General features: G+C 36.5%; 3 protein-coding genes, 2 long non-coding RNA genes, 1 other non-coding gene and 5 pseudogenes across 13 annotated transcripts; 4 read left to right on the forward strand and 7 right to left on the reverse strand.

Annotated features, from left to right (window-relative positions):
- Window positions 1–257: 257 nt before the first annotated feature.
- Window positions 258–3,026, reverse strand: LOC147949894 (uncharacterized). Its single transcript, XM_087511172.1, has 9 exons — window positions 2,883–3,026; window positions 2,433–2,840; window positions 2,138–2,344; window positions 1,969–2,058; window positions 1,787–1,894; window positions 1,455–1,713; window positions 1,036–1,364; window positions 630–938; window positions 258–545 (listed from the first exon to the last, which is right to left on the reverse strand). Exons 1-9 carry the CDS (start codon window positions 3,024–3,026, stop codon window positions 258–260), a joined length of 2,142 nt encoding a protein of 713 aa, XP_087367298.1.
- LOC147949895 (uncharacterized) lies at window positions 2,802–7,064 on the reverse strand (annotated as a pseudogene).
- Window positions 7,065–9,373: 2,309 nt separating this feature from the next.
- On the forward strand, window positions 9,374–13,553 carry LOC104708182 (uncharacterized; annotated as a pseudogene).
- A 2-nt stretch (window positions 13,554–13,555) lies between these two features.
- Window positions 13,556–16,260, forward strand: LOC104791071 (damage-control phosphatase At2g17340). Of its 3 annotated transcripts, none has more exons than XM_010516874.3 (12): window positions 13,556–13,891; window positions 14,248–14,313; window positions 14,442–14,508; window positions 14,589–14,657; window positions 14,751–14,891; window positions 15,003–15,131; window positions 15,232–15,318; window positions 15,410–15,484; window positions 15,561–15,638; window positions 15,731–15,808; window positions 15,879–15,941; window positions 16,060–16,260. In XM_010516874.3, exons 1-12 carry the CDS (start codon window positions 13,740–13,742, stop codon window positions 16,138–16,140), a joined length of 1,086 nt encoding a protein of 361 aa, XP_010515176.1. In that variant the 5' UTR covers window positions 13,556–13,739; the 3' UTR covers window positions 16,141–16,260. The 3 variants fall into 3 exon arrangements, 2 of the variants coding, with proteins under 2 accessions (XP_010515176.1, XP_010515184.1); XR_015561983.1 differs by having other exon boundaries at window positions 13,618–13,891; window positions 15,263–15,318; window positions 15,879–15,963; XM_010516882.3 differs by having other exon boundaries at window positions 13,618–13,891; window positions 15,879–15,963.
- A 646-nt stretch (window positions 16,261–16,906) lies between these two features.
- Window positions 16,907–18,085, reverse strand: LOC104708184 (protein SUPPRESSOR OF NIM1 1 pseudogene; annotated as a pseudogene).
- A 975-nt stretch (window positions 18,086–19,060) lies between these two features.
- On the forward strand, window positions 19,061–22,024 carry LOC104708193 (putative inactive receptor-like kinase BSK12). The gene is made up of 11 exons (XM_087511215.1): window positions 19,061–19,398; window positions 19,484–19,622; window positions 20,162–20,295; window positions 20,393–20,462; window positions 20,535–20,620; window positions 20,758–20,949; window positions 21,033–21,136; window positions 21,236–21,323; window positions 21,409–21,525; window positions 21,604–21,852; window positions 21,953–22,024. The coding sequence occupies exons 1-11, from the start codon at window positions 19,150–19,152 to the stop codon at window positions 22,022–22,024; spliced, it is 1,500 nt and encodes a 499-aa protein (XP_087367341.1). The 5' UTR covers window positions 19,061–19,149.
- Window positions 22,025–23,375: 1,351 nt separating this feature from the next.
- On the reverse strand, window positions 23,376–24,086 carry LOC104708205 (uncharacterized; annotated as a pseudogene).
- Window positions 24,087–30,618: 6,532 nt separating this feature from the next.
- Window positions 30,619–32,660, reverse strand: LOC104791088 (uncharacterized). 6 transcript variants are annotated; one of them, XR_768869.3, is made up of 5 exons: window positions 32,417–32,660; window positions 32,153–32,183; window positions 31,860–31,945; window positions 31,294–31,371; window positions 30,619–30,956 (listed from the first exon to the last, which is right to left on the reverse strand). It is a non-coding gene; the product is annotated as an uncharacterized LOC104791088 (long non-coding RNA). The 6 variants fall into 6 exon arrangements; XR_768872.3 differs by having other exon boundaries at window positions 32,153–32,192; window positions 32,417–32,636; XR_015561985.1 differs by having other exon boundaries at window positions 32,136–32,183; window positions 32,417–32,632.
- A 21,024-nt stretch (window positions 32,661–53,684) lies between these two features.
- On the reverse strand, window positions 53,685–53,791 carry LOC147949896 (small nucleolar RNA R71). The gene has a single exon (XR_015565532.1). It is a non-coding gene; the product is annotated as a small nucleolar RNA R71 (small nucleolar RNA).
- A 617-nt stretch (window positions 53,792–54,408) lies between these two features.
- On the reverse strand, window positions 54,409–65,053 carry LOC147949897 (protein SUPPRESSOR OF NIM1 1-like; annotated as a pseudogene).
- Window positions 65,054–65,244: 191 nt separating this feature from the next.
- On the forward strand, window positions 65,245–68,538 carry LOC147949898 (uncharacterized). Its single transcript, XR_015561988.1, has 2 exons — window positions 65,245–65,510; window positions 65,679–68,538. It is a non-coding gene; the product is annotated as an uncharacterized LOC147949898 (long non-coding RNA).
- The last annotated feature ends 2,965 nt before the right edge of the window (window positions 68,539–71,503 follow it).

Below are 71,503 nucleotides of genomic sequence, written 5' to 3' on the forward strand. Positions count from 1 at the left end.
ATATAACACTTTGAAATTGTTACATGTATTATGACGATAACAGTTTGGTTTCTGCTATTTTCTCGTTGTATTCTAGAACCCATTTATATTTTTATAATATATTTATATGAAAACATAATACTAAATTGATAGGATAATAGAGATTTCAATTAAAATGAGTACCAAAATTACATGATATTGTCTAATCAAGTACCGAAACACAAACATAAGTTTATCACTTAATAAATATATTCGAGAAGCGAATTACTAAAAATGACTTAGTTAAACATGAGTTTATCATTAGGCCAAGCCACTGTAGTACCTATAGCGTCATCAATGGTTTCAACTTCTGAATTTGGTCTCCATACTCTTGCATCTCCAACTTTTGAAACTTCAACCCAAATCTTGCTCGCATTCGGACCTAAGGGGACAAAGTGGACTGTATCCGATGGATTACTTGAACAAACTCTTCCTTCTGCAACTCTTTCCCCAGAGTTATTGCAATCTAACAGAATGCATTTTTTCTTGACAGACTTGGAGTTACTACTTGTGCTGTTACTTAAGGTCTATAAAAAATCAAGATTTAGTACACATGCTTTCAGAGCCATGACACATAATAAAATTGTAAAGAAAAAAGTTTGGAAATTTACCACTGGTGATGGTTTTTTGGATGCTGATTCCTCCCTTGGAGATTCAGTCACCATCTGTATATTATGAAGAGGCCATGCGATGCTCTGATGTAATGCTTCGCCCATGATTGACATTTCAGCACATGGTCTCCACAAATAAGCATCTTTGTTAAAAACTTTGTCAACCTTCACAATTGCTGCATTCAGACCAAGAGTAATATTATTCACCAATGCTTTTGGTTCAGTTGAATACAATCGACCCTCAACAATAATAGACTCCCCCAAATTCCAATCATAAATGTAGACTGTCTCGAGTTCTGCATTTGTAGCCTACAAATTCAAGCATAAACAATACATAGTACATTATGGACATATTTAAATATACAGAGTTGCAAAAAACATAAACCAAGTAAGTTTAAAGCATTACCGAGTTTTGTGTACTTTTATTTTCAAGTGGGGACTCAACATCATTGTCTAGAATGATCTTACTGTCAGGCCAAGCAACCTTGACTCCCACAGCTTGACCAAGTGAGGAAATTGTTGTTGTTGGCCCCCAAACAGACGCTGATTCGTTAAAAACAGTCTTCACAAAAATAGCAGCAGCATTAGGGCCCAATGCAATACGACCAATCTTGTACATAGGGTCAGCTGAGCAGAATTCTCCTTCTCCAACAACAACATCATCATTCGAATACCAATCGAGTAGTTGACACCTAATTCCTTTACCAACTTCAGTGGCATCAGATCTAGAACCCTCTTCACCCAGATTCTGAGAATAAGAATTTGATCCCTTTACCCAAAAATTCAATATTTTACTTCATTAACTAACAATGGTGGGAAATTAACTTACCTTTTTGCCAGCTAAGCCACTTACTACATTCTGCAAGTCTTCGATATTTATCAGCAAATCGGCTTGTGTTGCTTCAAGCTTCTCCACATGTGAATCTCTAGCTAACATAAATGATAACTTAGTGGCAGTAACCCCTCTGCCCATTCCCCTGATTCTTCCAGGTTTGTCTTTTCCTAAAACTTGACTGACAACATCTTCTTTGAGACTTGTTGTTGATGAGGAGGCCATTTCACTATCAATAGATTTTATTTTTTCCTGATACAAATATTTCAGAACAGTTATGGCTAAGAATAAGTTAATGTTACAAAAAAAATTTACAAAATCTTACAATAGTCTCAGCAAACTCTGGCCTGACTGGTCTCCCATCTGCGTGTGTATGTCCTGCTAACCATACCTTGCTTCTGGTCACTGTTCTTGGGTTAGAAGTATTTTTTCTCTACAAATGTAAAACAACAGTATTTCATATGCAATCTAAATTCCATCAAACTATTATAAAGATCAGACATATACCAACTCATGAGCTAGGCGAACCATCCCTTTCCGGCTGGTTGTGTGTGGAATCTGACTTTTCCTCAATGCTCTGTACTTAGCACTTCGTTCCTGAAAAATCAACTATGGAATGATGAATAATATCTAATCATTTATCAAAATTGCAAAAGTGCGGATGTTCCTACACAACCTTAAAAGCGACTGTATTCCTACTTTTCACCCAAGTATTCCAAGCTGCCATTGATTCTATGTTGCTTGGTTTCAGCTTTAGTAATTCTGACTTAGTCTTAGTAGATCGCACACGACGAAGGAGCTTAGATTTAGAAGCCCTCCACACAGAGCCTATCTGTTTAAAAACAACATCTTTTTGCCAATCCTCATTCAAATTGAACCTCCCCTACGATAAAATTTAGTGTTATAGACTAACAAACACATTATAATAAGTAAGATATAATTTATGAGTAAGATACAATTTACGAATATACCTGAGTTTCTTCCCACAGTGTGTCTCTAGTTTGATCAGGCAAGTGCCTCCAGTCATCAAGTAGAACAGGTACATGTTCTCTCACAAGCGGCCCAAGGAAGGATGAAAGTGTCACTGATCCACTACCTACATGCTCACCAATAGATGTAAATTCAATTTTTACCTTCTCATCATGGTGTTTTGCAATTTTACGCATTCTAGTTGGTCCTCTGGTTTTCCTTTCCTTGTTATCTGACTGTTGGGTGTGGATTTCTTCAGTGGAAGGAGGATTAGTATCTTCTTTGCCTCCATCTCTCTCTGTTGGCAATTCTTCATTGCTAGGTTGTTGAATTTGGTCCTCCTCTGCAACCACTTCGTTATTGGTATGAACCTCTTCCTCCACGTCAGACTCTTCTTCATTGCTACGTATCTAAACCTGCTCCTCCATGTCAGCCAAATCAGTGCCAAGTACATCAACGACGTTCTCCTGTTCTAGTTTGTCCACTTGCTCAGACTCTGCACGAACTTGCTTCTTACTGCTTCTTCTATGTTTCTTTAATCCAACATCAGACCCCAGCTCAATGCCTTGTTGACGCTTACTGCGACGAGGTGACATGTTGTATAACCTGAAACAAAACTAACTGATTAGCATCAATCCATTATTAAGACCCCTTCACAGTCATTCCTAACACAGAAACTCTCGTCATCCGATGATTGATTGCCTAAATCTTCAATTTCTTGGGTTGGCATTGATGCAGAAACCAATTCTTCTTATGTCTCTAACTCGCGATACCCTCTTGGTGGCGCCTTCATTACAACATACCAAGGTGATGAGTCATCTTCTCTGGAACAGAAAACTTGTTTCGCTTGAGCTGCCAGAATATATGGATCTTGAAGAAATGCAGATTGATTTAAATGGAGGTTCACAAGAGTGAATCCGTCTTCTTCTTTAACACCATTCCCTTTATTGGCCCAATGACACTTGAATATAGGAACTTGGAACATATGATAGTCCAAGAGTATGATCTCCTTTATCACTCCATAATATGCAACTACGTCACCTTTTTTTCTACTATCCTTGGCACTCGATCTACACATAGTGAAAGCTTCATATGTGACTCCACTATTCTGTGTCTTTTGCTTCATGTCGTCTGTGTGAAATCTATGTTCATTTATAACATATCCCTTATATGCCTGAGCAATATGTCTTGTTCCAAATGCCAACCATCTCAACTTAGTGGAATGCTCCTTTGAGTTAGTATGGATCTAATAAGAAAGAATAAATTAAAAGCAAATTAAAATCTTATAGTAAGTATAATAAAACAAAAAATACAGTACAAACCTTCTCTTTTATCCACTATGAGAATTTGTCTGCATGTGTTTTCCATAAAAGAGTTTCATTTCTTAAGCATCGTAAATCAGTATCTTGTAGTTCTTGTAAATGCAAGCTGTTTTAAGATTTTCATATATTAGTAAACATATAGATCCATATATCAGTCAAAAAATGAAATAATATATTGAAAACTTACTCAATATATGGTTCCATAACTGCCATGTTCATCAGAACATATCGATGCGCAATGTCTCGCTCTTTATCCGTAAGTGTTACCTCTGCAGCCTTTTGCAGTGGCCGACCTTCACTGATGAGGTTACTAGTCTCAACATCTTCATTGCGATTGACAGATTCTTGAAGTGGTATAGAGTTTCGTAAAAACTCCAAACAAAAAGGCCATACATTCTTCCGCCAAGTATCCCTCAGCCATGCATGCTTCTGGCCTTATATAGTTTTTCACATAACCTTTAAGTGTTTTCATATATCTACACATTAAAATACAGATTTGTCAAAAAATGGTTTAAAATACTAAATATGAACAGAAGAAACAGTTTAAGGGATACCTTTCAAAGGGATACATCCACCTAAAGTGTACTGGTCCACCCAAACAAGCCTCTCTTGCCAAATGTATTGGAAGATGAAACATGATATCAAAAAGAGATGGAGGAAAGAACCTCTCCAGCTGACACAATGTTTCCACTAACTCAGATTCCATTGACATTAGCTTCTCCGGGTCAATAACACACTGACACAATCTGTTGAAGTAGTTACATAGTCTACTTATTGCAATCCTAGGACCTTTTGGTAACAAGCCTCTCAAAGCAACAAGTAACAAGTTTTGAAGGAGCACATGATGATTCTGAGACTTCAATCCACTAATGATAGGCGGATCAATGGAGACACAATTGGCGATATTCGCACAATAGCCATCAGGTCCTTTAAACTTTGACAACCTTGTACAAAAACTCTTTTTCTCTTCTTTAGACAACCAATAAGCAGCTGGAGGTAAGTATGTTTTTTTTCCCCTTACATGTGTGTGTAAGTTGCTACGAATCCCCATATCTTCCAAATCTTTGCGTGCTTTAACCCCATCCTTTGATTTTGCATTTTGCATCAAAATAGACACTAGAGCATCAGAAACATTCTTCTCTACATGCATGACATCGATGTTGTGCCGGACAAGCAAATCCTAACATGAAAAAGAATCAGTAGTTAGAAATGTTCACTCGCATACTTTATTGAATTAATGATTTCAAGTACATACCTTCCAATAAGGTAAGTAAAAACGAATAGACCGTTTCTTCCATCTCCATTGATCAGTGTCTTCTTCATATTCATCCTCTGATAATATCTCATCTTCACACACCTCTGCTCTTTTTCTTTTACTTTTTTTCTCCAAAGGTTTCCCAAAATCATTTTTAAAATCCTTAAGTATCTCAGATATTTCATATCCAGTCTGAATTCTGTTTGCAGTCCCTTCTTCTACTGTGTTGTCAAACCAGCCTTTTCTGCGCCTGTAAGGATGCTCAAGTCTAAGTCGCTTCCTATTGCTTAAGTACACATGCTTTCGACTGAACTTCAACCACCTAAAAGGTGTATCCTTCCCACATACATTACAAGCTTGTTTTCCCTTGACTTTACAACCAGCCAATGTACCTAAGGCTGGATAGTCACTAATACTCCACAACAACAAAGCTTTCATTGTGAAACTGTCCTTTAAGAATGAATCATAAACCTCAATACCTTCACTCCATAAATCTTTTAAGTCATCTATCAATGGTGATAGATAAACATCAATGTTATTGCTTGGTGCAGTAGGTCCAGGAATCAATAATGTTAACATAATGTTCTCTTCCCTCATGCACAATGTTGGACCCATGTTGTAGTTAACAAGCAAAACCGGCCATGTACTATACTTTGTATTCTGCATCGCAAAGGGGTTTATCCCATCAGTTGAAAGACCTAGTCTAAGGTTTCTTGGTTCAGCAGCAAACTGTGGCCATTTTTAATTCACTTGAGCCCAAGCTATTGAGTCAACCGGATGTCGCATTGTACCATCTTCACTGCGATTGCTGAAATACCAACGTAAATCCTCAGCCATCCTTTTTGATCTAAACATCCGCTTGAATCTATCCTTGATTGGAAAATACCTAAGTACCTTAGATGGAATCCCCTTCTTCTCCTCACCCGTGTGCTTATCCACCTCCCATATTGAAGCATTACACCTTGGACAGCTATGCATTGACTCATACTCTTTCCGGTACAAGATACAATCGTTTTTGCATGCGTGAATGACATCATAGCCGAAACCAAACATTTTCAGAAATTTCTTGATCTCGTATGTCGATGTTGGTAACACATTATCTCCAGGGAGCATATCATGAACTATCCGTAGAAGCTGGTCAAAGTAGTTCTCCGATAAACCGCTTTTCACTTTTATCTGATAAAGGCCCATCAATGCAGAGACCTTGTTGTATTTGAGACATCCCGAGTAGAGTGGAGTTTCAGCTTCCTTAAGCTTCTTCCTAAAATCAAATTCTTCTTTGGTTTCCGCATCCTTGGTATCAGCTCCATCATGGTTCCCAGAATCTGAATTGTTTGCACCATCAAAAAAGGCAGTTCTAATAAGCTCATACGGTTCACATTCACTACTCGGCTCATCATCTGTCTTAAGGTTCCTTATATCCCCATGCTTACTCCAACAAGTATTCCTCTTCTACTTCTGATCCATTCCCCTAACTACTAAATGCCCCAAAACAGTGTCTATTGGTTGGCGGAACAGATTCCGGCAATCAATGCAGGGACAAAACATTTCAGCAGGATTACCCAAACTCTCTGATGATGCATAGACAAAAGAAGTTGCTCCTTGCTCATACTCAAGGCTATTCCTTGGTAGCCAAACCCAAGACTTATCCATACTACACGACACATAAAAAACGAATGTCAGAAAACAATTTCTTCCCTGTAAAATTTATTCTCCTTCTGTTGAACTTGACTTCCGGAAATGAAATTTCCCCAACACTGAAAAAATCAAATCAAATAAATCTGAGAAACCCCCAATCTGAGTAACCCTAATCTCATAAACGAGAAAACAAATCGAAACAAAAAAAGCCTAATTCGCTTAATAAAATCTAACTAATGCTCTTCAATCGAATAGGCGCCGAAAACATTCTCAGATCTGTGTGAAGCAAATGGGGAAATTGAGAGCTGACGATGTATAGATGATAGAGAGAGTGAGATTGAGAGAAGATTTGAAGAACAGAAGAAGAGAGTGAGATTGAGAGCAGATCTGAAGAAGAGAGTTGGATTGAGAAGAAGACAATGAAGAACTCTCTTTCTCTCTATCTTTCGACTTCTGCGAGATAGAGAGTGTGATTTTTTTTCGAGAGTGTGTTTTATTTTTTAGATAATTGAAGCGGACTCCTAGAATTATTTTCCCGGTATTGAGACGGGCATTTAGAAAAAATTTCCCAGTATTCAGTAATATAGCGTTTACTATGTTGTCTGTCCAAATTTTAGATTAAAAAAACATACACACTTTTTCAATTTTAAAGAATAACTAAACGATAGCGTTTACATTTAAAGAAACGCTATAACATATTTCCAGCTAAGGAAACCATAGCATAACTATGTTAATCGCTATATTTTAGTGCTATTAATACCCTATATTCTTGTAGCTTATGGCTTCATTAAAGGTAATGATGCTATTGATATAATACTATTGAAGTAATATTCTCAAGGAATATGCTCTTGGGAATATTACTTCAAGGAGTATGCTCTTGGGAATATTACTTTAATGCCATTGATATAATTTTTCACGGGTAAAACTTATTCACAAAAAAAAAATCTTGCATAAGTTGAAGAAAGAACGGATTATATATATAGTTGATACATAGTAGTTTGAACTAAAAATAATCTCACGGGTTATATATTTGGTTTTTACACAAACAAATTTTAGATCCTCGATAATAATTTTACTTATAACACTAATTTTATCTGCATATATTTATTTCGCACATAGTGTGGGTTGTTACATAGTGATTCTTTAAATCTATATACTGTATACATTTTTGAAGTACATTTTATGTTCTACCCTTTTATTTATAATAATTTACAAAGTTAATCCCTAGAAATTTTTATAAAATAACAATAATTGAAATATGACTTTAAAATCGGAAACCAAAATCGGATTAGGTAAAAGATCATTTGCTGCCCTAGAAATTATGCAAGAAGATAGAAAGCAATATTAAAGATTACCTGAAAAAATCTGAAGTGCTAACAATATGAATTCAATGGATTTTTCTTCGATTTACAAAATGGTAATATTATTTCAATATTGATTACTAATAGGAAATTCTAGATCATATACATTCACACTCTTAATTATAGCATATTCCATAACTAATATTGCATAACTAATTTTCCAATTATATTCAAAATCGTGATCTCAAAATATTGTAGACTTTCTCGGCAAGATTTTTTTATATATACTCTCATCCAAAACCCTCTTTTTCTTAATCCAAATTAAAACACTATAAATACTTTGCACTTGCATATCTATCTAAGCTCTCCCTCTATACGACAAGTAAAGAAAGTTTTAGTTACAAGAATTAGTTTTGGACAATGAAAATGTTGTCATTTGCTATTTCTTTTTTTTTCTTTCTCTTATTTCATTTTCTATTATTTTTATATTTTGTTGTCTCTAATATTGTTTGGTTATTATTTTTTATTTTATTATTATAGGGCGTTAAGATCCATGCATCTGCCCTCAGAAATATGATTCTTATTTTTTGAACACATCCCTCAGAAATATGATTCTAACAATTTACCATTGGGTAAATTTCAGAAATTTCTGAGTGGTAATCTAAATCCCTATATATTTAATTGGTAAGTATTTTTTTAAAACCATATGAGTGTTGATATATATTACGAGTAAATTTAAACTATTGAGTAAATTATTTTGGTTTCCATTTCTAGATGTGTGTGGTCTCTAACATTTGGGAGATGGAGACTCTTGAAGCAAACAACTATCCTACTATACAGCTAACTTTATGAAGGATGAAAAGTAAGTTAAATCACTACAAGAAAACAGTTGATTTGCGACGGAAATCTGCGACGGCGATAGTTCCTCGCAAATTTGCGACGGAGTTGCAAGTAGTTTGCTAGGAAGGCGAGGGTACTTGCAATTCCCTCGCAAAATTTGCGAGGGAGTTACTACGGTTTTGCGACTCCGCTAATGTTCCTCGCAAAACACTCGCAACTCCTTCGCAATATTGCGACGAATTAACGATGACGAAATCCGTAGCAAATTTGCGAGGGAGTTGCTAGGGACGATGATGTCGGCAGCCACGTTTTTCCCGAGTGTAACTGTTATGTCGGCATAACAGTAAAAGCCTCGCAAATCCCTTGCAAGATAACAAAATTTTATGCTTCCCTCGCAAATCCCTTGCAAGTTTCCCTAGCAAATCCATAGCAACTATTTTTAGTAAGCCTATAAATAGCAAGTTCATGATCCATGGAAACCACAACACAAAACACTTCCAACAAAAACCTTTTTACTACCAAAAAAAATATTGTGAGAGAAAAAAGGCTACAAAAAAAAGACCTAAACACTTTTAAATTCTATAATAATGTTTGGAGGCGGGCATCATGAGATATACACAACGAGACGGTGGATGTACAATCACAGAGATCCAGAGACCGGTGATGTGACGAGAGAGTTTTGTGATGGGTTGCACGCTTTCATGTACCAGGCGACAAACCAAGACTTTGCTCGTCAAAACGGTACAATATTTTGTCCATGTCCTAAGTGCTGCAACGATAAGTATTTGGAATTTAATCTAGTGAAGAAGCATCTTTATAATAGAGGATTTATGCCAAATTACTATGTATGGTTTCGTCATGGAGAGGGTTGTAGCAGTAATGTTGGAAGTAGTAGTATGAATTATGCTGTTGATCAACCTAGTAATTATGGGCATCAAGAATCTGATCAATTTGGTTTTTATGGGTATAATAAAGAAAATAGATTTCATGATATGGTTAATGATGCATTTCATGAAACTACTGCTGCATTTCCTGAGAATATTACGGAAGAACCCAACGTAGATGCACAATGTTTTTATACTATGTTAGATGCTGCAAATCAACCTATCTACGATGGATGTAGAGAAGGTTTTTTTAAGTTCCGGAACCCGACCAACCCAACAGCTTCCACCAACCCGGAGGGCACCAACCCAGATGGCAACACCGGTGAAATGGTAGCTGGTAGCCAAACTGGGACCAGAAACGTGACATCTCTCTCTCCATCCTTTTGATCTATGTTCTTCTTTGTTCCTTTGATCTATGTTTTTTTTTGTCGACAGTTAAAACACTTAACCTTTTGTAATATTTATGTTTATATTATTTAGAATTTTATCTATCGAATTTCAATTTTTTTTTTTAGAATTTAATTCTCGATTCTGATTCTAAAAATATTTTTAGAATTTAGAATTTTTTTAGAATTAACAAGCAAATAAAAATATTTATGTAATAGTATATTAAATATCAATTCTGATTTTTTTTTATTATGCACAACAATTTGCGAGGGATGAACTATGGCAATATTGCAACGTATTTGCTAGAAACGAAAATCCTCGCAAATTGCGTGAAAATTGCGAGATAAGAAGTCCCTAGCAATCTGCGTGACATTCGCGAGGAAGGTAGTCCCTCACAAATTGCGAGTGGTTTGCGAGAAAAACATTCCCTCGCAATATGCGTGAGATTTGAGAGGAAGAATATTCCTCGCAAAATTTGCGAGGAAGAATACTCCTCGCAAAATTTGCAAGGGAATTGCGATGTTGACCAATTTTTTCGAGACGCGATTTGCGAAGAACTGGTGTGTCTTGCAAATCCCTTGCTAATGTCTATTTGCGAGGGATTTGCGATGTATTCTTCCATCGCAAATCGACTATTTTCTTGTAGTGAATATACTACTTATCAATATATAAATATGCCTTGTGTGATAATTAACTATTTTGTGTATTCAACCAATGCACTTGGAGAAAACTTAAGAAGAAATGGGATTGACGACTGCTTTTTAAACTTTGAAGCTCCTACATCAAAAATGGTGAGAAGAAGGATGATGTGAATTAATATCATAGAAGGCTGAGTATGGCTATTTGATTTAACATAAAAGTATGGTTTTGTGCCAAACTTTATTTGGTTATTCAAATATTTCAATAAAAAGATTTGAGAATAGTTGTTGCCATATTCGAAAAAGTTATAATTGGTTTAAGAAGATTTAAGTTCAATAGACTATCATCTTTGACCAGTTCTTGACAAGTAAACTGTTAAGATCTTCTGGAAAAATAGATATAGTTATTAAGCTTGAAATTTCAAAAAAAAAAAAGATAAAATAAGTTTGCAAAATCAATCAAATCTCACAAAATCCTTGGTATGGTAGTGTATGGTATGGTAGTGTAGCACTATTACTTTCTAATATTTAGGCTACATATCAAAATACGCTTTTTAGTTTCTAATTTCTATTCTCATAATAGAAATAAGAATATACCTACCATAGAATTTTAATTACAAAGATATGAAACTCAGTAATACCTAAGTAAAATAATTTGTACCACGGTTGCCTTTAACAGATGGAAATACAAGGAAAAATTGTTTATATCATTTGTCATAGAGTTTGAAATATATATACATATATAACATATTATGATTTAAATATGATTGTATTTGTTTAATCTGATTCTTAGTCAAACCGTTTAATTGTATTATATATAATAGTTTAAAAACTATTAAAAATCTAAAATCTCATCGAGCGGGGTTATGCGGCGGACAGGTTTGGGTCGATATTAACAATAAATTTTAAATACTATTAACTTGATGCTACAACACGAATAAATCATCATTTCATTATTTTTAATACCATCAATATTATAATATTATGATTATATTGATTAAATAACAATTATGTAAAAAAAACAAATTGTCATACGGTGTACTCCAACTTAAATTTTAGAATTTACAATCAAAATATAATTATACATTCTTAAATACTAAATAAAACAAACAATATCAATATAATAATACAATTAAAAAATAAAAAATTATCACGCGGTTAAAATCTAGTGATGTGTAAAAGTAAAATGTTTTTAATTGGTTAGCTGTTTTAAATAATGTAATATCTAGAATCCTTACAATGCTGATGTGTCATAGAGAAACCTTCAAGTTTTATTGTATTGTCTACAGGAGAAAGTTTTATGTTCAAGCATTAGCTTTGTGCTATATACTGCGAATTGTACAAACAAACGAACGGAAAATCGGTATTTTCATACCCCAGTTAAGGGGGTATGTTGAATTTCTACCCCAGCTTTAACAATGAGCAAATCCATACATTAACTCAAATAAAACTAAAATTCACTACCCCAACCTGTAAAACTGTGTTGAATCATACACAAGCCGTAACGGTGTTAAAAAACCGTTAACGGCTGCTTACGTGGAAGCCACGTAAGAAACGACGTCGTTTTGAGAAACAAAAGAAACAACTTCTTTTTCTCAAAACGACGACGTTTAATGCTTCTTCTTCTTTTATGCTTCTTCTCAAAACGACCCCCACCGTCTCCGTCTGCTCATCGACGTTTCCTTCAGCTGGTGTTGGCTAACTTAGTGCATCAGTTCGATTGGAGATCACCAGTTAAATATATAGAAGATCAAACCGGTGTCGTTGAATATAACCGGTATGGTGATTCACCGCTTGTTCCCTCTTTAAGCTAAATGTGGACGTAATAGCTGCAATTGCTTTAACGGCAACAACGATACCTCCTCCGATGATGAATCAGATCTGTTCGGTGGTTCAATCGACGGTTGCGACGCTTCTGATCATCTCAAGGTAAACAATCACAACAAATCTATCACTTGTTGTTCCTTCTTCTTCTTCTTCGATTTCTCTTTACCTAATTTTGTTAATTCCTCGATTCTGAAATTCAGACTTTGATCCCGTGCATAACCGTCGCCGAGAGGAATCTGTTAGCCGACACGGCGAAGATTGTAGAAGATCGTATCAGTGAAACGAATAGACGATATGAAGAAGATCGTCAACGAAGGACTCTTATCTCTTAACTACGATTCTTCAATCTACAAATCTAAATGGGATAAATATCCTTCCTTCCCAGCTGGTATTAACACCTTCTTCTTCTTCTTCTTCAACAACTTTTGTGTGACTGACTGACTAATGAATTTAATTTTTGTGCAGGTGAATATGAGTACATAAATGTGATAATCGGAGAAGAAAAGTTAATAATCGATGTAGATTTTCGATCAGAGTTCGATATAGCGAGATAGACGAGTGGTTACAAGTCTCTGCTCCAATCTCTACCGTTCATTTTTGTCGGAAAATCAGATCGGTTGAGTTTGATCGTGTTTTTGATATTGGAAGTGGCGAAACAGAGCTTGAAGAAGAAAGGGATGCATTTTCCTCCTTGGAGGAAAGCTAAGTACATGCGATCTAAATGGCTTTCTTCTTATACGAGAGCTGGAGGAAACGCCGATGAGCAGACGGAGACAGTGGGGGTCGTTTTGAGAAGAAGCATAAAGGAAGAAGAAGCATTAAACGTTGTCGTTTTGAGAAAAAGAAGTTGTTTCTTTTGTTTCTCAAAACGACGTCGTTTCTTATGTGGCTTCCACGTAAGCAGCCATTAACGATTTTTTAACACCGTTACGGCTTGTGTATGATTCAACAAAGTTTTACAAATTGGGATAGTGAATTTGAGTTTTATTTAAGTTAATGTATGGATTTGTTCATTATTAAAGCTGGGATAGGAATTCAACATACCCCTTAGCTGGGATATGAAAATACGGATTCAAACACCCCAAAGTTTGGAACTTGGATACTATTTAAATTAAATACAATCCAAAAGTTGGCAGATACGACATTTTGTGACCCGTACCCGATCCGTTTCAGTAGACACTCGTCCTTGGTCCTCACACTCCTCACCAATCCGGGGGATGATTCCGTTTCCGCTATTACCGACGCCGATAGAAACCAGCTACAGGGCTTGCACCATTCCTTACAGATTCCCTCGTGATAATCCCAAGATAGCCACTCCTACTGAAATCTCCTGGATCAATGTCTTCGCCAATTCCATCCCTTCTTTTAGGTTCCTCTCTCTGTCTCTCTCCCACCTTTGGTTTCTCTTTACTTTGACCACATTTAGATACTGTTCATGGGTCGGATAAAGTTTTGATTTTTGTTATCAAAGTTCGCTTCTTTTAGGCTCATATTCCAGTAGTTTGCTTCAATTGGACGCGTGTTGTTGATCTATTGCGAAAATTTGAGGCCTTCAGCTATTGTCGTGGCTAGTTGTTGCTTTTGTCTTTCATGTGTTTTCATGGTGTTTTACTTAGTCACGAGGTTGTTTTCTGGAAGCTTACAGGAAACAAGTTTGGAACTTGATTTTAACAAGGTTCTTTCTTTGTCATAAGTCTCCATTTTCTAAAGCTGTATCATTTGCAGGAAACGTGCAGAGAGTGATACCACTGTTCCAGATGCTCCTGCTAAAGCTAAAATATTTGCAGAAAGGTACATCTTTTTTGTATGTAATTGGTAGTTCGCAAGGGTTTAATTTGTTGGCAGTGCCACCATCATAAACTAGACGAGTTTTGTGTCCTGTGGTTTGCGTTTGATATATCTTACTTTGGATCTGGAAGATATGCTGGTATACTTGAAGACTGGAAGATGGATCCTGAGAGCAATGGCGGGCCACCAGATGGTGTTGTAAGTCAAAACAACTCATGATACTTTTTCTCTGGTGTTGTTAGTTTTGTACTCATGGATTGGTTTTCGATTGTTTTCAGATTCTTGGCAGAGTTCGTGAGCATTTACTCAGAGAGTTAGGATTTATGGACATATTTAAGAAAGTCAAGGTTTGATTTTTCTCTCAAGGGCTCATGAGGTTTTCAGATTCAGATACTCTCTCTCTCTCTCTGTGATTAGATGAGTTCACATTTAATGAATAGGATGAGGAGAATGCAAAGGCTATATCACTATTTACTGAAGTTGTCAGCCTGAGTGATGCTATTGAAGATGAAGGAGAACGGTTAGAGAATTTGGTGAGAGGGATATTTGCTGGAAACATCTTCGATCTAGGCTCTGCGCAGGTTTTCTATTTCTTGAACAACTCTGGTTTCTTCAGTTGCCTCTTTGTTGTCTCCCACAGGAAGCTTCTCCTAATTACGGGTATTTTTCTGTTTTTTTTTTGCATCTTGAAGCTTGCTGAGGTTTTCTCAAAGGATGGCATATCTTTCTTGGCTACCTGTCAAAACTTGGTTCCACGACCATGGGTCATTGATGACTTGGACAACTTCCAAGCCAAATGGATCAAGAAGCCTTGGAAGAAGGTAATTCATTTGTTTCCTTCTTTATCTAATACTCTTTTTAGACTTCAGAGGTCAACCACTTCACCAAAATTCATTGTTTATATTCTCGTTGTCATTACAGGCAGTGATTTTTGTTGATAATTCTGGTGCAGACATAATTTTGGGTATTTTGCCATTTGCAAGAGAGTTGCTCCGTCGTGGAACTCAGGTTTGACAATGACCGAGTCTTTCTCCACAATCTACTGAGTGATGCAGAGTATACTCTATGTTGTTCTTTCTCTTTTTATTTCATCTTGAAGGTGGTTCTAGCTGCTAACGAGCTGCCAGCTATCAACGATGTAACATATACGGAGCTTATTGATATCGTGTCGCAGGTGATGAATGAAGTAATTCTTGATTTTAACTAATTCAAAGAAAAGTGAATCTGATTTATTAGACTTAATCTACCAGTTGAAGGATGAGAATGGCCAATTGTTAGGTGTTGATACTTCAAAGCTTCTGATTGCAAATTCAGGAAACGACTTAGCCGTAAGTCATTATTAGAAGCTCCCATAGAGAAAAATGAGTTTATTCATTAGATTCTTAAGTTTTTTTCTCCCTCTCGAAAATTTGTATTTCAGGTTATTGATCTCTCAAGAGTATCACAGGAGCTTGGTGACCTTGCATCTGATGCAGACTTGGTCATCCTAGAAGGCATGGTAAGGTCCTTATAGCGTGAAACTACTTATATTTGGCTTTGTTAACTAACTTCTTAGTCGTTCTATTCAGGGTCGTGGAATCGAGACAAACCTTTATGCGCAGTTCAAGTGTGATTCTCTCAATATTGGAATGGTAGTACTTTATCTAAGTCACGGTACTCTCTTTTTTTTATAGGATTAATGAAAAACATTTGTTCTTGTTTAATGCTTATTTTTTCTGACTTCTCATGAACATCCTTTTTGTTATGCAGGTGAAGCATGTTGAAGTAGCACAGTTTCTCGGAGGACGACTTTACGACTGCGTCTTTAAATACAATGAAGTTCAGAATTGATTATTTTCCAATAAACTTCACTCTTGACTTGTCCTCAACTACGATTTTGTACTGAATCATCCATTCCTTATATTGTATCATCATGTTTTTATTAAAAGGAGAGACTTAAACCTCCCAAAATCAAGATAGATTCCTGATAAAACGAAAACAAGAAAACACAAATAAAATGAGGGGGAAAAGCGCCCCAACTTGGGGCCCCAAGAAAAAGACTTTTGTAAAAACGATGCCAGTTTGAATAATTTTACATCAATTTTTAAGGTGATACTCAATACTATTCCGATTTTTTTTTATGTTAGAGTCAATTTTTAAAAGTGATACTAAATAAATGATGTTACACATGTTTTCTAGTGTACCGATGGGTATATATTGTCGACAAGTTGGATACTAGTTGGCAAGTGAGTAATTTAGCTTTTTGAGCTTGAGGATTGGAGTGGAGATCATCTCATTAGAACTAGGGACCAAGAAAAAAGTGTCCTAATTGATGAGCAGTTTGCTGGAAGATGATGTTTATAATATGGAGATGCATATATTGCAGAAAAAAAAAAAGCGGAAACTCGAGCAGCATGCTCAGTGTCATATCATCAATGTGGCAAAATACATGCATGTAAGTTTGAATACCCATAAGGAATAATATAAGACATATTGGAGAAACTTAAACTTAGCAAAATGATTTTGAATTCCTACTAACACAAAAGAAACAAAAATTGACAAGGAAAAAAATCCAAAAATAACAAAAAGAGGTGATAAAGGTAGACATGCATGCAATTCATCCAATCCAACATCTCCAATTCTCCATCATGGAATTAAGCGAGATAAAATTGGGAGTATAAACACAGTGACAACACTGAAAAAATCTAGAACCTATTCGAATCTGCTTGCAAAGATCTTCCCTTACAACATAGATAAAAGCCACTTCAGTTCGATGGCCGCCGCAACACATGAAAAGGGTCTTTCCATAGATGAAGTAACTAATGGGATCAAATATCCAACACAGCGCTGGCAAGTTATTTGTTGGCAAAGTCATCAAGTTTAGCCATACTACTTCCTCTTCCTCTATATCGATACTTTTCTTGGTTACCCATATATCAATCTTCCTTCTTTCATGACATTGCTTTAACAAGGAAAAACGATCTCTCTCATAAACTGCGAGGATAAACATATCGAAAAGATGGTTCTTCTGACACGGAAGGAGACAAAAAGGTTTGAAACTCTCTGTCGAGAAATCAAAGCTTCGAATGAAGTACTCACCACTAGGACCCTCGACATTACTAGTAATCCAGTACAGGTTTCCATTCAAAGAAACATTTGGTCGTTTTGCTTCGTCAGGTGTCTCAATAATTGTAAACGTGTGAGAGGTACATTGGTAGATGGCAACTCTCAGCTGGTAAGGGTAATCTTTTTGGCCTTGTCTCCAAAAAAAATAGCCCAAGACCTTGTAAACCTTTTGGGGTCTACTATTATCGTATCCTAAGCCGGAAATACAGAACATTGTATCCTTGTAGTACGGTTCGTACTCGATCCATTGGACCTTTCTTAGCCACGGATTCCACAGCGCTGTCCCATTCTTCCAAAACTGATACGTACAAAACAAGGGCTCATCACAAGTAGTGAAGGTTGTGAAATTCATTGTATCCTCGTATGGAATATCAAATGAGGCGGGTAGCTCACGCAACTCTATGGTTGGATCGATGATGTTGTGATCGATGATGTCTGCTGAATAAATCTTGGAATTGGTCTGGAAGAAGAATTGGGGACGTGAGCGAGAGAAGTGGTTGGTTAGAAAGCTCTTGTCGTTGAAAAGAGAGTTCCATCGTTTACATACGGTTTTGAATCGAACAAGAGAGTGAGGTGGGAGACGTGTGAGTATTTCTTCCTCCAACTCCCACGGAAGGTTCACCGGCGGCTGCTCGATCACCCTATCTTCTAGACACAAGCACTGTCCCATGCTTAAGTTTATTGCTACCCACGAGCTACTTGCAAACATAATTAGGTCTTCTGTTTTCAGTTTTGTTACTAATATTTATCTCTAACGATAAATTTGGAGAGGATAAACTCTAGTTTAGACTTAAAAAAGTTGTTAGTATTTGACACATTGTCAAAATCTTTTTGATATACGTGCGGTACGTAATCTCCTGAATTATAGAACAAGACTAGACCTAGCTTGTCATGAATTAGTTACTTACTTGACAAGCTATATGTGTGACATTTCATATATCTTTTAAATATTCGATACCTCGATCACAACAATTAAATTATACATGCAGTAGCTGTCTAGGTGATCAACTTCTTTACCAGAGTCCAGAGTCCAGAGTCATAATATTATTACGGCAGTGGTCAATCGGCAAGCTCTTTTGTGATAATTTTTTTTTCGAATAGAATAAAAGAAATATATTTATAGCTTACTCTTAGGCTTACTCATAGTATAGATTATTATGTGAAACTGAAATTTACAAAAGTAAAGTATTTTTTTTTTACTTTGCCCAAAAAAAAGACCCTGGATAATGTGACCATAATTAGTTGATTACCAAAATACAGTTAGTGTCAACAACAATGTAAAAACGATAAACATTAATAGAACAATAAATGTCTCTCATTTACAAAGACCACGTTAACTTTAAAATCAATCAAAAATTAAGATTTCAATAACATAACAAAAATCAACTTGTGATCACCCGTTAGTAAAAACATCGTAAAGCATATATGCAAATGGGAAAGATAGATAGTTTTATACCCGTTAGTAAAAAGCATATGCAAATAAGTTATATATATAAAAAAAAAAAATCTATAGAAGAGAAAAAAAAAAAAGGAAAAAATATATATATTGAAGAGAAAAAAAGAAAAAGAAAAAAATGCCTAATCTTGAGCGTCTCTTATAAACACCATTTATAAACTTCAGACTCGTAGTCAAACAAACACAAGAACCTCTCTTTGTCTCTCTCTTTCACTCTCGCTCTCGCAAAGAACGCTTTCATTACTCTGTTTTCCTCTTTTGTTGCGAAAAACAAAGCTATGGGTAGTTGTTTCTCGACGACTAACGATGATGACACACCGGAGATTCAGAACTACTCGTCTTTCACGAACTTCTCTCTCTCCGATCTTAAGACGGCGACCAAGAACTTCAGTTCCGATGTGATCATATCAGAGAAGGCAGAGGATTGCTCCAACGTCGTCTACAAGGGTCGTTTCGCACAGAATCTTGGCTTCGTCGCTGTAAAGAGATTCAAGAATATGCCTTTGGTTGATCGTGGCTACTTCACGGTGCCTTTTCTTGCCTTTTAAAAGCTTTAACCAACTTTGCCACGTTCGTTGATCTCTTTTGATGGGTTTGATTCTGTTTCTTCAGGGAGACGCAAAAGAAGTTGGGGAACTGAAACACAAGAGACTCGTCAAGTTGATGGGATGTTGCTGCGATGAAGATGGTGAACTGCTTCTTGTTTCAGAGTTCATGCCTAATGCTACCCTTTCTCAGCGTTTGTTCCATCGTATGACTCTTCTTCTTTATGTCTTCTTTGGATTTTACATTTAACGTTGGTGAATCTTGAGGTTAAAGAGGCTGTATTGTTGGTTTATGTGACATGATTTGTGTTAAAGATGGTGCTAACGTCTCTGCTTGTACGATCGATTGAAACAGAACTCTTTAGAATTCTCTGTTCTGAATCTGATGACATTTGAGGTTGCATTGTTGGTTTATACGAAATGACTGTGCTTTAGAATTGTAGCAATGTATGTCAGTATGTGCTCATTGAATCGATTTGAACTCAACTTGTTAGCATTCTATGTTTGAGTGAGGCTGCATTAACTGCATTAACTGTTTGCTTACGCATCATGATTTGAGTTTGTAGATTGTGTCTATGTATCTGCTTGTAGAATCCATCGAAACAAGACTTGTCTTGTGATCTCTGTTTTGAATCTGAAGACAGAGAGACTGACTACATTGATGGTTATATAAGTGTTTCTGCAAACGTGTAGAATCAGAACTTATTAGCATTTCTCTGAGTTATTTTCTTTCGTGATTTCACAGAGAAAAAAAAACCCATGGAATGGTCAATGAGGTTGCGAGTGGCGTATCATATAGCCGAAGCATTAGATTACTGTAGCACTGCAGGTTTTGTAAAGTACAGTAACTTAAGTGCTTCCACAATTCTGTTTGACTCGGTATGTAAAACAACATCTTTATGGATATACCTTCTTAGTAATGATCTATAAGGATGGATGCTTAACTGTTTTTATTGCTCAAATGGATGTGTTGAAGGATGGTGGTGCCTGTCTTTCGAGTTTCGGTTTACTGAGGGAGATCATCGGTTATAATCGAAGAGAAGAAGGTAATCAGTTTGCGCTTCTCTCTTCAGTTTATTGCCAGGATCAGAATGTGATGTTTATATTCTCATTTATAGGAAGCGTGAACCCTGGCAACGTGACATACAGATTTGGTATTATCCTTTTGAATCTGCTAACTGGAGTGAAAATTCCTCCAAGCCATGTAAGTGATTCTGTTCATGGTCCTCTCTCTTGCTTTCTCACTTGACTTTGTGACTCTAATCATGAGATTATCTGTGAATGTCAATTCCTTGCAACACAAGCCACATATGTTTGAGTTGTTATCTCACCTTCTTCTAGGCTCCTGAGGTAATAAGAGGAATGAGTGTTACTCACCTGATGGATACAAATCTGATCGGAAAGTACTCTGACGAGGAAGCAACTATAGTCTTAAAAATCGCATCTAAATGTTTGCAATGCACTGATGCAAACAAAAGTCTAATCACGAAAGAGCTTGTTGCAGCACTTGAAGCCTTGCATACTAAAAGACAAGTAAGGAGGATTTGTTGGAACTGTAAATGCATTATTCACGAGTTTTTGCATTTATGTTATAAACCAATCCTTTTTGTTTGCAGATTCTATCTATTCAAATACTTGAAATGATAAAGCAGGATGAGGTGGGAGCATCTTCTAGTCAAGGACAAGAGGTTGAACCCTTGGAAGAAGTAAGAAGGGGATTGTTGTTATGATCTGTCGTTATCTGTATATTGCACTCTTGATGATAATTTTCACAACATGATCCTTTTGCTTTGCAGGTCTCATCTTCTGAACTCTCAAGCCTAGGACAAGCCTGTCAGAAACTTGACCTAGTTGCCCTTCATAATGTCTTGAAACAGCCAGAGTATGCAGCTGTGTATTCTAACAAGGTAACAAAATGATTGATTCTTTCTCAAGCTATTAATCTAAAAACTTGACTTATAAGTCTTAATTAGTACTTGTTGGTTAGTGCAGTTGTCTTTCGCTGGATGGTTACAAGAGACGAGTGGTATAGATGATGTTGACGAACAACAAGCCGATCTTGAATTCATAAGCCAAAACCATATCTCCACAATCGATAAGTATACTGAGGTATATATTAAAGATCACTGAAACTAGATCAATCAAAGTTTTATATAGCTAGGTTTAAAAGTTTGTTTCTGTCTGCAGATCATTGAAACTAGAAAAAAAGTGTCCGTGAATGTTTTCGCAAGACGCTGCTTCAGCCACATAAAGCGTAATCAGGTGGTAGCAGCAGTGGTTGATGCTATGAGAGCACAATCAGAGTTCCCTGAGTCGCCTATTGGTTTCTACTTGCCCTCACTGATACTAGCCAGAATCGGCAGCAACACTAGATCTGCTCGTGTCTTCAAACAAGCGACTCAAATCGAAGCAGAGTTAGGGAGAAGCATGGTTATGGTAGGGATAGATATATTAATGTTAACCGTGATTGCATTATTGATGATTTTTCTATTCATGTTAAATTAATCATGTTAAAACTCATATTTTTTGCTTGCAGGCTCCATCTTCTGCAATGCTTGAATCAACAAAGCAGCAGCAGCAGGAGGCATCATCATCATCGATCTGCTAAAAGGTTCAACAAAGCAATTCTTCCTCGACGCTAAGAGATCCAGAAACATGGTTTAGGAAGAAGAATCCTGATTTTGCAGAATACTTTACAAATTTTTCGTTGGTTTTGTGAGCCAAGAATCATAAACAACGGTTACAAGTTTTTTTTTCCTCTATTTTAAAAAACTGATTTTTATTCATCTCTTCTGTGGTGGCTTTTTGAAGAAACAATCATACATGATACATATACCGATATACGTATGGTTAAACAATTTAGAGAAAGTGAGAAACAAATATTCAACGTAATGAAAATTATGGACTTTATTCAAAAGCTAACTTCTTGAATATATATATTAGACATTTATTAGATAACTCTTTTTGCATTTCATCAACTAATTATACTTTATTAGATAACGCTTTTTTCGAATAAATTTTACATTTTATTCAAAAAAAAAAAAACTTTATAGTATATAGAATACGTACTATCAGCGGCGGAACCAATGTAAAAAGACTGACCCCCCATGAATTTTTCTTTTTTTTTTTAATTATAAGGTAAGTCACTTTAATGATTTTTAGATATTTTATTATAAAAATTCCATATCGGTACAACACCCCAATCCCGTAAATTCATCATACAAATCATGGGACATTGACAAAAGAGCTTGCTGCAGCCTTTGAAGCCTTGCAATCTTGCATACTGTAAAATAAACGTAAGGAGGATTGTTGGAACTGTAAATGCTATTAGTCACGATTTTTTGCATTCACGTTATAAACCAATCGTTTTTTATTTGTTAAATTACATATACCTTCTTCCAAAGTGTCTTCAGTAAGTTTTAAGACATCCAAACATCAAAAAAAATCTTTTTGTTTACATAATAGATTTTAATTATGACAAGACCCTCTCATTATATGAGGGATGGACATGGTATATACCCGACTGAACAATATGATATATATATATATGTCTCTTTTGGTTATTCTCTTTTTAGGCTTTTAGCATTGAATAAGAACTATTAAATATCTAATTACGATTTCATAAATTAATCTTTTTATGTGACATGTGGATATTTAAAATATTTTGATTTTATATAAGCTTATGTAATCACTTCAAGTCTCCAAAGCAAATCAAGATGATTTAAAAGGGTGATCGTGAAAACAGAGTAAAAATAACATGTAAAAAATACATAAACATTTTTTTTTAATAGGAATTTGAAATTTCATATAAGGAATGAAAGGGTTTGTAGAGGTTACAAAAAAAAAGCTTTAAATGATAGGCTACTCCTTGCCAAAAAAAGAAGAAGATAATAATCAAGGAAAAAGGCCTAGAAAACTAGAAAATTACATAAACATGGTTTACACACAGATACGAAAATTTACCTTAGCTGCTCTTTGAAGCTACTCGTTACGCTTATCTGGTCTGAATTCGCCCTCGAGTGAAGTCCATCTCCGCCCTAACAGCCGGACTTGGCCACCGTCCTCACACTTTCCACGAACGCTTCTGTTTCCATATCATCCGCAAGAATTTCCACCAACTGCTCCGGACTTATCACAAGCTTCACCTTCCACACTCCACGACTACCTCCTCGGACGCCATTTGTAGCCGCCACTACCGGCGTTTTCCCCGAAGACATTCTGTACGGCGTTGATAGTTGGTCAGAAGAATACTGTGGAGTGGTTGAGGCGGTGGAAGAAAGAGGGAGGAGGTAGTAGATGTTACCAGGAAAGAGCTCTTCACCGTTGAGAAGCGGCTGGCATGAGTGGCGGAGGCTTAAAGAGTCGTGGATAACGTGGCCGCGAAATTTGAGAAGAGTTGCTCTTTGGAGAGCACAGTACGATGCTGTTGAAAGGTGTTCTATTTGCTCGTATGACGATCAACGTGAGAAACCTTCTTCTAGGCTCTTCCCTTGGGTCATAGGTGAGTTCCTCAGTTCATTGGTGATGAACTCAGCTAAGATGGGAAGATGAAGCTCCATAACGCCACCGTTTGGAGTCACCACTTTTATCAACGAATCATCGTTATCGTACAATTTTCTTGAACCACCACTGCCTTTGAATACGCAGTTACCCATTATGTTTTTTTTTGCTTTCACACAAACTATAATAGTAAGTAGTAACTAGCTAATTATTGTGTGTGTATATGTAATGTATGGAATCCAAAGAAACCAAGACGGAGAAGGGTTTAAGACGAAGGTTTTCTTTGAGCATAAAATTTTATTACGACGTAAAAAGGATAAAAAAATTCTGGATGGTCCACCGCTTTTCTTGGCTATAAAAAATTCTGGATAACGTACGTACGATAATTTATTATCATCATATAATGATTTTTGGTTTTTGTACGTACGATCATGATATTCCTTTTTAGGGTTATTTGAGAGTATTGGTAATATAGTCTACTTGTAGAATGTTTTGGCAATATACTTGGTTATTAAAAGCCTACCGATAGAGTATCTCGGTAAATGTCAACCTATCGATTTGAGATGTTAATATGTGTCAAATTATTAGTATAGAACTATAGATTATCACTATACTAGATAAAGACCGCACGATGTGCGGGTTTAAAAATTGTTGAAGAAAATAAATCATAAACTTTAAACAATTTTTTAAAAATATATAAAGATAATTTATTTCCTAAAGTAAATATATAAATAATTTAAGTTAGAGAATATTTGTATTTACCTTCATACATTTATTTAAATTTATATATTTTAATATATTATAACAATTATTACAATAATCTAAAGCCAAATTATATGTCACTAAAACTTTTGCCAAATACTCATCATTACAAATATTATTATTGTCAAATTTCAAAAACGTTTCACAACTTGTTCACAAAATATTTGACATGTAACAAATTCATCAAAGCAACATCTAATAAGTAACCACGTATAATTTTACTCTATGTTTTACCATTAAAAATATGTTCTTATACCCAAAATTATTTTATTGTTAAAATATGCTCTTTAATTATCACCACCTATAAAATATCTTCTAAACAAATTAAACAAATTTTATGTTGCTTTACTTTTATTTTTGCATAATTATAGTTATTATAATTACTAAAATTGTTTTGTGACATAATTTCTTTAACCATGAAGTTTTTTTTACTCCAAAGATATTTTGGATGAACAACTGGTGAAAATTATCTACTCGATTACAATGATTTATGACTAACTCAATAAAAGTTGAGAAATTGAAAGAAAGCTAATATAATATAATAAAAATAATAATTTGAAAATTATAATCAGGATGGTATATATAAGTCTTAGATAACTCATATACACAAAATAGACACTTTATATACAATCCAAAACATGGCAAATGTTATAATCACGTTAAGGATCAATGACCTATTTACTCTTCAGATATATCCAATTGTACCAAACAACTTAAAGCTATGAACTCGTCTCAAATATTTTCGAATCATAAATTCGCAACTTATTTTTACCCGAATCAAAAGTTCACATATATTTCTCTATATACCTTGTTTAAACGGTTTACGAACCTAATATGATATAAAATCACATAAATTCAATTTGAAACCAATTTTAAAATGATATAACGTTCCAACTTCCCAAATTTGAAACCGCTTCTCAACTACTCGATCAAACAGTTCTTGTTTCAGTACCGGAATCATCAACATTATTCAGAAAATACAACTCTAAATTTTGACCAAAAACATCAACGACCAACTTATAATGCTACTAACTTTAGAATCATTTTTGGAACCTCCATCAGTGTCTCTATCCTCGATTAAATTAGCTGGCTTATATACTTCGATTTCATTTCATTGCATCTGATAGTTTCCATTAAAAACCCTGCACGAATCAAAGACCCACGCAATAGATCGACAAAATTATATCAGAAAAAAAAAACCAAAGATCAAAACTTTCTATATAAACATGTAATGTTATGTAGATATAATGTTATTTTCTTAACTAGCTGTCCTAATATGTTTCAAAAATAATATTTTTTTGACATAACTTATGTTATTCTTTTTAAATTTATTATTCACTATTTATTTATTAATAATAATATACATGCTTAGTGAATTACTTTTTTGTTTATACATGTCAAAATCTTATTGAGAAAACACATATAGTATAAGTAACGTACAATGAAAAATAGATTAGTTTTGTTAATTTTATTTTTTGATTTAACTTTTTTTTTAGATATAAACATGTAAATTTTATTTAGATTTGATGTTATTTTCTTAATTAGCTGTTTTGAAAAATAATATTTTTTTTGACACGTGTCAACATTCCATCAATGTACTTGACACATGTTATGATCAGGTTAATGACTAATTTGAAAATCCAATTTTATATAATAAGATTTTTAATATAATAAAAATATTAATTCAGACTTCAATTCAAGTTTTTTTCCTAAAACTGCCAATTGGTTTTTCATAATCTTTGTTTTCTTCGCATGTGCCTTCACAAATCTTGTTGCAGTACTTAGTGTCTAAAATTGGCTAACCATAGAGACATAAAATTCATTTATTTATTTTTTTGTGCAAACAAAGACATAAAATTTAATGTGTTAGATTATATATTATAATTATACGACCAAATATGGATGGCACATAGTATATTTATTTTAACATGTAGTGGTTGAGAATCTTTGTAACAGTGAAACTTTGATATGGATGACAGATAATATATTTATCTTAGTTGTTTTATTTTTAATATAATAAGATTACAATTATCTTATGTTTTGTTTTACCAATCTTAAAAACTATGATTTTTAATCGTTAAAATTGACACATGTCACGATCTGATGAATTTTCTAATTTTAATTTTTAATCATTAAAATTGACACGTGTCACGATCTATTGAGTTTTTAACTTTGATTTCTAATCGTTAAAATTAACACGTGTCACGATCTGGTGACTTACTAACTTTGAGAACCAAGGTTTATATAATAAGATATGTCAAATTATTAATCTGAATTTAAATTTTTTATTTTTATAAATGAAAAAAATCTATTTTTTATCTTTAGAAAGTAGAAGAATTAAATTTAAAGATATACAAAACTTGGTTTCCAAAATTTGTATAATTCATGTGATCGCGACATGTGTCAATTTTATTGATTTAAGATTTTACCATGTGTAATATAAATTTTTGTTTTAACAAATTAAAAATTTTAAAATATAATTATAAAAATAAAAACTTTTAGAATATAAAAAAAATTGTACTATGTATTTACAAACAAACATAATACTTGTTTTAACTCAAAAGTTACTAATTCTACAAGAGAAAGGGGTGACCAATAAATGACATATAATTGACTAATATAATACCACAACTAAAGAAATTATACAGTCAATTATTCATCGTAAAGAAAAGGAATGTAAACACTCATCTCTATATAAACAACTAAATTGTATCATAGGAAAATAGTTTCTTCAATTACACCAACATTAATTATTTTTTTTTCTATTGTTAAAGGTTTTTTGTATTTTTCTTGTAAGAAATAAACTTCTGATGAGGTGTTTTCCTTACTATGAGGATGTTTTATATTATGAAGTAAAGATAAGCAGCTATTGTATAAACTTTCTCATATTTTCTCTTTTTTTTTTGGGTCAAAATTTAGTTATGAGGCAAATTTGTTTCAAAAAGTTAAAATGTTTATGTAACTTACAACATATTTTTACGTAGTATGCCTATATTTTTCTTTCCTTTTCCTTGGGATTATTAAATTAACTTTTAATTTCAATTTTTTCTTCTTTTTCAGTATAGCATAAAAATTTTGAGGATAAATAATGAATGTATATGAATTATCGATGAATTTCTTAAAATGTCAGTATAGTTCTTTTTAAAATTAGTAGGATAAGTATCAAAATTGTTTCGTATGAGATTACAAAATATACAACAAATATATCTTATTATATAAAAAAAAAGTTTGGTTTTTAATGTTACTAACTCGTGTGATCGACATGTGTCAATCAATAAAAGATATTTTCATGTGTAATACAAAACTTTTATTTTAATAAATTTAAAATTTTCAGAGATAATTATAAGAAAATTTCAGTTAGTAAATTTGTTTTTACAGTTTTAATTTCGAAAAGTAAAAAAAATATTTTAATATGTAGGTAAACAAAAAAAGCAATTTTAATTTTAAAATAAAAATATATCTTATTATAGAAACTTTGATGACAAAATTACCAATTAACAAGATCATGACATGTGTCAATTATATCATTCAGATGTTGACATATGTCAATTCTAAATTTAATAAAATTTTAAAAATATAAAAATGTAAAAATTCAAAACCTACAATAAAAAGGTTGTATATAAAAGTAAAATATAGAAAAGAAAACCTAAGTTTATTTAAAATCTTTTAAAGAAAAAAAACCTTTGTAAACTTCCAAATGTAAAACAAAACTATTAAAAGTTTTTAAAATATTAAAAAGCAATTATAAGAAAATTATAAAATTTAAACAGCTTTAAAATTTAAAAAGATCATTATAAGGAAATTATATATATAAATAAAATTCGAACTTAAATATAGTTTATTTATTTTAATTTTAAGTTGCTAATTTTACAAGAAAATTGATTACTTTTTATATAAGATAAAAAAATGATTGTGAAAATATAAAATTAATTACTGTTTCTAAGAAAAAGATGGTTGAAGTAAAAAAAAAAAATCGTCTCATATTTTTTTCACCAATCAAATAATTTATTCAAAAAAACTGTTATTGTAATATATAAGATAGGAGTATGTAATATTAATATATGCCTTTTTTAATTATAAAAATGTTAAAGTGAAGAGACATATAATAGGTTATTTAATGTGTTCATAAAGATAATTTGTTGATAGTAATAAAGACTAAAGAGTATATTTTAACAGTAAAATATATTTGTGTATACAAATACATTTTTAGTGGTAATGTATATAGTAGATTTGTAAATGGATATACATTAGTGTATTACAGAAAACAAAAAAATAACTATTTACTATAACTAAAAGTTTATCTATTTACTTTTATACATTGTTTTTACTTATGAAAATAATTAAATATATATTCTTTGTTAAATTTAACAATAAATTAACTAAAAGTTTAACTTTGAACATATCTACAACTATTGTCTTTAACTAAAAGTGTATCTATTTACTTTTTTTTCAACCAAACAATAAATTAAAAAGAATTTCCTCGGTTAGTTGTCCAAGCTGGAAGGAAGAGGTTTACAAAAGAAACTTCAGAGATAAGAGAACGCGAAGCACGGGCAAGACAATCTGTCTTCGTATTTGACGCACGGAGGATCCAAGAGATATAGAATAGTAGGAAGGACTCCAGCAAGTTAAACTCATCGAGCAGGTTGGAGAAGGACGGTCAATCTTCAGAGACTGCACAATAGTGAGTAACTCACACAATCAGTCTCGAAATGTTGACAAGCGATCCCTGCAGCACGTATCCGCTCCATGACTGACAACAACGCTTCTAACTCCGAATATAGAGGGAGGGCTCCGTCTTAGACACTTGGCCTCTAACAACAAGGTTCGCTCCTCACCAACACAACACCACCAGCCCAATCCTGAATGTACATTGGTTGCTTTCAAATAACCATTAATCTGACAACCAGGTGATGAAATTTGGACCTCCGTAAACGGAGATGGAGCTGACATGACCGCCGTAAAAGACAGCGCCTCTTCCCATGCTAACTTCCCAAAGCCTGAGCAATTATTCATTCGCCTCGATCTCTAAATTTGATTTTTTTTTTTAGTTATGGCCTTCCAGATTGCGCATAAATTCTATGATAATTGAAGAAGTTGATCAGAATCATCCTGTTGAGAGGCAATCCTCCAGAAAACAAAATCCAAATTCGAGTAGACTGACTCATATGGAAAACCCTCTGACAAGACAAAAGTCGGAGATAAATCTCAAACTTCACAAGAGCGAGGGCATTTAAAGAAAACATGATTAATAGTCAACCGCATAGCCGCACCATTTACACCAAAATCACATTGGACAACTCAGTGGATCAATTTATTTTTATAGATAGTTTTTACTTACTAAAAATATTTATTATATATATTCTTTGTTAAATTTTTAATTTTATTTTAAAAACTCTAAACCCGCACATCGGGCGGGTCCTAATCTAGTTTCTAATACAACTTTAAGTCAAAATAATTGTTTTAAACTTTATAAAAATGTAAAATAATTTCCTAAGTAAAATTAGAAATTAGAAAATTAAATACTAAATCTAATTTTAAGTTGCTAATTCTGAAAGAAAAAAGATTTCAGTAGAAAAGGGTTTAAGGAAATTATAGAGAAATTGTTAGAAATACTCTTTTGTAGATACTTCTTTTTCGAAAATAACATTTTTTTTTTGCCATTTTCATTTTTTCCCACTTTTACACAATTCCACTATGGGAAATTAAATTTTAGAATTTTTTTTAAGGTTTGGGGTCTCTAGTTTATATTTAGGGTGTGGTTTAGAGGGGTAGTGTATAGTATTTGAAACTTAGTGTTTAGAATTTAGTTATTTTGTATATAGAAAACAGTATTATTCAAAATGGACAATAAAATAGCTTATTTTTGTAAAAGGATATAAAAAACGGATATTTTGAAAATGTCCCAAAATTATTTAATTAATTAATAAAATACCACAATTATATAAAGATTTCAATTTCTCATTATTTATCCTACAAGAATTTTTTTTTGTAAATACTCATCTCTATATGAAATTACAATCTCTATATAATTAAAAGAGGAGTACGTTTGGGAAAATGTCCAAAATCCTCAATATATTTACTCAAATTGCCACTCAATTCCAGCAAATCTAAAACGTTTCTCAAAATTCGGAAGGGCAAATTCGTCCGTCAAGAATAAATCGAGATTACCCGACCCGTTTAGTGAAGTATCCGCGTTCTTTCAAAGAAACCCGACTTCATTGTTATTGGGCTACACATTAATATCAAGGCCTTTACGAAACCCAAAACAATCACGCCTGCAAATATATGAAAATCCAAGCGTAAACAAAACAACCCACTTAATGACCACAGTAAACACGAGTTTATCACATCCATCTAATAAACCAAATTCCCATGATCATCGCTCAATCAATCTTTCAATAATTAGTGCATCGTAATCTAATGTTAGTACAGAATAATCTGAACTTCCCTTAAATCAAACCTAATAAGCGAATAAACTTTTCTGTTAAACGTATCAAAGATTTTGTTCTTTTTCATGAACTCTCTCATTCACCTATAAATATCCTCATCAAAAGCATAAACGAAATCATCACACATTCAGCATTTCTCGAAAGCAAAGTTTCAAAGACATACCTCGCAATGGCTGTGTCCTACGCTTTTCCCGGAGACATCAAGCCTTTCAAGACTTCATGGAAGGTGCAAGTCAGGGTCCTGAAAATAAATACCACACTCTTTGGTGAAACCTTCCACATGGTACTCGCTGATGTCCAAGTAATTACAAAGATCTTTTATTATTCTACACATACACATTTTATATTCATATACATGATCCTAACGTATTGTTATGCCATATACAGGGAACAAAAATCCATGCTTTTATCAAGAAAGACCTAATCAACCTGTTCGAACACAGGATCACTCCAGGAGAAAGGTGATCAATTAAACATTTTGGTTTAAGCTTTACCATTCTCTGCAACTCTCTCCAGGGAAAAAAAAATGAAAAACAATCAAGATCCACTAATTCGGGCTTGGTTTGATCTGAATGTTAAATGTTCAGAGGCTAGACATCTTACTTTTGAAGAGATTCTTCAGTTATTTTCATGGAATCAGAAACTGAAAATATTTCAAAGAAGGCAACTAACAATTGGGAATCGAAGGACAACATATGTTTGAGGTAACATTGATGGTAATGTACGAACCTTCTAAAAATTAAGCTGCTCCTCTATATGATGATGAAACTTCCCACCCGTTGATTTCTGTAATTACATGATGTTTTTCAGGTCACCTGCAAAAATATAACATCCACTTAGCATTTCAATATTTAGAACCAATTAAGTCCAGTTAATATATATTTTCAAACGTGTAAAACACTTATTGTTATTTATCTCTGACACAATGACAAACTCTCACGGATTAGAAAAACAGGAAGTAAGTCAATACAAACACAAATTAGTTTATGTAGCTGAAAATGTTACATAGCGGAAGTTATGACCTTCGTATGCCTGTGAGAAAGTTAGAGTATCCTGCAGTTTCTCCGAAACATGAAAAAAAACACTATTAGAGATTAAATCAGTCAACTAAAACGATTATTTTAAACAAATTTTTGCTATGAATGCAAGCATACAACACAATCGGAATTTTAACTAATCTATACAACTTCATAATTTAAAAATTGGAGAGGTCAACACTATACAGCCGTAAATTGTAGAAATCGGTGAAGTACAAATGATTCACAAAGATTTTGGAAGCAGCTTACAGAGATGATCGATTGATTGAGAAATTAACAAAATTCCAATAAAACTCCCGTTGAAACCAATTTACTGCAAATCGATGGAGTGTTTCAGAAGATTTAACCCGCAATAGAGAACTAATTTCTTAAATCTGGATGAAAAGAAGAGGGTGAGAAATGAATTACAACAATGAACAAAGAAGAACAGAGGGTGTCGTTCCCAATTCTATATCTCATCGTGTTAATTTTATAATATTATATTTTTTTGCTTACAAAATGTGTCCTTCTTTCAATATGTTAATAACAAAAAGGCCTAAGCTGGCCCAATACGAAGATAATTATGTAATCCAAACGAAGTCCATTAAACATAAAATAAAACTAAAGGGTCGATTGAAAAAATATATAAATATGAAGACTATAAATTTTAATATAAATTTTAAAGTAAATTAATTGTTACACTAACAAAGTAAAACAAAAAAATATATGGAAATTTAGATAATGAAATTACAAAGAAACTAATATTTCAAATTTATAATTATAAAACTAAGATTAACAACCAAATGCTAAATTCAACAACAACTAAAAGAAAAAAAAAAGACACACAAACTGTTTTATAAATCAATATTCTAAAATAATAAAACTCTTAACACAATCAAAATAAAAACAAAAAAAAATATACTAATTTAATAATATTTTAGTAGATACATAAATTATATTTAATTTGTATTCAAAAAAAAAAAAATTGATTCGTCCGGCAGTGTACCGCGGGTTCAAACCTAGTAAACAAATATATTAAGATATTTTTAGGTTTCCAAATATGAGATATTATTTTATTTCTTCTTTTGCTAATTATGTTTATTCAGTTCACTTTTTTTTAGGGGCATTAAAAATACTCACTTTTTATGTTTATTTTCAAAAATACCCTTACATGTTGTCTATTTAAAAAAATACCCTTACATGTTGTCTATTTTAAAAAATATTCATTTTATGTACAAAATAACTAAACTATATTTTTCTTTGAGTGACAAAAAGAATGTCCAGTCATCAAATTTGAAAAATGAATTCTCCCAAAAAATGAAAAATGTTTTTCCTTAGAAAATAAAAAACTTTCCTGTCAAAAATGAAAATTTTCCGCCAATCCTCGCCCAGGATCCACGGGAAACGATCTCAGCAGAACCCCATAATTCCGTCGAGAAGACCGGTGTAGAAATCACTCCTTACAAAAACTTCCACAAATACACCAAACACCACCTCATCTAGTTACTGAGTCGCACAACCAACCATCCCTAGCGACCGAGTAACGAGAGAGGTGGGCTGGAATATTTGATTCCGTCCAGTCATAGACAACACTTTCCCACGAATACTCCGATTCACCATCAATTCCTCCAGTGTCGATTGGCACATGCACGTGGTGTCAATTGTCACCCATCGCACCACTTGTGATCCAACAAACATGATGTCAATCGACACCCTCCAGTATTGGTCGACGCTGACGCTGTAACGCCCGCGAACCAAAACTCTGCGTTTTGGGGTGGGTGTCGATCGACACTCATGTGGTGTCGGTCGACACCACTTATTTCTGGTTCAACCAGATTGATTTAATTATCAATTTGGACCGGTTTGGTTTAGGAAAAACCATTGGACCAAGATATTTAAGTGGGAAAACGACCTAGGTCGTGTTTTATTTTTGTCTTGGTCGCCGTTGGTTGTTTTTGAGAGAGAAAGAGAGGAGAAAACAGTTTCTAAGAGTTCTTGTGAGAGTTTGTGAGATTTGAAGGCATTTTTGGAGAGATCTTGCTGTGAGAGTGAAGATCCAAGGCTATGAACGTGGTGGGAAGGTTTCTGTGGTGGTAGCTTCGTCCTTTGGGCTTAGATCTCTTTGTTGGCTAAGGTGAGTGTATGACCATGGCTTATCTAAGCTAAGATCTATGTTTCTGTGATATTGTGTGTTGTTTGGTTGTTTGTTTTTGGTTGTTTGTGAGTTTTTCGTAGCTCCTGAGGCTTGAATTCGTTCCTAGGATTGTGTGGGACGAAGAGGAGAAGTTTGGAGGCGAGATTTGGAGGTTCTGTTCGAAGGAAATCACTGCTCGACAGTGGTGTCGGTCGACACCAATGTGGTGTTGGTCGACACTAACGCGAGGACGGCTCGGGAACTTAGCGAGTGTCAGTCGACACCATGTGGAGGTATCAGTCGACACCGTTAGGGTTTTGGGGGTGTCGAGTAGGTGTCGGTCGACACCCAAGTGGTGTTGGTCGACACCAGATGTCCAGTGTCGGTCGACACCATTCTGACAGTAACTGGATCGTGTCGAGTCACTTGTTCATGTTCCTGGTTTGTTTTATTGTTGTTGTTTGTGCCATGAGAGATCTTATTGTTTGTGTGTATAGCCCAGTAGATGGGAGGATTGCCTCACTGAGTATTTATCAAATACTCATGCATCTCAATTTGTGTTTGTGGTGCAGGTAAAGGCAAAGTGTGATCGTGGAATCAAGGCAATGAAGAGGAAGATGTTCTAGGGACTCGATTGGATGTTGTCTGGTATTGCTAGGTTGCTAGAGTTGGGTCTTTAGAACTTATTAGGTTGCCGGTTCCTTGGTTTCCTGTTGTTTGACATTGAAATGGTTAAGATTGGTTGTTGGTTATTCTTTTATGGATTAATATTAGATTATTGGTTCAGTTGGTTAATTAATTGGTATTGTTATTCCGCTGTTGTTTGTGATTGTGGTTAGGTGGCTAGTGGCTATGGGACCACTAGTCATAGCTATTTATATTATTATTATTTATTATTAAAAAAAAAGGGTCAGGTCGTTTCAATTTGGTATTAGAGCCCTTACAGTTCTAGGTTTGGGTTCACTAGGTTTCTGTTATGTTGTCTGGGATTGCATGTCTTGATTGATTATGTGAGTTAGTCAATTGTGTGTGGCATGGAGACCTAGAACATATTCTTCGAGCCTACATTGTGATTCCACGGTGAGTTTTTGTTTTTGTGTTCTGTTTATTGTGTGCTTAGCCTTCTGCTCATGGTAGTGCAGATGGTTAGAGAGGATGCTGTTTCTGGTCGTGGTCATGGACGCGGATGTGGTCATGGATGCGGACGTGGTCGTGGTAGCGGTAGAGTCCCAGTGGTTAGTGAGACTGCGGACAAGAGTGTGACAGCAGAGGGTGTCGGCGAGTCGCAGGGTGTCCAGGGGGATTCCATGAGTGTGGCCGGAGGGGGCGGTGTTGATGCTCCAGTAGCCGGTGATGTTAGGGCCCCAGGTGCAGGTGTCCCGGTGGGTGGAGTCCCGTATGTCGACCTTGCGGGTTTGCTGGCATAGTTGTTGGAGCGGTTGCCACCTATGGCACTGGCTCAGGCTCAGGTAGTGCTACCAGTGGTGGCGGAGGAGCGGCAGCCAGTGGCTACGGATGTGGGGGTCCATTCTCATTATATCAGCATGCTGACAGAGATGGGCCGTATTAGTTCCAAGCGGTTTTCGGGAGGGACAGATCCTACCGCTGCGGATGCGTGGAGGAGGAGTGTGGAACGTAACTTCCATACCCTGAGGTGTCCTGAGGGATTTTGGGTGGATATTGGGGTCCACTATTTGACTAGTGATGCTCAGTTGTGGTGGAGTTCAGTGGCAGCTAGGAGAGTGCAGAGGGAGATGTCTTGGGCTGACTTCGTTTTGGGGTTCAACCGCAAGTATTTCCCTAGGGAGGCACTGGATAGGTTGGAGGTGCAGTTCTTTCAGCTAGCTCAGGGGACTCGGTCAATGTGGGACCTTGACTTGGAGTTCAGTCGACTTCTAAGGTATGGGGGTCGAGATATGGAGTCTGAGGAGGCTCAGATCAGGAGGTTCTTGAGGGACCTACGTGATGACTTGAGGGTTCACTGTAGGGGGCGGAGTTATTCTTCGCGTGCAGAGCTGGTTGAGACTGCAGCAGGGATTGAGGAGGATATCCGGGCACAGTCAGTGGCGGCTAGCCCAACAGTCCAGCCTAGTAGGGCTCAACATCAGGGAGGTTCTAGCAAGGGCGGTAAGCCTGGACAGGGAACCAAGAGGAAGTGGGAGGCTAGGCAGACGTCGAGTGGTGCGAGTTGCTTCAGGTGTGGGAGCAAGGATCACAAGATTGCTAGCTGTCCCAATAGGAGTGCCCCGTCGACAGCAGATCATGTGTGCTACTATTGCAGGGAGTCAGGGCACATCAAGCCCTTTTGTCCCAAGTTGCAGCCGGTAGCAGTGGTGGCGTTGCAGCAGGTGCAGCCGGGAGGGCAGCAGGTGGCACGGATGGAGCAGGCGCCACAGGTTTACACGACTGTAGAGACTGGTGGGACCATTGCCGGGGTGATCACAGGTATAATCTCTGATATTTTGTCTTTGTGAATTCTTAGTAAGTTCGGATTTTATGTTGTCCTGTGATACAATGTTAGGTTGTCAACACATGAGGTTTGTGTAGGGACCTTGTTGGTGGGCGGGTTTAAGTCCCACATTATGTTTGATTCTGGAGCTACTCATAGCTTCATTACCCCGGAGTGCGCAAAGAGTGCGGGTATCATGGGGGATCCCGGAGAGCGTACAGGAGTTGTCAGTTTTGCTGTAGGCAAGTTTCTGAGGGTCATTGGTTGAGCGAAGGGTATCGATATACAGATTGCGGGAGAGTCTTAGCCTGCGGATTTACTTATCAGCCCAGTGGAGTTGTATGACGTTATTTTGGAGATGTACTGGTTGCATCGGCATATGGTTCATCTGGATTGTCATCGTGGTAGAGTGGAGTTTGAGCGTTCAGGAGGGAAGTTGGTTTAACAGGAGATTAGACCGACTTCGGGGAGTCTCGTGATCTCGGCCATTCAGGCTGGAAAGATGATCGAGAAGGGCCGTGAGGCTTATTTGGTTACTATATCTATGCCAGAGTCAGTGGGGAAGTCTACGGTTAGTGGTATTCAGGTTGTAGAGGAGTTTGAGGACGTGTTTCAGTCTTTGCAGGGATTACCACCTTCTCGGTCTGATCCTTTTACGATTGAACTGGAACCAGGAACGACACCGTTATCCAAGGCTCCTTACAGGATGACTCTAGCAGAGATGGCAGAGCTGAAGAAGCAGCTAGAGGATTTGTTGAGCAAGGGATTCATCCGTCCTAGTGTATCACCGTGGGGAGCGCCGGTGTTATTCGTTAAGAAGAAGGATGGGAGTTTCCGCTTGTGCATTGATTACAGAGGTCTCAACCGGGTAACTGTGAAGAACAAGTACCCTCTTCCGAGGATCGATGAGTTGTTGGATCAGTTGAGAGGTGCTACTTGGTTCTCCAAGATAGATCTGACGTCGGGTTATCATCAGATCACGATAGATGAGGCAGATGTGAGGAAGACTGCTTTCAGGACGAGGTATGGGCATTATGAGTTTGTGGTGATGCTGTTTGGGTTGACTAACGCACCAGCTGCATTTATGAGATTGATGAACAATGTGTTCCAGGAGTTTCTGGACGTGTCTGTCATCATTTTCATCGACGACATCCTGGTTTATTCTAAGAGTCCTGAAGAGCATGCAGTGCATTTGAGGGCAGTTCTGGAGAAGCTGCGGGAACAGAAGTTGTTTGCTAAGTTGAGCAAGTGTAGTTTATGGCAGCGTGAGATTGGTTTTCTGGGTCACATTATGTCTGCAGATGGGGTTTCTGTAGATCCGAAGAAGATTCAGGCTATCAGAGATTGGCTTAGACTGCAGAATGCCACAGAGATCAGGAGCTTTCTCGGGTTGGCAGGGTATTACAAGAGATTTGTGCAGGGGTTTGCGAGCAGAGCACGACCTATGACTAAGTTGACAGGGAAGGATGTTCTTTTTGTTTGGTCACAGGAGTGTGAGGAGGGCTTTGCAAGTCTGAAGGAGATGTTGACTACTGCTCTGGTGTTGGCTTTGTCTGAGCAGGGAGAAACCTATGTGGTTTATACAGATGCATCCAGAGTTGGTTTGGGATGTGTGTTGATGCAGCATGGGAAGGTGATTGCCTATGCTTTGCGGCAGTTGCGGAAGCATGAGGACAACTATCCTACTCATGACTTGGAGATGGGTGCTGTAGTTTTTGCCCTGAAGATTTGGAGATTTTATCTTTATGGTGCAAAGGTACAGGTGTTTACAGATCATAAGAGCCTAAAGTATATATTCACTCAGCCCGAGCTGAATTTGAGGCAGAGGTGGTGGATGGAGCTCGTGGCGGATTATGATATGGAGATAGCCTATCATCCTGGTAAGGCTAACTTGGTTGCAGATGCTTTGAGTCGGAAGCGGGCGGCTTCGGCTCAGGAGCAGGATATGAATTCTCTGGTAGGAGAGATCACTGCGTTGAGCTTGTGTGCGGTTTCTCAGGAGCCGTTGGGTTTGGTTGCAGCTGATAGAGCAGATCTGTTGAGCAGTGTGCGGTTGGGTCAGGAGTCGGATTTGGGGTTGGTGAATGTCTCAAAGGATGTTGATTCAGAGTATCAGATTTCAGCTAATGGTACTATTCTGGTGCATGGGTGGATCTGTGTGCCCAAGGATGAGGAGTTGAGGCAGGAGATTCTGAGAGAGGGTCATGCGAGCATGTTCTCTATTCATCCAGGAGCGACTAAGTATGAGTGACTAAGATGTACCGTGATCTCAAGAGGTACTATCACTGGGTCGAGATGAAGAAGGACGTGGCTCGTTGGGTTGCAAGGTGCGATGTGTGTTAGCTAGTGAAGGCTGAGCATCAGGTACCAGGTGGATTACTGAAGAGTCTTCCCATTCCAGAGTGGAAGTGGGATATGATTACTATGGAATTCGTGGTGGGTTTGCCAGTGTCCAGGAAGTTTGATGCTATTTGGGTCATTGTGGACCGGTTGACTAAGTCGGCACATTTTCTGGCCATTAAGAAGACTGATGGAGCAGCAGTCTTGGCTAAGAAGTATGTGCAGGAGATAGTCAGGTTGCATGGGGAGCCAACGAGTATTGTGTCTGATAGGGATTCCATGTTCAATTCGGTGTTCTGGAGGGAATTTCAGGCAGAGATGAGCACTAAGGTGCATATGAGTACAACTTATCATCCCAAGACAAATGGACAGTCAGAGAGGACGATCCAGACGTTGGAGGATTTGCTGAGGATGTGTGTGTTGGATTGGGGTGGCCATTGGGCAGATCACTTGAACTTGGTAGAGTTTGCTTATAACAACAGTTACCAGGCGAGTATTAGCATGGCTCCTTATGAGGCTTTGTATGGGAGGTCATGTCGTACACCGTTATGCTGGGCTCAGGTGGGGGAGAGGAGCATGTACGGGGCAGATTTTGTTCAGGAGACCTCGGAGAAGATTCGGGTTCTCAAGCTGAACATGAAGGAAGTTCAGGATCGACAGAGGAGTTATGCCGATAGGAGGAGGAGAGATCTTGAGTTTCAGGTTGGAGATAGAGTGTACCTCAAGATGGCCATATTGCGGGGTCCGAACAGGTCATTGACTGAGACTAAGTTGAGTCTGAGGTATATGGGTCCATTCAGAGTGATTGAGCGAGTTGGACCAGTTGCATATAGGCTGGAGTTACTTGAGGTTATGAGTGCATTCCATAAGGTTTTCCATGTGTCTATGTTGCGGAAGTGTCTCCGTGAGGATGACCAGTTGTTGGCTAAGATCCTGAGGATCTTCAGCCCAACATGACTTTGGAGGCAAGACCAGTGAGGGTTCTCGAGAGGAGGATCAAGGAACTTCGGAAGAAGAAGATTCCTTTGATGAGAGTCCTGTGGGACTGTGACGGTGTGGAGGAGCAGACTTGGGAGCCTGAGGCAAGGATGAAGGCAAGGTTTAAGAAGTGGTATGAGAAGCAAGCCATGACTTAAGGTTGCCTAGCCTGGCCCCATCTGTAGTCCGTGGTTGGAGCGGGAATGGAGTATTCCAGCCCATCTCTCTTGTTACTCGGTCGCTTGGGGTGGTTGGTTGTGCGACTCAGTAACAAGATGAGGTGGGTTTTGGGGTACAAAATTTCCGCAAGGCTGTGTTTTGGAGGAAAGTTTCCTGAATTGAAAGTTTCTATAAGTGGAAAGTTTCCAGATGTGATAAGTGCTAAAAAATGGAAAGTTTTATGTGAGTTAGAATTTGTTCATTTTTGGTGGCGGAGAGCCTAGGAGAGGGCTTGTGTGGCCTTTGTGGCGGGCTGTTTAGCCGTTGTGTGGCCTTTGTGGCGGGCTGCGTAGCCGTTGTGTGGCCTTCGTAACGGGCTGTTTAGCCGTTGTGTGGCCTTCGTGGCGGGCTGTTTAGCCGTTGTGTGGCCTTCGTGGCGGGCTGTTTAGCCATTGTGTGGCCTTCGTGGCGGGCTGTTTAGCCGTTGTGTGGCCTTCGTGGCGGGCTGTTTAGCCGTTGTGTGGCCTTCGTGGCGGGCTGTTTAGCCATTGTGTGGCCTTCGTGGCGGGCTGTTTAGCCATTGTGTGGCCTTTGTGGCGGGCTGTTTAGCCATTGTGTGACCTTTGTAGCGGGCTGTTTAGCTATTGTGTAGCCTTCGTGGCGGGCTTTTTAGCCAGAGTGCCTGTTGAGGCGGTCCTTTTGGATAGATGGTCTTCGTGACGGTCCTTCGGGACGAGTGGCCTTGGTGGCGGTCCTGTTGAGGACATTTGTTTGGTCTTTGTGGTGGTCCTGTTTAGGACATTTGTTTGGCCTTGGTGGCGGTCCTGTTAGGACATTTGTTTGGCCTTTGTGGCGGTCCTGTTTAGGACATTTGTTTGGCCTTTGTGGCGGTCCTGTTTAGGACATTTGTTTGGCCTTCGTGTCGGCCCGTGGGACATTGAGATGATCCTTGTGTGGTCATGGGGTATTCCTGTGAGGGGATATGTGGTTGATAGGACGTTGTGTTGTCTTACGCGAGCCACGGGAAGGGAACCTGGTTAGGAATAGGACTCAGACGTGTTCAGAATTGTTTGCTCGCTACTCTTGGGGGACTTTGGTTCTCCTAGTACCGCCATATTCCAAGACTTTGTGGCTTGGGAGTGTGGTTGGTATATCGACTTCGGATGACGATCCGAAGGCGCGCTGTAGGGTGACGACCCGAGAGACGAATATTGGATTTCTCCTTATACATTATGGCATGCAGACTTAGGTCTGATAAAGAGCCAATAAAAACTCAAGGTTTAGGCCTATGAGACAAGGAAAGTCCAAAAGTCGAGAGCAAATAACGCCTGGAGCGTGAGTCTATCACCTAGAGGTGACCTTTCGTATATCAGTCGGAGAAGTGCGGGCCATGGAGTCGGTAGCACATGAGTCCTTCGCTGAGTGTTGTTCGAGATTCGAGGACGAATCACTTTTGGTGGGGGAGAATTGTAACGTCCGCGAACCAAAACTCTGCGTTTTGAGGGTGGGTGTCGATCGACACTCATGTGGTGTCGGTCGACACCACTTATTTCTGGTTCGACCAGATTGGTTTAATTATCGATTTGGACCGGTTTGGTTTAGGAAAAACCATTGAACCGAGATATTTAAGTGGGAAACGACCTAGGTCGTGTTTTATTTTTGTCTTGGTCGCCGTTTGTTTTTTTTGAGAGAGAAAGAGAGGAAAAAACAGTTTCTAAGAGTTCTTGTGAGAGTTTGTGAGATTTGAAGGCATTTTTGGAGAGATCTTGCTTTGAGAGTGAAGATCCAAGGCTAGGAACGTGGTGGGAAGGTTTCTGTGGTGGTAGCTTTGTCCTTTGGGCTTAGATCTCTTTGTTGGCTAAGGTGAGTGCATGACCATGGCTTATCTAAGCTAAGATCTCTGTTTCTGTGATATTGTGTGTTGTTTGGTTGTTTGTTTTTGGTTGTTTGTGAGTTTTTTGTAGCTCCTGAGGCTCGGATTCGTTCCTGGGATTGTGTGGGACGAAGAGGAGAAGTTTGGAGGTGAGATTCGGAGGTTCTGTTCGAAGGAAACCACTGCTCGACAGTGGTGTCGGTCGACACTAACGCGAGGATGGCTCGGGAACTTAGCGAGTGTCGGTCGACACTGTTAGGGTTTCGGGGGTGTCGAGCAGGTGTCGGTCGACACCCAAGTGGTGTTGGTCGACACGAGATGTCCAGTGTCGGTCGACACCTTCTGGTATCGGTCGACACCATTCTGACAGTAACCGGATCGTGTCGGGTCACTTGTTCATGTTCCTGATTTGTTTTATTGTTGTTGTTTGTGGCATGAGAGATCTTATTGCTTGTGTGTATAGCCCAGTAGGTGGGAGGATTGTCTCACTGAGTATTTATCAAATACTCATGCATCTCAATTTGTGTTTTTGGTGCAGGTAAAGGCAAAGTGTGATCGTGGAATCAAGGCAATGAAGAGGAAGATGTTCTAGGGACTCGATTGGATGTTTTCTGGCATTGCTAGGTTGCTAGAGTTGGGTCGTTAGAACTTATTAGGTTGCTGGTTCCTTGGTTTCCTGTTTTTTGACATTGAAATGGTTAGGATTGGTTGTTGGTTATTCTATTATGGATTATTGGTTCAGTTGGTTATTTAATTGGTATTGTTATTCCACTGTTGTTTGTGATTATGGTTAGGTGGCTAATGGGTATGGGACCACTAGTCATAGTTATTTATATTATTGTTATTTATTATTATAAAAAAAAACTGGTCAGGTCGTTTCAGACGTCCTTGACATCACCGCCATTCTCCTACAACTCAAACACATAACAACATGCTGGTGTCGGTCGACACCACCTTGCTGTCACTCGACATCCCAACCTTACCACAAAATTGTCTATGCCAGACCATAATAAAAACACTTGATTAAATTATAAACCAACCGTTCATTTAACAAACTCACCGTTGGATATGGATCTTGTAGCAACACGAAGCTCCCCACCAAATTTCAGCCGAATCGGACTCTGTTTAATCCTCCAAACATTGTCCTGAAGTAGCCTTCCTGAAATAGTCCGTGCAGTCCATCTGCGAGTATTGGTGGCGACCGACACCACTATGGTGTCAATCGACGCAACACCAGAAATCACGACCAGAGCCTCCATTCAAGTTCCCTTTCGCCACAAAACCCTAATCCTTCACAACCATCGATTTCCCAATAGATTAAACACCGGACAACACGACTTACCTCGAAAAAGCCATAAAAGAGCCTCATTGTTTCTCCTAATCCCCCACGAAGCTCCCATCTTTCCCCTCGCACATGAAGAAGATGGATCTCCTTTCTTTTCCTCTTATGTTCCAAGCAAAAGGTGTCCTCCTCTAGCATCATTGATGCACGACGAAGGAGAAGCTCCCCTCAAGCCCACTGCTCTTCTTCCTCTTCTCTCGTCCATCCCCAAACCATCCCCTTTTCTCCTCTCTTGAAAGAGAGAACCCACAACTCCCTTCTCTCCTTCTAGGGTAGGAAACAGCTTGGGGAAGGATCCCCAACTCGAAGTGGGCGTACTCATATTTTTAGGAAACTTTAGAGTTTCTCCCAAACCATTTTAACCCCACAAAACCAGAGAACGAACCAAACCAACAACTTTTAAACCTTATGATGTTTATTGACATGAATGAAATTGTTTGTAATGCCTGTTTGATCATGTTTCTCTAGCGAGAGTTATGTTTGGAAGTGATTTAGTCTGAGTAGCTTCTATCAAGAGATTGGATTAGCTAAATCGTGATGTTCATTGTCTAGGGATAGCTTGATTGTGTTATGCTAAACACTCCGTAGACTAGGAGACTCCGCCTATATCAATTACTCCCTTCCTTAGGACCTCTACCTTTCTGATTGTTATTTGCTATTTAAGATTGTTCTGCTCTTGTTCTCTGTAGTTTATGTTCAAGCTCGTTTCTACTTTTACTGCTTTTACTTATGCATGTTCGTTTCTTGTTCTGCAATTCCGTTAATTCTTGCATCTTGTTACAGTAGGATTGTATATTCTACCTACATCCAAATTTTTAAAAATAGTGTAAGAGCTAAAGAGAAGAACATGAGAAGATGAAAGAGTATAACTAGCCATAGAGAGCAAACGAAGAGGGGACCATGGGTGATTATTGATGTTGTAAAGAGGATTAGAGCATAGTAATTTTGAAAACATATTAATAATTTACATGTATCGTATATCTATTCTTTTTTCCTTGACTAAAAAGAAACCTTAGAAAAAATGTTAATTTTACGTGTATTGATCAGTTAAATTTTGATATGTATTAAAATGTTAATTTTACGTGGGTATTGAATAACATTTTGGATGTATATCCTACCTACATACAAAAATATAATAATTTTGTCTGTTACATTGTACTGTGCGTTCCAACAATTTCTTGGGGGTCATTATTAATTAATTTCAATTGTCCCTTGCTGGCACGAAATAACCTTTTTGTTTCTTCTAGGGGATAAAAGATAGGAAATATCGGGAAATAGCATTTTTGATTTTTCTTGGGGGTAAAAGAAAAGATAGGAAATATCCCATAATATTACATATACTCTGCATATACTCAAATTTTCTCCAATTATTCTTCACTATATAGAGCATCTTCTAGAAAAATATCCTTCAATTGTGTAATTACATTACTATGCCGTTTTAAGAACTATGAAACATATCACTTAATATAATATTAATAAAAATAACAATCATATAACTTATTAATGAAATGATATAAAAACAAAATATTTTTCCTTGTTATTATTATACTCAAAATTATTTAAATAACAAATTTTCAATCTCTTGGAGCAGGAGCAATTGTAGTGTCTTACCATAATCTTTTATTTACAAAAAAGTAATAAAATATTAAATATTAGTATTTAATTAAAAGAGTCTTTCAAAAAATATTTTATTTACAAAAAAGTAATAAAATATTAAATATTAGTATTTAATTAAAAGAGTCTTTCAAAACTATTAATATGGATATAAAACCATTAAAACTATTAAACCCTTAAAGACAAACATAAATAATTTAAGGGTAAAAATAATTCATGTTTCCTTTCGTCATTTCCCACTTTGTCCTATACGTGTTCTCAACTGCATTTTGCATGAAACAGTGCATTTCTAATATGGGATATTCCTGATATGGAAACATTTTGTATTCCTTAAAAATAGGATGGAACGAAAACATAAATTCCTGAAATCCTGTTTCGGACAAAAACAATATAATATTCAATATACTATATAATATATCTATATACCATATGTCATAGTAAAAATACCACAAAACTAATGACTTCTTTCTTTTTATTACTTTATATTTGATTTATTTATATAATATTACATTTCTTTTAGTTTTTAAACTGTTAAAAATATCATTTAATGTATTTTATTTTTATAATTTTTATCTTTACGTTTGATAAATTGGAAGAAAAATATGTTACTTATAATATTGCAATCGCTAATTTATTTTAGTTGTAGCATGTTTTATATATGTTTTTTTTTGCAAATTTATGTTTCCATCCCGTTCTATCTCCTTTCATCTCATCCCCTGTACTTCCATCTCGTCTATGTTCATCAAATTCATATTCTCATCTTATTCCCTTAAACTCAGGTTTTGAAATTATCACACAATCACATAACAATTTGATTAAAATAAATAATATATACTTTTCTTAACAAAATAATGTATTTTATGAAATACAGTAATATATTTGGTTTGGCTAATATATTAAATATATTTTATTTTACTCAATTTAATTTGGATTAGTAATATATACTAATAATGATAATAACTACCCATTGTAAAATAGAAAGTTATTTTATATTTTTTTGAAAAATAGATTTTATTTTATACAATTAAAATTTAGTGATATATATTTTTAAAAATTTAGTGACAATTAAAAAAAATAGAAAATAAATTACTTTTGGCTATCTCTCATCTCTTCTTTCTTTCACCCACACGCTCGATCCTTGTCTTGTTCCCTCTTAACTTTCACATTCCCATCGTTGTAATTTCGTTCCCTCGCTCTAAATCTTCAGTCTCTGTCTCGATCTATCAATCTTAGTCTCGATCCATTATCAATCTTCATTAATGTTCCTTCTCAATCTTTGTGTTGTTCTTTGTTCTCTGTCTGACTGTCTAGTTCTCCAACTCTCAATCTCGTTCCCTCTTCTTAATTATCATCATCTTCATCTTTGTAAATCAAATAGTAGTAGTCGAATTTGACATATAAGGTGACATTGTATTTGAGTTTTTTGATTTGCACATATTTAAGGTTTTAGTTTACATAATTTGGCATTAATCCATCAATTAATTTTCTATTTTGCAGGAAGAGCTCAATGAACTTTCACTCAAACATATTTCAGTCTCAGTTTTGGGTTTCGATTTTAAGGTTTTGTAGATCTGTGATTGCTATTTTTTGAATTATATTTATGTGATCACAAACTCATGTATCTTTATTTGCACATGCTATTATATCATTTACTAAACACATGTATACAATTTAATTTAATTTGTAGATCTGAGGTTGCTCTATGTTTGTTTAATCATCAGATGAAAGTAAAAGGTTGTGAGACTTAAATTTGTTAAAAATAAATTCAAAGAAAAAAAATACTTTGTATTTGGGTTAATCTCAAGAGCATCTTAAAGAAGAATTTGGCAATATGTTCACCATATGATTCTAAAATAGCCAATATTAAAGGTACCAAAACATACTTGTTTCTATGTTTTTTTCCAATACCAAAACCAATCCAACCAAAGTGTTATGCTTCTTTGTCTAAAAGACTTTAACATCCAACAAAATTGTTAGCCGTGGGTACTAAAACAAATCCAACCAAAGAGTTATGTTTCCCAATATCAGTCACAAGACTTATATTTATTCAGCCGCGGGTCCAAATTCAAACTGGAAAATATTCCCAAAAGAGAATCTGACACAACACCATTAGTTTGAGTATTTGCCTTGTGATATCTCTTGGGTTATAAAGAAAACCAAACCACGGAAAAAAAAACTTGAGGAACAACAAACCACAAAAAGATGCTTTATTTTTTATTTTAAAAAGAAATCTCTATTGACAATACGTTTTGGTTCTGGAGATATTGGAGTTCGATAGTTTTTGGTAAATTCTGAATGATACAGATCCTAATTTCAATTTACATGATGACTATATTTATAGGATAGCTTAGTCGATTTCAGAATATTTTTTTGGAATTTCTTAATACGCCTAATTGTTTAATATATTCAATAATTTAAATACCATCCAAACTAATTATTTGATTTCCGATGACTGCTCCTAGATAGTTAGGGATAATGATTTAGTTTTGTTTTCCTTAAATGTTTTATATTAATAGTTTTTTAATCAAATTTATATATGGTTAGTTTTTTTCAAATGCATTATTTGGTATGAATGATTTGCGATTAATGCTCACAGCCAATAATAGTTAGAGATACTAATATGGTTTATATTAATAATTTTTTGGTTTAACCTGTTTTGCAGATCTGGAATCTGTTTCGATCAGCGCATATCCATTCCAGATCCGAATAGCAACACATGATCCTAACTCTAACAAACAGATATGCATGTTTAGTATATGTTAATTTCCGATTTGCCTTTTTTCTAAGTGTACTCCCCGAGTTCAAAAACAAAAGGCGTATTGTTATAACAATATATTTTCGACCAATCACAGTAAAATATTGTTTTGGAATTGCGTAACTTATGAGATATGAATTTAAAATTCATTTTTTTTTTAATTTTCTACTTTGAGTAGTTATGGCAAGTCCAAATAATTAGGATCCTATATTGGAATCTGATTTCTTTATTAAAGTAAATTTTAAAAGTATTATTAAGGTAACAAACTAAACTTGACTCTAATTTGAAGTTTATATGCTAGATTATTAAGATAATGAATTAAAAATATTCCCTAAAATATAGGTTAGTTAATTTTATTTTAAATTCAGAATACGATTTTCTTGCAACATTGTATTTTCAATCAAAATTTAAAACCAAACAGTAATTAAAGAATTATTACAAAAACAAAATAAGTAAAAATCTCAATTTAAAGAACTGGAATATGCTTAACTTTAAAGTAATCTCAATTTAAAGAACTGGAATATTAAGGTTTTCATATTAGTTAACAAACAATAAACTTCTATTTTTATAACACTACAAGAAGACAGGTGATTTACGACTGCACTAATAGTCACTAAGTAGTCGCTAAATCGCACATAACGACTAAATTACGACTAATAACTGTTGTCGTAAATCGATAGTTGGTAAGGAAATTCAGTCGTAACATAGTCGGTAAAAAGCGACAATATTACGACTATGACACGTAGTCATAAACGTGGTCGTAATTTAGTCGTTACTATTTACGACTATTTGACGACTATGTTACGACTAATTTGATAATAGTTGTGAATTCGTCGTTAAATTATGCGACTCCGTGGCTACTATCAGACGACTATTTGATGACTATGTTACGATGACTTTAAGCCAGATTTAATGACTTGTTTGGCAACTATAGTGATTAAAATCATAATTGTTTTGTTTTGTTTTTTAATCGAATTACTAATGAAACAGAAACCTAAAATTCACATTTTTAATAACCTTCACCACAATAGTAATATGTTTACCACATTAGCAATTACAAAAAGATCCAAAATGATCAATCAAAAACTATGATTGACACATCATCCCAAAGTGACAAGTTCATAATAACCAAAAGAGAAACTAAACCATAATAACTAGCCTAAGAAGTAACCTAAGTAGGAGCTGTTCTCTGTGTTGGAGACGCGGTGGATGCATCACTTGATTCAGACTCTTGGAATTCGACAAAGGCCGGACACATCGTACGCATGAACTTTTCCAAGTGCTCTATCTTCTTCTGTTGGTCAGCCACAACTTTGGAGTGTTCGGCTTCACGAGCAGCAATCTCAGCATCACGTTTTGTAGTATAGGCAACTTGTTCTTCAATTATACGATGAGCTTCCTTCACTTGCTCTTGCAATGCTACAAACGATGACGACTCTCCTCGTTGATTGCTCTTGCCATTGAGAAGATCCTGAAGATGATCCTTGAGGCTTCCAAGTCCAAAAAGATTACCTCGTGAATCCTTCTCAGTGGACTTAGAAAAGAAAAAAATGAAACTGTTAGTTCTGAAAATGAAAGTTTTGAAGACTCTTTAAATTTAGATTGTGAAAATGGTGCTTTACATGAAGAAAGATGGCTGTATAATCTTCTGTTGTGAGCTCCTGAGCTCGTGAAGGATCTGACTCGATCTCAGATACCTTAGCTTGTAAGTTTTTCTCATAAGTTGAGAAGATCTTCTCGGCTTTTCGATCGACATTCGTACCATCTGGCCTTGTATGTGTCTTTTTGAAAACCTCACCAAGACTCACAGGTCTCCCAAGTTTCTCTTCCTGGAATGTTACAAAAACAAAAAAAAAAGGTTAAGACATAAGTTAAAGTTACCAAAAAAAAACATGGTAAGACATAAGTTTAAGTTACTCACCAAGCATTGTTTGACTTGTTGATACGATGTTGGCCCAGATAAGTGCGAGTGTGGACCGAGACCATTACGGTCTGACATACAAGCATTGGAATAGATTCGACTCCTTTCCTATGCTTCTTCAGTATCCCACTGCGCAACCATTGTTTTCCAGATTTCACCCGCGATCCATTTAGGTTGCACTCGACTAGTCCTAGCGTCGCTTACCATGTTTTTCATCCGGCGTTGACATATCTCATAGAAAAAATGTTGCACTGTCCCTGTTATCAATGGATCCCAAGTGTGTGTTTTCTAAGGAAAAAGAAAATAGAATTAAGTTAGTGATAAACAACAATTAAAACCTATCTATGAATGATATATAACATAAAAATATACCGCAAACTCAAGGAAGTATCTTTCTCGTCTATCCGGAGGTACAAATGAGCTGGAGATCTCGCAGAATCATGCAAAGGAGACGATCAAACAGGAGGATTGTTCTGAACTTATGGTAATGACCGAGTTGGTTGGTTATCAACGCTTTGATTCACAGAGTTCTGAAATAGGGTCTGTGGAGGTGGATAGTTTCTGACCTGCGGTGCGGCTGACGTCGATAGTTGAGGGGAACCGCGGACTTGTTCTTGAGGCGTCTGAGGTGTAGGATTTTGAGCCACCAGCGTGAAGTTGTATTGAGGCGGTAGAGGGTTGACTTTTCTCACCTTCGACGGAGGGTTAGAGCCACCGGGTCTGAGAGGAGCGTCGGGGACAACATTCCTCTTTCGTCCAGGCTTCTTAAGAGGAGGCATCGTGAGAATCGAGAGGAGGAAGATGAAGGATGGTGATAAATGAGATTGCGAGATTATGGTTTTGGCGATTGAAGATTGAGAGATTGAGAGAATCGGAGGATGGTGAGAAATGAGAGATTAGGGTTGAAAAATTAGGGTTATCTCGTTTGTTAGGGTTTTGGGCTGGACCGCGTAAATGGATTCTCGGGTTTAATTAACCCAAAATGTTTTACACTTAGTCGCTTATTAGTCGCAGATCAGTTGGTGCAAAATGTTTTAAACAATTGGGCTTGTTTTGGAGTCCAATATCTAGGTCCAATACGTAATAACCATCTTTAAACCCAATAATTTGAATTTAGTCACTTGTTTGTCGCCAATCAGTAGCCAAATTTAATTTTATAAAAAACATATAATTTAATTTACTTTACATATTATTTAAAGCATACAACTTATATATACACTACATAATATATTGATCACTTTAAATTTACAAAACATTACTTACATATATACTTACTATAATAAAAATTACATTTTCTACTTTTAAATTAAAATTACATTTATGACTTAGCATAAATGAAGATACTAATTTTAAAAATTCCGACCTACTGATTCATATACATTTTCTTGAGCTTCACCTTCATAGGTAATTTTTCACTTTGCAACCAATTCACATCTGCACTAATAGAAAACAAAAGCTCAAGTCTAAACAATTAATAATTAATTAAGACATATATGGTGCACCTAAAATTATATAACAATAAGTATAGATATGGTAAAGCAAGCACAAAAAAATTGATATTACTTACATAGATTTTAATTGTACCTTTGAAAATGAGAATAATATGAGAATGCCACAACTTGATGCTTGTTTTATAGTTTATATTTGAAGAATGCCAAAACATTAGTCGCTACTTAGTAGCCAAATTACCGACTAATTGGCATAGTCGCTACTTAGTGGCCAAATTAGATACTTTGATGCAACAAAATTAAGTTCTTTTAGTTTAGTCGTACAATAGTCGTGAATCAACGACTACAATACCGACTATTGTATTTGGTCGGCAAATAACGACTAAGTTACAACTTAAGTTACGTAGTTGTAATTTGGTCGTAAGATAGTTGGCAAGTAGTCGGGAAATTAAGCGACTACGTATTTAGTCGGCAATCGTAGTCGTAAATATCCTGTTTTCTTGTAGTGTAAGAGATCCATTTATAGTTACTGGGATTCTAACAAGGCACGGAAATAATACCAATTAAACTCAAATATATAGAAAAATTAACTGTATATTCGGTTTAGCGGATAACCAATCAGATTTCGGTTCGCATCGGTTTAAAACCAAAATCCGATTCACAATCAATACAGAAACCGATCGGTTTTAACAGGTAATCCGAGACCGATTCAAACCAGTTAATTCCGATCGATTCGGACCGGTTTGTTCGGTTTCGGATTATATGCCCAGGGCTATGCTTCTGATCGGTTTAAACAGGTAATCCGAAACCGATCAAACCAGTTAATTCAGATCGGTTCGGATCGGTTTGTTCGGTTTCGAATTATATGCCCAGGGCTATACAGAAGCATTCTTACAGAAAATACTTACCTTCTACGCTCATAGAGCTCCAGACACCATTTCCTTTATTTATGCCAAGTTTTTAATAATATTTACCTTTACGTACATTCGTATTTTTCAAAAATAGAAATAAGACCCAAAATTAAATTCTTATATTCTCTTTCTAACTTAATTATACCCTTTAATTACATTTTCATGAAATCATTAAAATGAATTTTAAGAACTCTTTGTTCATATATGTGATAATATAAATTTGATATTATAGTAATTCTCACGGGTTAAATCTTAATTATTATAATTTTTTACATATTTAAATACAACAAAATATATACTACACAATCAAATTTTAGATTCCAACTGATAAATATAATACATTTTGTAAACAAAAAATACAGTAAAATATAAAATAATTACTTTGTACCGCAGATAGTGCAGATTGTTACCTATTCTATATTATTAAAGCATAAGTATTCATCAATTTTCACACATGTTTTGTAAAAAGTTAAAATCAATATTAGTAAATCCTAATATTATATTTAATATTTTAACGGTAAAAAGATAAATTAGGTTTCAAACTAATAAAATGTAACATCCGCGAACCAAATTAGATGGTTAGGGGATGTGTGTCGATTGACACAAGAGGTGTGTCAGTCGACACAAGCATCTGCGGTTTAGTCGATTTTGGTTTTAAATCGTTGGTTCGATACAATTTACTTAGGAAAACCCTAAGGTCGGGTATAAAAAGTGGGAACTCGATGACTTTGAGAGTTTTAGCCTCTATTGTCGTTTTCAGAGAGTTTAGAAAGGAGAAAAGTTGTCGATCGTCATAAGGAGTGTGTCGGTCGACACCGGGTGTCTCCATCGATCGACACAAGGAGTGTGTCGCGGTCGACACAACTAATATGTCTATATTTTGCCTCTCTTTAGCATGTATATGAAACATGGTCTTTTTCTAATCTTAACCTATGAATGAATGGATGATGACAAACAAACAGACTTCAGCTAAGATGATCAGATGGTATGCAAGGTGTTTCATTACCCTTATGTAGTTGTAGCATAAAGGATGTCAATCTATAAAGAGTGTGATATGTAAGCAGTCAAGACATGATCAATGCATTCAAGTTAAGCCAAATATCAACTTGATTTGTTTCTAACAACCTAATGACAGAAATGTAAATGCAGAAGATTAAAATAACTTGAAGAAGTACTAAGCAGATATTAAGCTAGTAAACAAGTGCAATAAACAAGACTAAGCAGAATTAACTAATAAGCAGAAGTAAACAAGAGCAAACTAGATAAAAACAGAACATAAAGAAGGAAGTAAACTGGAGCTCAAGTAGCACTCGGTCGAGTGCATGGTCGAGTGGGGGGGGGGGGGTCGAGTGGATTATAACTGATGAACATAAACAATTCCAAACAACTTAAAACAGAACAGAATGCAACGAAACAAGACTAGATGCAATAACAAACAATCAAATAACAAAGTAGGCTTCTAGAGATGGATTCATGGGCTGGTATTGAACTGTGACTACCTAAACTAGTTAACAAACCTCAAACAAATAAGAGCTATCTCTAGACAATGACCTCATAAACTTGCTAATCCACCCTCATTGCAATAACAATCAGATTTAGTAACATCCTAACCCAACTCTCATTGGTGAAACCATACTAAACATGCATTAAGATCCAGAATCATTCTATGAAGCATTGGAGCGTTTCAAGAGATACTAGAGCCAATGTCCATATAATGGATTCAGAAACGAGTCATTGCTGAGCACTCTCTACCATGGAGTTCAGTCAGCTTTTGATGTATGGGGACCGTGCAATGGAGTGTGAAGAGGCTCTGGTCTGGAGGTTCTTGAGGGGCCTTTGGGATGATTTGACGATCCATTGCAGAAGGCGAGTTATGCTATGAGGGCAGAGCTAGTTGAGATCGCAGCTGAGATTGAGGAAGATATCCGGACACATGCCATGACAGTCAGTCCAGCGGTTTAGCCGAGGAAGGCCCAACATCATGGAGGTTCTGGCATGGGCGGCAAGCCTGCGTAAGGAACCAAGAGGAATTGGGAGGCTACTTAGAGGCCAAGTGGTGTGGGATGCTACGGATGCGGTAGCATGGACCACAAGGTTGATAGCTGTCCCTAGAGGAGTGCTATGCCGACAGCTTAGACGGTGGTTCGTGTGTGCTATCATTCCAGGGAATCTAGGAACATTAAGCCCAAGTGTCCCAAGTTGCAGAAGATGGCAGTGGCAGCAGTACAACATGGAGTACGTCCGATTGCGCGGATTGAGCAGGTGTCACGAGTGTACACGACCATGGAGACTAGAGGAATCAGTGTCGGGGCAATCATAGGTATAATTTTAAGGAAATCTACACCGGTTGGCTTAACGCCCTTGGAACCCCTAAAGTCTCCCCTAAGGCTACCTGTAAACAAATTGTTAGAATTTTGAGTAATCTTAGATTACTTAATTAGTCCAGGATTCTACGAGATAACCCAACCCTTCGAACCTTCGCATAACGTTACGAAGTTACACGCAACGCACATCAGATGGATGGGATCCTCATGATTTGCCTAATGCTAGCTACCTAAATGAAAGTAACTAACATGCAAGCAAACAATAATATAACAATCGCATGACATAACTGCAATGCGACTAAACGTCCAACTTCACAGCTATACCATCGCGATGCTATATAAAACAATCACACAAGTAGCATAACAACAATGGAAACAATCACACAATGCAAGCAAACAACAAGCAACACAAGAATAATACCCCCTATTATTCTAAGTCTAAACTCCTAATTTCACTCTAATAAATAAATAAAGAAATTAATAAATAACTAATTAAATTATTAACTAACTAATTAAATAAATAAAACCTTATCGCGTGCTACCTCACACGCTTTGGAACATACCTTAGCCTTGCGACTAAGACTCATAGATTCTCACTTACGGACCTTCAGACACTCCCTACGCGGACAGTATGTTATGCTGGTACCGCGTCCGGCCATCGACCAAAAACTTCACCACCGTACCATATCTTATTTGCTCTGTTCATCTTTAAATTTTCTTCAAGCAAAAGCTTTCTAGTTGTCTAAAAATATTTTGGCTCAGGTCCAAAATTCATTTCCCCAATCTCGTGATCGATTCTTGCATGATAGTCGACCCTTGGCCGTTCAACATAAAGTTTAGGCCCCGAGGAGGGGTATTACACATATTCTCTCAAGGAGGAGCTTCTCCAATTTGAGATCCCGGATATTACGATGGAGGACTTCAACTTCTACTCGATCTTCAACAAACCATTTTCCCCTCATGGTCGGTGGACGCCTTCCCCCGTTAGTGAAACGGACGAAGGCGGGGTTGAGGGTGCATTAGTGTAGAAAGATGCTGAACCAAGCGAGCAGGTTGAGCCTACTGCCGAGGTTGGATTCAAAGACATGCTAGAGGGAGGCTTGACTGAGGAAGCTCCTGATTAAGCTGTTCCAAGGGTTAGGGTGGCGGTCAACTCATAATTTCCTGCAGGTTCAACTGAGGTCGCTAAGGATTCGGCTCCGAAGTTCCCTAGCTAGACCGTGATTTTATGTTATCCTTGCCGTGTTGAGGGTCGGTGTAGTGACCCTCACTACAGGGTAAAAACCCAAGTGAAAATCCCTAAGGAAAGGACCCAAGAAGGACTTAGAAGGAAAGAGAGGCTGAATTAAGGAGGAATAAAGAAATACCAAAGGATGTCCGAAGAAATACCAAAGGACCGGCAAACTGATCAGATGGCCAAACGCACCAGTCATCAATGGGACGGAAGGGTTAGGTACCGTTAACCGTCGAACTATACTTTGATTAAGCATGCATCGCACGCTAGTGGGAAGGAAACCCACTAAGCATTATTTAATCTACCCACTAAAAAATATTTTATTTGGCAATTTGTGATAGTGGGAACTGGGAAGGGAACCCACTACACAATTTTTTATATGGGCGATGATGATAGTGGGAAAGGAACCCACTACCCAATATTTTATAAAGTTAAATCATACTAAGTGGAAAGAAATCCACTAAATTTTTTTATATTCTGCAAAGTGGACAAGTGTGGGAAGATTATTTAATTCTCGCCACTTGTAAGTGGAAGCTCAGCGAGTGACACCTCACCCTGAGAGGTGTCAACACGCTCTAGACAAGTGTCCGCTGGAAGAAAATGGAGACGATACCTCAATGGCGAGAGTCTAATCTCCCTATAAATAACCACTCTTCTCCTCATTTTTGGAAAAGAGGAAAAAAAAGAAACGCCCAAAGGTTGTTCCAAGAAGAAGGGAAGTGGTGAGGAAGTTCAATCTTATCAAGAAGCCGTTGTCGATCGTTTGAAGCCTGTGTCGAAGCTAGCAAGAATCCATTTGATTAAGCTTAAGTTCTTCGACAATCTGTGAGTTCAAGGAGCATTGATCCGATCTAGTTCGAAGTTGAAAATTTTGTTCTAGTTTCGGTTTGCATGTGCATTTAGATCGCATTATCTTGATTTTCTTGATAGATCTTCTTGATTTTATGCATCTAAAATTGGTTGTGAAGTGTTGAGATGTTCTCCATGGTAGATCGTGTACGCGATCACCGATCCGTACACTTTGATCTATTGCATGTGAGGTGAAGTCTTGATACTTGTAGTTTTATGTGTTCTCTAAAACCTTAAAACTTAAGTATCATTTGATCAGAACGTCTTAGTGCATGGCGTTTGCTACAGTAAGTCCAACTAACCATAAGCGCATTATAACTTGGATATGACTGCCCTTCGTAGTGATTCCATCTCGACATGCAGCCTGGAACTTGGTCTTGTGTTGCATGTTGACGCGAAGAGCTCAGAGAGACTTGGCTCGCTACCTCGTTTGAAGCTGTCTACACAAAGGTGTGGCGTTAAGTGATATTCTGGTTTCATGCCTTTGTGGTTGCAACGCGGGTGTTCACAGTTATAGCATGGTGGAAGGCAGCATATCCAGGATCTAGTAAAACTTGTTTAAAATTATCTTTTATTCAAGTTAGTGCATGTTGTGTTGATTGCTTGCTTATGGATATTAGCTTAGCTTATTACCTTTCGCATGCTTTCTCTGATTGTTGGTTGTGTGTGTGACTGATTCCTTGTATTTGGGGTTGGGATGGGAATTATTTTGTCTTGCAGGTAACGTTAGAGGGAAGCTAGAGGGCGTGTTGGACGATAGGAACCCGGTGTAATTTATGTGCCTTTGTGTAAAGAAAGTATGTTTAATATGTTTAATATGTTCAACCTTTTTAGGCTCTAGGCCTTGGCCATGAAACTCTATAAGTCTTTTTGGTAACATTTTGTAAAACTTTACTTAATGAATGAATTCGGTTTTATATATTCGTAAGTACGAGTAATGTTTGATAATGACTTATTCCGAGTCAGCTCAATACTTGGGCATCAAGAGGGTTGGCAAGCCTAAGTGATGTCTAAAGTGGTGGGAATAGCACCAGTGGACAGGCTAAGGGCACATATCAAGCCCCTGATCCAGCAGAGACGTACATTGATGAGATCTTGAGACTCCACGGAGTGCCAACCAACATAGTGTCTGATCGCACCCCCTAGATCGCGTCATTGTTTTGGCAAGATCTACAGCGTGCACTAAGAACAGACGTTCACATGAGTACCTCATTTCACCTAGAGACCGACGGACAGACGGAGAGGACAATTCGAAGCATAGAAGATTTGATTCGACTATGTGCACTGGATTAGTCCACGGATTGGGAAGGTAACTTTCCATTGATTGAATTCTCCTACAACAATAGTTACAACTCGAGCATCGGCATGTCTCACTTTGAAACCATGTACGAAAGGCCTTGTCAAACTCCCTTTTGCTGGATGGAAGTGAGAGAAAGAACAAACTTCAACCATAAGTTGATAGACGAAACGACGGAGAAAATCAATTTTATCCGAGAGAATATAAAGAAAGCCCAAGATCGCCATAAGAGGTATGCAGATCGGAAAATACGAGAGGTCGAGTTTGAAATAGGAGATTGGGTATATCTTAAGATCACAACCTAAAAAGGAAAGGATCGATTCGGGAAGATTGGGAAGCTAGCGGTAAGGTTCATAGGTCCGTATCAAATCGAGCGAAGAGTTGGTGAAGTAGTTTATCGCCTAGCTATACCGGAAGCCATGTGTTTGCACAAAGTCTTCCATTTGTCGCAACTCAGGAAACATGTACCAGACCCTTATGCGATCGTAGAAGAGCCGATCAAGGAGCTGAAGACGAACTTAACATACCCTGAAGGACCAATGGGTATTGGTGAGCGTTAGATACGACAGCTGAAGAAGAGAACGATTCCTCAAATTCAGTTGTTTTGGGAGAAGCAGAATGGAAAGGTTACGACTTGGGAGGATGAAGAGAAGTTCCAAGCAAAGTATACCCAATTCTTTGCAGAAGACAATGAAGATGACGCAGGACCATCAGATCCTTATAGAATTTGGGACAAATTCTAATAAGAGAGGGGGAGAATATAGTGACCTTAACTACAAGATAAAATCCAAGTTAGAATCCCTATGGAAAGGACCCCGAAAGGACTTAGAAAGAAGGAGAGGCTGAATTAAGGAGGAATTGCCAAAGGATGTTCGAAGAAATATCACAGAACCGGCAAACCGATCAGATGGCCAAACACAATATGCATTAATGGGACGGAAGGGTTAGCGTACCATGTGACCGTCGAACTAGAATTTGACCAAGTTTGCATCGCACGCTAATGGGAAGGAAACCCGCTAAGCATTATTTTAATCAACCCATTAAACAATATTTCATTGAGCAATTTGTGTAGTGGGAAGGTGACAAAATCTCAGGTTCGTCTGTTTCAGAAAAACTTTAAGGCAGTGTCCCCTAACTGACGCGCCAAATTGTTGATGTACAAATGTTGTCCAGTCAGTAATTAATTTTTCAAGACAAGCAATCGAAGTTCTCTTTATTGAACAAGCGGAGACTTGGTCAAACAAGTTTAGAAGAAAATTGGCTCGTTAACAAGCATAAATGTCTTGACGACGCCGAGATAAAAGAAAGACTAAGCGAGCTAGAGAGAGAATGATCGAGTGTACAACTGAATGACGTATATTGTCTATCACCTTCTGACGGCGCACTGACTTCTTTTCTACTTTTAGTAAAATATTCCTCTTCTTTTTTTAGGTGTCGTACCCCGTATTTATAGGAGAATGTCGGATCGTTAAATGACCAAAATGTCCTAACCGCTTTGGAAGGCACCTCCTGTTCGTTGGGCATCGCTATCAGACCTTTGTTGGGCCTAGAAGTGGATCGTAGAGAGGTCCTAAATGGGATGTGGGCCCACCCCTAACAATTAAGGCCCATCTATATTGTTGGCTTGGTGTGTTTTGAATTCTTTACGACTGTGATTCATATACATACAACGAAGTTCACAGTCTATATTTAAGAGAGAGCTCAAAATACATCATGCCTTTATATATTGTGATATTTTTTGAGGCCTCTCCTTAATATTTTGAGCTTATTGCCTTTGTAAAAAATGCTTGCCTTCACTATATGAAGTTCAATATTTTACCTTTGCTAAAGCCTTCATTATAAAAAAGCATGCTTTTACTATATGAAGTTTAATATTTTGAGCTTTCTCCTTAATTTATTTTTTTAGTGAACTTCATATATTGTGATATGTCATCATGTTTATATTAAGGAGAGATCTCAAAATACATGCATGTAAGATTGAATACCATACTAGGGTCAAAATATGTAACATACCAATGCATTTCAATATAAGACATATTGGAGAAACTTAAACGTAGCAAAATAATTTTAAATTCCTAATAACACAAAGAAACAAAAATTTACTTGCAGTTCACTCAATCTAACAGCAAAATAAAATAAGCGAGATAAAATTTGGAGTATAAGCACAGTGACAACACTTAGCAATTCCACAATATAGATGCAGGCCACTTTAGTTTCACCGACGCTACAACATCTTAATATGGTCTTGTCATAGATGAAATAACTAATGCGATTATGAAACTTTAAAAAGAGCCTTGGCAAGTTAACTATTGGCAAAGTCATCAAGTTTGTCCACTCCACGTCCTCTTCTTCTCTATCGATATTTTTCTTCGTTACCCAAATCTCAATTTTCCTAGTTTCATGGCATTGCTATAACAATGAAAAACGATCTCGCTTATAGACCGCGAGGATAAGTTGATCGCATATATCTTTCTTCTGAAATGGAAGTAGTCAAGTAGCCAAATAGGCTTGAAAGTTTCCCTAGAGAAATCAAAGCTTAGGATGAAGTACTCACGAGTCTTGAGATTATGACTAACCCAATTGAGATTCCCATTCAATGACACATTTGATTGTTGAACTGTGTTAATTATGGGCAAGTCCTCATCAATTAACTTGAAAGTATTAGTTGCACACTCGTTGATGGTAACTTTCTCTTGGTAATCTCTTTGGTACCGTATATCGTATCGTAAAGCGGAAATATAGAATGGTACGTACTTCAACTATTTAACCTGTGTCACCAACGGATTCCAGAGTGCTGCCCCATTCTTCCAAAACTAGAACTTAAAAAACAGGAACTCATCACAAGTAGTGATAGTTTAGTAATTCCTTGCATCGTCGTATGGAATATCAAAGTAGGGTAGCTCACGCAACTCTATGCGTGGTTCGATGATGTCTATCGAATAAATCTTGGAAGTGGTTTGGAAGATGAATTGGGGACGTGAGCGTGACAGGTGGTTGGTTAGGAAGCTCTTGTCATTGTAAAGAACGTTCCATCATTTACATACAGTTTTAAATCGAACAAGAAAGTGTGGTGGGAGACGTGAGAGTATTTCTTCCTCTAACTCCCACGGAAGCTTCTGTTCGATCACCCGATCTGGTAGACACAAGCACTGTCCCATGCTTAAGTTGCTACTTCACGAGCTAATTGTAAGTTGCAACACCGGCGGCGCCATAATTATTAGGTATCTTGTTTTCAGTTTTGTTACTAATATTTATCTCTATAGATATCTTAGGAAAAAATGTGTAAATCTAAACATCATGGTGGTTTTGGCTTCCGGGATATTGGGCGTTTCAATCAATGTCTGTTAGCTAAGCAGGCCTATCGACTCCTAGATTCTCCACCCTCCTTGTTGGCTAGAGTATACAAGGTAAAATATTCTGCTCAAATAAATTTTCTGGAGGCAAAGCTTGGATCTAGACCGTCATATGCATGGCGAAGCATTATGGTTGGTAGCGAGCTTCTGGAGCGAGGTCTGATGAAATGGATATGGGATGGCCATGATACAAGTATCTGGGTGTTTAACTGGTTTTTTGATGGTTCTCTGCGACGCCCTTTCAATAAGGATCTTTTTATTGATTTGAACTTCTCTCTAATAACATCACAAGGCGAGTGGAACGTTCAGCTTCTGAATTCCATGTTCCCTCCTTGTGATGTCACAATGCTAAGCTTCTAACTAGTAAACTATATGAATAAAAGCTTAACCTTAGGGAAACTCCATTAAACCTCCATTAACATGTAAATACAAGCTCAACAAGGTTCAATAACTCTCAATACTCTCAGATTACAAAGATAGAAATGAAGAACAAAGTGAAAGATAAGATCGGCAACCCTCGCTCACTTCCCTCGGGTTCCTATCTTCCCAAGCAGCCTCATGTCGGCTAACCCCTCACAACATTCATCATACCCTTCTCTTCTTAATAAAGTGAAGTTTGCTGCCCATGATCCCAGATAGAATTAGCCCTCCTCACACGTGTGACTTCTCTTTTACAATTCAGTCCCTGCATCTTATCAATACCCCCTTCTTTAAAATGCAGCTTGTCCCAAGCGCAAAGGATGGGAATTCACCAAAAATCTTGTGTCTCCATCGGACATGTAGAACAGAATTTGGTTTGAGGGTGAGAGCAATTAACAAAGTCTTGAAACCACATTATGTATTTTCTGCAATTGACTACTCCAAAACACACAATGTCAACCTTCCCACAAATCTCCGTCACGGTTTTAAGAAAAAAAAACTAACACAGCACCTCTCTTCTCTTTTGTAGATAACTCATAGGCATCCTTACAATGGCAATGACATATTGTGAATCATCAGTGCTAAAATCCAAAGACGAAGCAGGTGCATAAAACGTTTGTTGAACTTCAATAAAAGCCCTCTTGCATATCTGACCATATCACCATCCATGAGGTACACCCATTCCAACAGACATGTACAACCACAACCTGAATTATGTCATATGTTTCAGTTTCCAGCTGCAATACGGTAGTCTCTTTTCTCTACAGAATATTGACTCGAGCAACCCACTTAAGTCTAGAGACTATATGCAAGCTCCCAAAATTATTCTGTCTCCTATAAACTTCTCCACACCAGGGCTCTCTCTGCTTGTTCCCTCTTAGCCACAATTCATACAAAATTGTGAAATATAAAACCAGAATGTGTAGTCGCATTATGCTCACTGTCTTATGCAGAATGCTTTGATTATCAGTCGAATGATTTGGAGCTTTGTTCTTCTATAATGCAACACGGTAGTCCATCTTTGCCTCTACACCCCATCTCGGATAAGGTTGCTCCCAGCAAATGTGCTGCAGTTGTTTGGTTTTCCAATAATACCACACAGAAAAATATACTCCCCTCCAATTATTGGATTGGAATTTAAACCACCAGTCCTTTCAGCAACGTCTCTTCCATAAATCATGAGTGTCTCTTGTTGTAGACTGTCCCAACACTCGTTGAACCAGTAAATCCTGCTCAATAGGCGTGGAGGGGGCAACCTGCATCAAGTCAAAAACTGCAGTTGTGTTTTCTTGTACAACCAACAACCACTTATAAGGGATTAGGCTGCACATTGATCTACATTGTCTAAATGTCAAGAGTTTTCTCCACCGTTTCTCGTTCAGCCAAGCAACCTCTGTGAGGAACTTCAGCTGGTAATAAAATCTCCTAGCAACAAAGTGTACCTCACGTGCAAAATCTCCTCTTGATTGAGAATCTTTCTGCTTCAGCATTTATAGATTTTTGTTGTTGTCTTAGTCTTCCCTTCACAGGTTTATATGTGAACGTACTGGATTGTTAGTCCTGTACCTGTTTCACCATCCACTGAAGAGCTGAAATTTCCTGCAACTCCCTAGCCTTGTGCTTTCTCCAAGGAACTAGGTTGTTCACAGTAGTAGACCAGTCAGTTTTGCGATGATGAAGCTTTGCCATAACTCCTCCTGTATAAAAAAATAACAGCTCATGTATCCAATTTCGTATCCCATAACTGATCTTGAACCTGAATCTACACGACTTTAAGCCCTTGACCTTCTTCTGCTTCTGTTGTAAGTTGTGTTCTATGGGACAAGAAAGTTCCCATCCTGCAGTTGCTTGAAGGTGTTTAAATCTCCATTAGTGATAAAGGCGTACCCAATACACTTCCAAAATCTGTGTCATGTCCTTGGAATCTCTTCTCATGTTAAAATACACTCCCAATTTCTGTCCAAACTGAGACATGAGAAGCTTTTCCAAAAACTGCAGACTGTTCCTTACTTTCACGCACAAGTTGTTTAACCAAGTGGTAGAAAACTTGTCTTGCTCATGATGTTGAAAGTGTTCAATCCCTGTGAAAATCTCTTCATGAAATGCAGTCTTGAAAAAAAAGCAGAAATTGCCAATAGTTGAGCTTGAATTGACATGACAACTTGTTATAATGATTGCCATGGTCAAAAGGAGTATGATGCGGAACATGAGAGTCTTGTTGTATGATCTACTCCCGTTCTCTTTGAAGCACACAATCCAGCTCAATCTCCATGTCAATAGCACCAATCTTAGACATTGAATATACTGGTATAGTAAACAACAGAGACGGAAGGGTTACAGATTATCGTTCTTGTGTATGTATGTGCTTAGATCGCCATCAGTGCCATAGCTGGGACTTGAGAACACTACAGAGAAACAATGTCAGCTGCGAGCCTGAAAGACCAACATCTTGAATGACCAGAATATCCGCCTACAATGATTCATCCACTTTTCTTTTCCAAAGTGTGTCAAAATATGGCATTAACGGAACTGAAACTTGGCTCGAATGCTGAACAAGCCATGAGTGTTTGTTCTTGAACTTGAAAAGCCGAGATTTGGGAGTTTTCCTCTTTTGACAAACTCTTGATGCAGTTTGCTTCCCATTGACTACAAAATCAGAATCTAAAACTCTTGTGGCTCCTCTATGTTTGAATTTGTACCACCAAGTATATGTTTTTTTTCCACAGTGGTATTAAAGCAAACACTCGGTGAGCAACATATTTGAGCTGTATATCTGTTGATTCAGAGGCTGAGGCACCATAGGATTCTTCTTCATGAACATCAATCACACTCTGAATTGGTTCTTCTACCAACTTGTTGATTCGGTAAAACCTCAGTTGTGTTGCACGCCATGTTTTGCGATTCCAGCGGTTGTGATTCAAGTGTTGATTTCAAATGCAAGTTGATCATTATCTTCAGCCTATGGATCTTAGCTTCATCTCGTTGTCGCTGTAAAATTTGATCGTGCTTGGCGATCAACCTGAACAGTTCTGGATCATCTCTAGCACCAAACCGCATCAGTAAACCGTCCTTAAGCTGTTCCCAAGATCTGATAGGAAACATTTTCGTTCTTCGATCGAACCAAGTCGCAGCGTCACCATCGAGCAAACCGTAAGCCAAAGCCAATTTGTTCTCCTCTGAGTAAGTATGGCGAGAAAGCTGATCTTCCAACGCTAATATCCACTGTTTCCAATCACTAGACTCATCCTCAAAGATCGGAAACTCAACAAAACTCATGGCGTTAGATTCAATCCGAGCACACAAACAAACCAATTTGTTAAGTTTCCAACTAGTAAACTATATGAATAAAAGCTTAACCTTAGGGAAGCTCCATTAAACCTCCATTAACATGTAAATACAAGCTCAACAAGGTTCAATAACTCTCAATACTCTATGAAGAACAAAGTGAAAGATAAGATCGGCAACCCTCGCTCACATCCCTCGGGTTCCTCTCTTCCCAAGCAGCCTCATGTTGGCTAACCCCTCACAACATTCATCATACCCTTCTCTTCTTAATAAACTTATTATTTATAGTCTCCTAAGCAACTTGTCTCATCTCTCACGTGTGAAGTTTGCTACCCATGATCCCAGATAGAATTAGCCCTCCTCACACGTGTGACTTTTCCTTTTACAATTCAGCCCCTGCATCTTATCACACAATCATCAGATCCTTTCCTCCACAACCTTGTTTTCAAGATAAGTTCATATGGGCTTTCACGAAGGATGGTAAGTATACAGTTCAAAGTGGCAATTGGCTCATAACACGCGAAGTTGAGGTCCATGAAGTCTTAACGGACAGCACCAAGACGGTTAATGCAATCAAAGAAAAAGTATGAGGTTTGGCAACTGCACCAAAGATTAAGTTATTTTTATGGAGGATTTTGTCTCGGACTTTTGCGGTGGCAGAATGTCTCAGCAGCCATGGTATAGTAATCAATCCTTTGTGTTAGATATGCCGTGTTGAGGATGAAACTGTGTCGCATGTAATTTTTGGTTGTTTTCTAGCTCATAATGCCTGGACAAGCAGAACATTACCATTCCCGACAACTAGTTATCCGTAGTTATCTCAAAGAATATTGCATATGTTCTTAGGTTATCTCAAGAGAAGGCTAGGGTGACTTTTAGAACTACAACCATGGGCCGCTTTTGGCTGAAGCTAATGCTAGGGAAGCTCAAGTGTAAAGTTTATTGTCCATGGATCTCAGATTTTGTACACTGGAGGAGCATGGATCATGCGGAACCATTTAGGTGATGCAGTGTTCCATGCACGGAAAGCATGCGTCATGTGAGTGAATCAGATTGCTGCGTATTAACACTTTAAGATTGTAAAAGTGATTTCTCATTAACCGTAAAAGAGTGTTTACATCAGCTTATATACAAGTATAGGATTAAGTGAAAGGAGGCTTAATCCTACATAAACTATACAACATATATATGCTAATATACCCCCCCCCTCAAGCCGAAGCTTCCCAGGAAGAAAGAGGCTTGAAACAGATAACCTGTTAAGGATGGAGTAAAATGGCGCTGGTTGTAATGGTTTAGTTAGAATGTCAGCCAGCTGGTTACCTGTGGAAACATGTAAAACTTTAAGAAAGCCCTTTTTAACCTGATCACGAGTCGTGTGGCAATCGATTTCAACATGTTTCGTCCTCTCGTGAAAACAAGATTATTGACAATGTGCATGGCCGATTTGTTGTCACAAAAGAGTTTAGCAGATGTATCCACAGTGATGTGAAGATCTTTCAAAATCTGATTCAACCAAAGCAACTCGCGTGTAGTGACCGCCATGCTGCGGTACTCTGATTATGTGCTACTACTACTCACAACATCTTGCTTCTTAGATTTCCAGAATATCAGTGAAGTTCCAAGAAAGACGTGCATACCAGTTATAGAACGTCGGCTCTCCAGGCACGTCCCCCAATCAACATCAGAAAAGCCATTCAGACAGATGTCTATATGAGCAGAGTAAAACAAGCCTTGTCCCGGGTTGTTCTTCAGATACTTCAGAATGCGCAGAGCCGCTTTATAGTGCAGATCAGTTGGACAAGACAAATACTGACTCAAACGATTCACAGCAAAGGTGATCTATGGTCGTGTGATGCACAAATACAACAATCGACCAATAATCTCCCTGTAAGGTATACCATCAGAGAGTAAAATACCTGAATCCTTATTGAGTGTTTTCTTGTAGTCCATTGGGGTGGACTTTGGTTTACAACCAAGCAGACCAGAATCAACTAGCAGATCCAAACAATACTTCCTCTGACAAACAGAGATTCCATCTGCATTACGAGCAATATCCAATCCTAAGAAGAATCGAGCCGGACCTAGATCCTTAGTCTTGAATTTCTTAGCAAGAGCAGCCTTGATGCTCGCAACAGCTCCATCATTGTTACTGACAATTAGTATATCATCCACATAAACCAACACTGTTGTATATGATGTGTTAGTTTCTTCAACAAACAGTGTATTGTCAGCAGGATATTGGTCAAAACCCTCATCAAGAAGCGCCTGAGATAAGCATTTATACCATTGCCGCGAGGCTTGCTTCAGGCCATAAAGCGACTTGTGAAGCTTACAAACCGAATTTGGTGGTAGAACGCCAGAAGTCGGTGTATATCCTTGAGGTAAGGTCATATAGACCTCCTCGTCTAAAAGTCACTATGCAGAAACGCATTGGTAACAACCATTTGATTTAAGCTCCAACCCTTCTTGGCAGCTAAACCTAAGACAAGATTAACACTAAGCCGGAAGAGGAGTAGCAACCGATGAACCAGTTAGAGAATCCGAAGTCTGAAAAATAACATTATCAGCTTTGGGGGTAACATTCTTTTGTCGCTCATCCTAAGTGACCATATTTAAAACTTCATCAAGAGAAGGAACCGGTTTAAGCATCAAAATATGACGTCTAGTCGACTCATAAGAAGCCTTAGGTCCCATAAGAAACTTAGTGATCCGGCTCCGCTGCTGCAGTATCTCCCACATAGCAGCTGCATTACATTCACACCTCCCACAGGTGCATAAAGGCAACTCAACATAGTTCTTATACTCTTCCCAAAGAGTAACCAAAGCAGTATAATAAGATGTGACATCCATCGAACCTTGTTGAATCAAACTCGATTGTTGTTCAATCTCATAGACAAGAGGAACAGTAGCTTGTTTAAATCTTGTTAACAGACTATTCCAAATCCCTTCAACAGTAGGAATATACAATAAACTCGCTCCTATTTTCTTGCTAACAGAGTTAATAAGCCACGTAGTGACCATATCATTGCAACGAGACCAAGAACCATAATCACGGTGATTCTCAGTAGGTTTAGGTACCGTACCATCAATGAAGCCAAGCTTTTTGCGGACATTGAGTCCCATGTGCACAGAACGACGCCATGAGTGGAAATCAGCTCCGGTGGTTAACCGATCTCAAGCGAGAGCCATCCCCGCATGATCGGAGCTATGCAAGAAATAGGGATTGTTGTAAATATCTGTTGATGAATCAGTAGAATTAGCACGATTCGGCGATGATGGAGCCATGAATCGAGCTTGGGAAACTCAGAAATCAAGAGAGAGGATCAAAAGAAGAAAGAAAGACGAAAGTGCGGAAGAACAAATCTGAAGATAAAGAACTAGAAGATTCGCGAAAAAACTGAGAATACTTTGTTGATTCGAAGCACTCATTGATCAACTCGTAGATGAAAGCGAAAATGACGAAGCTCAAAAAGAAGATATCAAGAGGAGATCACCATTGAAGAAGATGAGTGTGACAAAGGACGAGCGTTTCACATCGTACCTAGCCTTAGGTGATCTGCTATGATACCAGATTTGTTAGAAGGTTTTATCTCTATTGTTTCTTGCTTTTTCCTCTGTTTTTCTTCTTCTGGTTTCTTGAATTTTTAGACGATTAAAAAAAGACGATATCTTAGGAGAGAATAAAGTTTATTTAGATTTTCAGAAAGTTGTTAATATGTGACACATTGTCAAAATCTTTTTAATATACGTGCGGTAACCTCCTGAGTTATAGAACAAGATTAGACCTAGCTTGTCATGAACTAATTACTTAGTTGACAAGCTATCAGTGTGACATTTCATATATGTAAATTGCGCCGATCAACTTTTTACCAGAAGTCATAATATGATTACGGCATTTTAATTAAACAATGCTCATTTGTGATTAAAAAAACAAACTTTATGAAGATAATGAAAAAATCCATTTGGCTTAATCCTATGTGTTTAGTCTATAAAGACTATCTCTATGTTACTCTATATAATGAAGTATAGCTGGACCAATAGAAAAAAATTGAAGATACAGAAAGCCATGGTGGGTGACCTTTATGATCATATCCTCTGCAGGACCTCTGGTGTAGTGAGCTTTGTTTTCATTATTTTGGCTTATTTTCTGTGCCGAATTCGTGAGCAAGTACGCACTGAATTTGGATTTAAAGAGATATTCAAGAAAGTGAAGGTATAAACTTCCTTTCAAGTGCTTGAGACAGAAACCTTTATGCTCGGTTTGTTCAAGACCGGAATGGTATTCGTAGTATACTATTATTTCAACTAGATGCTTCCCCACGCAACGAGTGGGTTGTGGTATAGTTCACACTTTCTTATTTTTTTTTTGTCTTTTTCGTTTTCTCTTTTGTATTATTTCGTTATAATTAGGCATATACAAGCTTCGCAGTCACTTTTATTTATACACTATATGTTTATACTATTTCGTTTTGATGTGTACAATTGTGGCGTTTATTTTTATGAATTATGAGGATGTTGTTTTTTGCTTTTGAGGATCCAATCTTATCATTGACTGATATTGTTTCCAATACATTTATTGTATTTTAGATTTTCTAATTAACTGCTTATGTAAACCCTTCATACTTTGATGTTGCAATAATAAGTTATTTAAAAAAAATAATTATCTTCCATATAAGTGATTATGTTTGTATGCCTATGTTTTGGTCTAATATCAATAAGATCGTTTCTGTTTTTCTTTAGTTGGCTTTGAAATCAATTTTGAGCTAAGCAAATAATGGGTCGAATTATAGTGTTAATAAGTAATATAAATTCTTATGTATATATATTGTATATATGTGACTACAAGTTTAGCTAACTAAAAAATTCTGTAATATTTAAATATAATCTTGAACATATATATATATATATATATATATTTGTGTGAGGAATGTATGGAATTATTAGATAGAAGTTATTTTTGAGTTAAATGACCTTTTATGCCTTTATAGTGAGTTAAATATTCATAAATTTTTATATGTGTCTTGACTTTTTTAAAAAGGAATATCAAATGTTTTCTTCCAAATTTGAAGTGACATAGTATTTTAGTTTTCTTATATGATTTTATGAACTTCAATGTAAAGGTTTTTCAAAGTAATAAGTACACTCGCACTGATTGAATTATAAAATTTGGAGAAATGTTTATTTCGATTAATCATCTGCTCTTTTAAATATATTAAATAAGTATGTTGTTGTTCCTACAAATAGGACAACATATATTATAGTTTAACCATGGAGTTAAGCAATAGAAATAGAACTTGTGATTACAAGACAAAATGCTTATATATATTATGTTACACATTGATCGTTTAAAAATGAATAGGAACATCTAATTCTCAAATAAAGTTGATTTAAAAAATAAATATGAATAGATTAGAAAGGCAAGAAATATAAAAGAAATATTTTATTTTTATATAAATAAAATAAAAATTGAAGACAATGTTAAATATATATAATACTTTCTAAATTAAAATATAGAATCAAACTCTTACAAGTTACAACACATATGAGATATAACAACATTTGATATTGGTGGGAGAGGAGGAGAGAATGATTACTATAAGATGATAATCCAAATTAGAGAATGGAGATGAATCTTTAAAAAATAGAACAATGTAATATATATATATATATATATATATAATACTTTCTAAATTAAAATATAAAATCAAACTCTTACAACATATATGAGATATAACAACATTTGATAATGGTGGGAGAGGAGGAGAGAATGATTACTTATAAGATAATAATCCAAATTAGATAATGGAGATGAATATTTTAAAATAAGAACAATTTAAAATATATATCATGTAGTCCCTAAAATTAAAATTTATTAAAAAATTACAATGATATTTCATTTGTTTTATACAACCCATACAACAAAAATAAGAAATCAATAATAAATAAAAAAACGAAAAATGATTTGAGGTATTGTAGAAAAGAATGAGAGAATGTGAAAATGAGATAGTAAAAGAATTTCAATATGAGAGAATGAGAGATTGAGAGAATGCTTATTTATATGATAAGAAATGATGGAAGTTACATTTAGAATTAGGGAGTTAAAATAGTAATTTATTGTGTTTGAATATAATTGAGTGGTGGAATATGATTAATGCATAATTTATTTATTTTCAGTTATAATTTTATTTTAATGTGTGAGTTAAATGTATTGTGTTTATTGGGTCTTATATATTGTTTAAAGCAATTAGAAAGCAAAAAAAAAAAAAATAGAAAACATTAAATGAAAATCAACCAATAAGGAGAGACCAAAACCTTACTTTTATATATATGATATATTGATTTAAACTTTGAAATGAGAAATATATTATAAACAATAATTTTGCATGAGAAATATATTAATTTAGCCAACCAAAATATGAATATAAGTTTAGCCAACCAAAATAATTTAAAAATATCAAAATTTAACCAAAAACATTTTCTCTTGAAAGATAAATAAGTTATTAGGAGGAATGAATTAATGTACAATTATTGAAAATAAAAGGAATACCAAGTGGCTGAATCAAAATTCACATGATTTGGTTGTTTGTTGATATAAAATCAACACTTACACATAATATTTCAAAATAAAAAAATATTACTTTTGAAGTGACAAACTAAATTAGTTTTCTTAT

The sequence above is a fragment of the Camelina sativa genome, chromosome 1 (assembly GCF_030686135.1).
Source record: "Camelina sativa cultivar CO46 ecotype springtype chromosome 1, ASM3068613v1".
NCBI classification, from domain to species: Eukaryota; Viridiplantae; Streptophyta; class Magnoliopsida; order Brassicales; family Brassicaceae; genus Camelina; species Camelina sativa.

Excerpts from the sequence above, each read along its gene's own strand:
- LOC147949894 (XM_087511172.1), bottom strand. The coding sequence starts at position 3,026 with ATGTCACCTCGTCGCAGTAAGCGTCAACAAGGCATTGAGCTGGGGTCT. Across the intron at positions 1,365-1,454 it reads CTTAGCTGGCAAAAAGGTAA|AGGGTTCTAGATCTGATGCC; the intron begins GTTAATTTCCCA and ends ATCTGGGTGAAG. Across the intron at positions 546-629 it reads CCAAAAAACCATCACCAGTG|ACCTTAAGTAACAGCACAAG; the intron begins GTAAATTTCCAA and ends GATTTTTTATAG.
- LOC104791071 (XM_010516874.3), top strand. The coding sequence starts at position 13,740 with ATGATTCCGTTTCCGCTATTACCGACGCCGATAGAAACCAGCTACAGG. Across the intron at positions 14,314-14,441 it reads GCTAAAATATTTGCAGAAAG|ATATGCTGGTATACTTGAAG; the intron begins GTACATCTTTTT and ends TGGATCTGGAAG. Across the intron at positions 14,892-15,002 it reads TCGATCTAGGCTCTGCGCAG|CTTGCTGAGGTTTTCTCAAA; the intron begins GTTTTCTATTTC and ends TGCATCTTGAAG.
- LOC104708193 (XM_087511215.1), top strand. The coding sequence starts at position 19,150 with ATGGGTAGTTGTTTCTCGACGACTAACGATGATGACACACCGGAGATT. Across the intron at positions 20,296-20,392 it reads CCACAATTCTGTTTGACTCG|GATGGTGGTGCCTGTCTTTC; the intron begins GTATGTAAAACA and ends GATGTGTTGAAG. Across the intron at positions 20,463-20,534 it reads TTATAATCGAAGAGAAGAAG|GAAGCGTGAACCCTGGCAAC; the intron begins GTAATCAGTTTG and ends TCTCATTTATAG.